This window comes from Nipponia nippon, unplaced genomic scaffold (genome assembly GCF_047370975.1).
Source record: "Nipponia nippon isolate SJK-2023a ecotype South Korea unplaced genomic scaffold, ASM4737097v1 scaffold_3, whole genome shotgun sequence".
Classification (NCBI taxonomy): Eukaryota; Metazoa; Chordata; class Aves; order Pelecaniformes; family Threskiornithidae; genus Nipponia; species Nipponia nippon.
This window is the reverse complement of record NW_028262347.1, coordinates 88,330,369-88,402,457: the sequence shown is the minus strand read 5'-3', so window position 1 is coordinate 88,402,457 and position 72,089 is coordinate 88,330,369. Positions and strand designations below refer to the sequence as shown.

The window sequence follows — 72,089 nt, the reverse complement described above, 5'->3', positions numbered from 1 at the left end:
GACTGCACAGGGATATGTAAGATTTACACACATATCTATTGCATCTATATGAAAATATCTCAATACCACATATAGAATCATAGAATCGTTAAGATTGGAAAAGACCCTTAAGATCATCGAGTCCAACTGTTAAACTGCACCAGAGCTGGGAAAGATGGGAAACTTATAAGCAAAACTCCAAGGCATGTGCACTCTGGGAATTTTGTTCAATGGTAATACTATAAATACTATATGTACTGCGTTCCTCCATACAGAAAATACTGTAAGTGCTATAAATCCAAGGAAGAAATGGTATGACCTCTTCTGTTTGGAAAACTGACTGGGAACTGTTATTCTTTAGCATATTGCATAGGAAATTGAGCTTTAGTTCTGTAGAATAGTTCTCTGAGTCTCTTGATAAGAAAACTTCAAGCTGTACTTCAGTACAAGATTAGTTCAGGTGCGGAAAGAAGCGTCTAGCTCTGATTTTCTAACTTGCTGAGCTATCGGGAAGAATTTTGGGCAGAAACAGGTGACCTGGTTTTCTCAAGGAATGTATGCAATGGGACTCTGTGAGTTCTGCCTCTTTAACTACATCAGAAATGCAAATGCAAAAGCCAGTACTTCTAACTGTCATTTGGATTTCCAAGGCAGCTGAGGCCCTTGGATTTACACATGGACATGCTCAGGTGCAGGATTTGCTTCCCAGGTGGACTAACAGGGGAAGGAAACCACATTTTTTCAACATGCTGAAGTATAATTCTACCAGTAATAGACATGAAATACTGGATTTCCTAACACCAGAAAATAAAATGCGAGACTGGAAATAGGTGTACTGCACTGCATTGTAGGATGAATAAGCAAGAAAAAAGAGACCCATTTTGCTTTATTTTCTATGTAAGGTGGAGGGAGAAATTGCAGGTAAAGGGAACTGCAGGAGTTGATCTGTGTTTGGAAAGCGGAATTTAGCTGTGCAGCATTTTGGTAATGAGCTACCTATTAAAAAATTAATTTACAAGTATGTAGTTGTCTCATTATCCAGCTTGCAGTATACAAAACACTTTTGTAGGACGTACTCTGCCCTTTGCATGAGGTGTTGCGCATAGTTTTGCAATGCTGGGCACCAGATGTTTTGTGAAATGTATATGCCCCTTGGCTGTGACAGCCTTGCAAAAATGCGTTTTCTTTTGCTGTTAAATGGTGAGCATTAATCAGCTTTAATGATCACTAGTGGATATACTAACAGCTTACAAAAGTTGCACTCTGCATTCTGCTGTAAATGGAGCCCCAAATAGTTGTAGTTGCCTACAGCTGTGTGCTAGAAAACCTGTTTTCTTCTGCAGATCACACTCTCACCCTTTAATCAGAACTTGTTCTGAAAATGGCAATGCCATGTCTCTAAGGGTGATCTCATTTTTGAGGGCAGTAGCTAAGAGGGATATTGTAATCTGTTTCAACCTGTTCAGAGAATGAGTGAGAAAAACACATTTTGAACTTCAAGAAAAAACATTTTTCTGGTTTTTAGGCAGTTCATCTGGGAGTTTGTCTACACAGAGAAGTTCTCGGTTTTGCTCATGCTGTTCTGCTTCTCAGGGATGTGTCAGGACCTCTCTCCACAATGACCCTGGGGGAACACCACAGATATCCTAGTAAACGTCTACTTGAGAGTCAGGTGTCTCAGCTCCCGTTAGAGAGAACGGAACTGTAGAGCAGATGGGCGCATCCTAAAATAGGCTTCAAAGTGGGGGATTTGGTTGCATAAACACAGCTGGCTGGCTGGTGCTCTTTGGGATGCCCTACAGAATCAGCAACATCTGTACACAGCTGGCAGGTATGAGGGGCTTCAGGGAGGATCTGTGTCTTTTTGGACCTCCAGCTCGAGGCCCAGGGGCTAACCTCAGGCATCTAAAATGATGCTAGGTACCCACACAGGGGCAACTGGGTGCCACCCTAACTGGCTTGTCATCTGAATTGGTCTCTGGGCACCAGTGACTGCATTGACTGGGGGATTACAGTGCGACCATAAAGACACAGTGTGCCTGTGGGCACCTGAGTTCCAGTGCCTTTACCTGAAACAAAGCCTTATGCCCAGTCGGACTTCATAAGGCTCTTTAACTTGTTAGAGTTAAATTATTTTTCTACGTAGGAGCAGAGAGAGGTGATATTGAGTGCATTTACTGGAGAAGTGTTATAGGAATCATAACTACAGTGATGCAGATGTCAGGGTGTGAATAGCCTGCAGGACTGCACGGTCATGCATATAGTATAAGCCTGGCTTTGCATTGCTCTGATTTTCCTAAGTGGAGTCTTTTTGTTCTAACTCCTTCATGAGATTTAAGCTAAAAAACTTTCTTTAAAAAAAGCCTAAAATGCAAATATCAATTGATTTTATTATTGACATTTGTGTTCTTTAATGAATAGGTTAAGGAGAATTTCCTCCTTAAAAGTAAGACTTATTTATTTGCCTGTCTGGTGGAGGAAATGCCACCAAAAGTCCAGTGGTGGTGTTATAAGCTGACAGGGTAGGGTCAAACTTCAGTGGGTGTTCAGCATAAAGGGGATTTATACCCCTGTCTGACTGATGTTAAAGATAGGACGATAAGTGTTGCCTTGTGCTCTCTCCTTTAACCATCCAGAGCTCAATAGATGTGTCTAAACCTGGAACGTAATATTTTGACATGGAAGCATGAGGGTAGTGTTCTGCCTTGTTTTCAGATAACTTGCAGAGTTTAGCTGTGTTGTGACAAAGAGGAGGGAGGTCGTAGTGTACAACGTAGTGTCGCCGGGGGCTGCTTTAGAGAGGGGCTGCAGTTCACTTGCTCACCTATACTCTTCCCCAGTAAATCTGCACCAGATAAAAATATTAATATTTATGATATTCAGAATATATTTTAGCCCTTGAATGCACATATGATGTGGCATATACTTATCAGAAGTAGCCATAGAACAGCTCAGCTCAGTATGCCTTTTACTATATTTTTGATCAGTGTTGACGTATATGTCAGTGTGCTCAGAATATTTTGTTATCTTTACAAGATTAAAAATATAAATTTGTTTTTTATATACTTGTATTGCCCTTGTAGATTGACCCTAACTACATTTTATATCAATTTTGAAGACGTTTTATTGTTACAGAGTGTCTTATTTGAGCACAGAATTAGAAATGGGATAATTAAAATAGCATCAGGAACTTTATTGTTTCCAAATGTTTTATTTGAACACCAAGCTGGAATGATAAGTCGGTTTGAATCAGTAAGATTCAAAAGATGTATTATTTTTGGTAAATGCCGCAAGTATGTTCAGTACCTAGGAGCTTTTATTTGATAAAATGCATATTTGGCAGAACATATCACTTTGGGTAGGCAGCACTGAGATGCTTCCTGAAATGAACTGAGTTTACTTTGATAAATCTTATACAAGACATAATCTCCTTCCATTAGCATATGGATAGCATTATGTAGGGAAATACTGCATTTAATTTAAATACTTCAGTTTGTGGTTGACACAAGCAACCACTTTAAATTCACAGCGAGCGTTAAGTTGCACACTTCATAATATTTTTTTGCATGCAGAATTGAATCACATTCTAAATGTAAATGCGCCATCAGTAGACCTGGTAAAAGGGACTGCAGATACATAGAAGTTGCAAAAGAAAATGTAGCACATCCCAGCAGCACCCAAGAGGTGCAGGCCTGCCTGCTGTGCTCATCAATAATGCTGTCTGAGAGGAAACACGGTAGTGAGAGGGGCAGGAGGAGTTGCTTCCATTTCCTGCTCACAAATAGAATGTCATAAGATGTCATGGACTTGACTGTCAGCATCGCGATGGAGGTAATGAGGTACTGAGAGGCTTGAAGGGGATAGAATTGGCTGTTGAGAAAGGAAGAGGAGAAATTGTCCACCGGAGTGAAGGTCAGATGGTGATGTGAGCAAATGCGGGAGGAGGGAAGGTGGCTACCAAACCCAACAGTTATTTTCAGGCATAAGTCACTGGGGCATCATCAAAGCCCTAAGTAAATCAGTGGGTTTTTTTGAAAATTGCCAGAATGTAATTTTTTTTAAAAAAGAAAACCCGCTGCCAGATACATTCCCTGTGAGAGAGGCCACTTAAAGCAAATGCTATTGGGGAAGAAAGACCGACCCAAAAAACCCCCTTTGTTAGAAAAATGTGAATAAACTACTTGTGCCCAGAAGAGCACGCCAGCAAAACACCTAGTTATTTGCACCTTCAAAAATGATAAACTGAATTATAGGGTATTCTGGGTTGTCTCAGCCCTGGCGATGAGCAGACTCCATAAACCTCTCTCCGTCTTCAGAAGAGATTGTTTTCAGATTAATAGTGCGACAAATGTGCAAATAAAACTGCTGAATTCATCTTGTTCTGTTGAATACTGGCAAACATTTATGAACTACTCAATTTGAAGAGGGGCTTGGCAGTAGCTTGGACAGATGATGACAACAGTGGAAGTCCTGTGATAGGAAATCTCACTGGAGTAGTCCTTCCTACATTATCAAAGCTCCTATTTAAAGCAAAATATTCTACTTGGGGCTACAGCATTCTTCATTTCTTGTTCTGAGTTATCCATTTGTATATGAAAATGTAGCTGCATTTAATCAAAAAAGGCTCTGGAGTGGCAGAGATCATTCTTCTATGCAGATGGGTCTTTTTTTGTGTGTGTTGAAGGTTTATAGGATGAAATAAATATAACAATATGTCGTGCTTTAACCCCAGCCAGCAACTAAGCACCACGCAGCCGCTCGCTCACTCCCCCACCGGTGGGACGGGGGAGAGGATCGGAAGAACAAAAGGGGAAAGCTCGTGGGTTGAGATAAGAACAGTTTAGTAACTAAAGTAAAATAAAAATAGAACAGTAGTAATAATAATAATAACAATAATAATAATAATAATAAGTAATAATAGTACAATAGTAATACAAAGCAAGAGATATACTGTACAATGGCTCACCACCCACCGACCGATGCCCAGCCCGTCCCCCAAGCAGCGATCGTTGCCCCTCCCCCGGCTAACTCCCCCAGTTTATATACTGAGCATGACATCACATGGTATGGAATAGCCCCTTGGCCAGCCTGGGTCAGCTGTCCTGGCTGTGCCCCCTCCCAGCTTCTTGTGCACCCGGCAGAGCATGGGCAGCTGAAAAGTCCTTGACAACTGTGAGCGCCACTTAGCAACTACTTAGCAAGAACAAAACATCAGTGTATCATCGACATTGTTCTCACCCTAAACCCAAAACACAGCCCCACACCGGCTACCAAGAAGAAAATTAACTCTATCCCAGCTGAAACCAGGACACAATATTATTATTACTTTCCACACTGAAAGGGTATATCAGAGTTTCTTTGCCTGCCTTTGATATAGCCATGCCTGGGTGTGTCAAGGGGTGCTTAAGCATGCCACAGAGGTGGTCTGGAGCCCAGCAGAAAAGCTGAAAACCACACTGCCATTGGGATTTTTCACTTTGCCACCTTTCTTCCACTGTTGATGCTGAAATAGCTCAATTTCTGACATCAAAACAAATTTTCAAATTGGAACAGGAACACCACGGCGGAACTTGCAGAAACAACCAAATTTTCCTGTAAATGCTGGGGATTTCGATGAGTATCTTGTGGCACTCTTGAGGCTTGGCTGATAATACCATCTTTCAGTTTGGTCACAAAAGCAAGCCAGCAGCTACTGTCCTCATATTTTTGTGTGTGTATCTAAGTGTGTATTGATGAACACTGTCTCCATGGTACTGCTCCCCTCCCTCCCACTGAATTTTTGTTCTTCCCTCTCCCTCCTGCAGAATTTATCTTGTGAAAGTGACTGTTTGCTGTCATATCTCATTTCAGCTGAGACCTACAACTGGTCCGTGACGGACTGGAGTATTGAGCCCTCCTTTTTGCAGCCCATGCATTAGTATCAAGTATTTTTTCAGTTCATGGAAAAAACCTGCTATTCTGAGACTTGTGTAGTGCCCAGGAGGGCACCACAAGTTGGTGGTTTCTTTGAATTACACCTTTCTGAACCCCTTCTCTTTTACCATCAGTCAGGAGATGGCATTGCCCCACCATGTCTACAAGACATGACTGCATCCAGAATGAAGAGGAAAGTATTAAAACCAATGTAATTAAGTTATTGGTCAAGTAATGCAGGGAGGAGAGAAAAGAGTGAAAAGATTTGATTACAAGAAGGTCTTATGGGTGCCTCTGGTGTTATCTTCTAGAAAGGCAAAGTTCTGGACAAGGTTATGTAAAACCTGGATAGCTGGCTGCATGACTGGGGTAGCTGTGTGACTGCTGCATCTGAATCACTCACAGAGGAAAAACCTGCTGGAGTCCAGATAGATTCAAACCTGCATTTTATTTAATTTTGCTTGTCTTTAAACCAACTATAATTATCTTGCCTTTATTTAGATGTTACAAAGACGTTTCATTTTTGCAGAGGTATTTGTCCACTGTTGAGGTGGTTTGGTGTTGCCATGAGACACTGAGGCATCACACACCTAAAAGAGCAGCAGCTCTCTGTACTGGGAGCTATCTTACTGCCAGCACCCCAACACGAGGCTGAGGGTCACCCAAAAGCACACAGGGGCTGGTCTGACACAGGGACAAGTTGTGGAAAGAGCGTCCTTTGCTGGTAGCTTTAATCAGAGGTTTACCAGGAGAGATCTGCTGGGCCCTGAGGGTCTTCTGTCAGGTTCCCAACAATAATTCACAGCTGTTTTCCAGGGCATGGGGTTTAAAAGTTAGGTACCTAAAAGCTATTGGATCCTGGGAGTTAAATTTCATCTTATATAAAGATTGGCATTTAATGCAAACATTAAAGAAGTCTTCACTTCTCTTAAGAGTTTTGAAGTAGTTTTTTTTTTTTTTCCTGTTTATAGCTTTGTCTGCTAGAAATGAATAGTGGATCTTACTAGAAAGTTGTAATATTCCTCTCCCCTTTGATACCAATATCTGTTTGTATAATGCAAAATACAGAATTTTAATTTGAGACATTTTTAAGTCTGTGGAAGAGCTGTCATTAAAAGAACAATATTAGCCTTTCCAGCATCCCAGACTAAGGTAATCACAGGTAGAAGAGTATTTGCCATGTTATGAGGAATAAAAAATTGTGGCAGGGGTCATTACCAGAGCTTTCCGCTTATATTTGTATCACATAGAATCATAGAATCATTAAGGTTGGAAAAGACCCTTAAGAACATCAAGTCCAACCGTTAACCTATCACTGCCAAGTCCACCACTAAACCATGTCCTCAAGCGCCACGTCTACACGTCTTTTAAATACCTCCAGGGATGGACACTCAACCACTTCCCTGGGCAGCCTGTTCCAGTGCCTGACTACCCTTTTGGTGAAGAAGTTTTTCCTAATGTCCAACCTAAACCTGCCCTGGCACAGCTTGAGGCCGTTTCCTCTTGTCCTATTGCTTGTTACTTGGGAGAAGAGACCGACCCCCACCTCGCTACAGCCTCCTTTCAGGTAGTTGTAGAGAGCGATGAGGTCTCCCCTCAGCCTCCTCTCCTCCAGACTAAATAACCCCAGTTCCCTCAGCTGCTCCTCATAAGACTTGTGCTCTAGACCCTTCACCAGCTTCGTTGCCCTCCTCTGGACACGCTCCAGCACCTCAATGTCCTTCTTGTAGTGAGGGGCCCAAAACTGAACACAGGATTCAAGGTGCGGCCTCTCCAGTGCCAAGTACAGGGGCACTATCACCTCCCTGGTCCTGCTGGCCACACTATTCCTGATGCAAGCCAGGATGCCATTGGCCGTCTTGGCCACCTGGGCACACTGCTGGCTCATGTTCAGGCGGCTGTCGACCAACACCCCCAGGTCCTTTTCCGCCAGACAGCTCTCCAGCCACTCCTCCCCCAGGCTGTAGCGTTGCATGGGGTTGTTGTGACCCAAGTGCAGGACCCGGCACTGAGCCTTGTTGAACCTCATACAGCTGGCCTCAGCCCATCAATCCAGCCTGTCCAGGTCCCTCTGCAGGGCCTTCCTACCCTCCAGCAGATCAGCACTTCCACCCAGCTTGGTGTCATCTGCAAACTTACTGAGGGTGCACTCGATCCAGATCATCAGTGAAGATATTGAACAGGACTGGCCCCAACACTGAGCCCTGGGGAACACCACTTGTGACCAGTCGCCAACTAGATTTGACTCCATTCACCACCACTCTCTGGGCTTGGCCATTTAGCCAGTTTTTTGCCCAGCGCAGAGTGCACTTATCCAAGCCATGAGCAGCCAGTTTCTCCAGGAGAATGCTGTGGGAATCTGCTCTTCGCTGTGCTCCACATCATGCTGTTTCTTGTGCTAGTAGGGACCTCATTTAGTGCAGCGTGGCCTCAGCTGCATTTTTTTTCCCTCCCCACCTGGCTGTCATGCAAATGGCTGAAGGACCCCTGCAATGCACTTCATAGCAGTCCAGAATCCACACCCAGGATAGGCAGGTCCTGCTTGTATTTATTTAAAAGGAGGAGCTATTTATGCCTTCTGGTTTCTGCCCTTCTATAGGTCATTTCTCATTAAACCTAAAGATGCTGATTCTCACTTAGAAAATTCTTGAACCACAAAGAACTGGAGGCAGAGAAAGTGTAACAAGGAGTTATCACTGAATGCTCACTGCTTTTTTATGCTCTGTTGTAGATGTGTATTTTTGTCTGCTGTGAAGCACAAGCCTTGTACCAGGCTGAGTTTTGGTGTGACCTGATCTGGCTACTCCAATGTTCCTCTGTTGGCACTTGTTTTCTCTGAAGGCACAAAGATGAGAAAAATATCTAGAAAAAGGAGACAGTGTAATTCTTACAAAATGCAGATAGAGACTTCAAAATGATCCCCATCACAGACTATAGCTTAAGTCAGGAGAGATCACAGCAGCATCTCTCACCAGTGTTGTTTCTTGGAGCCAAGGAGGCTCTCTTTTGTCTTAAAAGAGGAGATATGAGCAAGAGGGGATATTACCCAATGTTGACAGCTCCTTACCCTGGTGCCCGTGAGTGTGTGCATGTGTGTGATAAGATTTTGGTATAAAAGACTTTGAAACAAACTACATTCATAGGGAGGATTTTTTTTTTTTTAAATGATTTCTCCTCTCCTTCAAAGTGGAACTGAAAAGGTCTTGTTTTCTGCTGTTGCTCAAGAGAAGGGTAACAGTATCTTTATGAGCATCATTTTCATATTTCCAAAATTCAAACGCTTAATCCCTTCAACCTGCCTGCAATAAGTGATGTTTCCTCATTTTGCAACACAAAAATGACTGTTGACTTCTCATAGAGCTGCTGAATAACTCCTGGGGTTAGGAGTGGGTAGACAGCACCTATCCCCAAAAGCCTCCAATTGTACAGATGTGGATTTTCTTTTTCTCTAGTCGCACTTTCCCTCTTTGTGCACACTTGAAGACAGCGTGTGACTGATTTGGTCTTAGTTTCAGCCCTGCTGCTGGGTTATTAGCAATTTTCTCGTTGCAGGGGAAAGGATGAAGGAAGTCAGGGAACAAGGGAAACGGCTCCAACAGAAAACCCCGGCAAATGAACAAGAAGTGTGATGTCCCCCATCCATCTCCTCCTCAGTCAGTCACCTTTCAGCTTCTGGGTGTCAGGTGCCATGTAACAGTGTCTAGGTTTCAGAGACATGATTTTTGTTGTCGCTGGTGGTGTCGCTTAATTCAAGGCACTTCAGTTCTTACATTACGAATGCGATGCCAGGATATATCACCAGCTTAAAGGGCTTTATGCTACCCTTGGTCCCTCCTTGGAGGGGATCACTCTGAAGGAGGGTGTACAGAGCCAACCTAGAAACCAGAAGCTTTTCTCTTGTCCCTGACCCCCAGGCCCATCTCCTGCCCTTGCTTCCAGCCAGCGCAGAAACATCTGCTATGCTTCTGCTGGAGGATGTGTGTCTGTACCAGAACAGAGCCAGTTTTAGTCTGGAGCTCAATGCCAGCAGTCCTTATCAAGGACCCTTATCAAGGGTGTCGGCATGTGCGATGTCCTTTTATAAAGCTGTTGTATTCCTGTAAGGGAGGGATGTTACTGCAGGAAAGAAATGAAGTGTCAGCACCAAGAGGAAAGATTCAGTTAGAAATCATCTTTTAAACTGACTGCATGGATTGCTTAACTTTCATACTCTTCTTAATTCTAGGGTACACTGCTGCTCTGTTCCTTATTTTCATCCCAGTAAGGCAAATGATCATAAGGAGGAAAAAGAATGATAAATGTTTCTTTCCCTGGGAAGTATAAAATGGGGCTAATGTTGCTAGGAGACATATTCACTAGTTTGCACTTCACTGTATAGGCAGAAAGACTCTGCACATGTGCAAAGCACAGGAAGTCTGTGCAGAAATATAAAATTAAAAGTAGCACCGATAAAGTCAGCCAAGGCATTTTCCAACTTAGCATTTTCCTTGAGTACTTGGAAGAAGCATACAAGAGGACTTCATGGCCTGGATGCCTTGGTGACACTTTTAATTAGGCTCTATGTTTCTGGATCTCAAGGCAGATGAGAGTGAAAAAGTGTTGTGCAGGGCTGCTCTTTTTTAAAAAGTAAATACCCTATTCAACATCATACGATTACCATTTTCTCCTGAATTACCATTAGTTTTTATCACTTCTCTTTGTATCTGTTAGCTATGTCAGAAATTTTTCACTTCTAAAAGCTTTTTGCTGTCCTTTGTGAGACAGTATAAGCAACTGTGATTCAAAATGACTATAATGCACCAATAGCAGAAGTTTTTGTGAAGTATGCTTTTGACTTCCCCATCCAATTAGTTCTTGGCCTCGAGTTTGCTGACACATGTGCCAGAAGTAATTTGTCAAACAATAGAGAGCATTTTTACTAGTTGAAACAACATAACCGCTTGGCAAAAGAGAGCTTCATGCCGGGGGCTGTGCCAAAGACACATTCAGGTCTTGAGAATGGGTTAAAAAAATCAGATGAACTTTTCTGAGCATTAAATTACTGGACTCAACTTCCACCTTTGCTCTGGGCCCTTGACAGAAACGGGGCTGTCAGGCTTTAGTTGGCTGGCGTCACATTTGCCTCTCTTCTGTTCTGGCCTGATTTGGATGTATCTGTAGCGTATGGAGGCACATGCCATTGTGCTAATGGGAGCACTGCAATTCCCTTACCCTCTTTGGTATCCATGTGCACAGTGAGGAGCTGCCACAGCTGCTCCAATTCCTGTTTCTGACCAGCTGCAAAAAGGACGCTCTTGAGAGAGCCCTTGCTTTTGCAATCCTTGCCCGTTTGCTGAGCTAGCCAGTTAGTTGTATTTCTCATTATGTCTTTCTTGAAGGCTGCACAGATTGCCTTAGCCATGTGGCTGCTGGAGACTTTCTGTATTTCCATGAGACAGAGTACTGCCTCTTCTGCAGTATCCCACTATTTTTTTTTATGAGAGGCACTTAAAGGGTTTGCTGGTGCAGGAACACAGGCTCTGACTCCAGCTCAAGCATGAGACAGGGTCCCTCTGCCTCTAGCCCACTGAATGCTTTGCCTCCTAAAAACCAAAGAAGATTACAGATCTCTAAAGAGAACCAACTGAGAGGCCAAGAGAATGCAACAGCCTCATGGCTGCCAGTTACAGCACCCCTCTTACTGGCACTTATTGTGCAGGCAAGATAAACCCTATTGTTGTGAAACCTGGCAAGCACATTTTGAGGAGTGGGCATTTTCAAACAAAAAAAATCATAAAATCCTTTGCTACTTTTCCTCTGCTTTTCCAGTCTTCAGCTGTGCCAGAGAAGCTGTGAAAAGGAGTTACTGTGTTTTGCCTGTATATATTTCTGTTTGAAAATCTGGGTGGTCTGGAAATAAATCTGGTGTCTCTACATTCGAGCTGGTTTTATTCATCTGGATCTCTACCACTAAAGTAGAGCAATATCTGTTTGAGGAAGGAGCAGTGGGATATATTTTGGCTAAGCATCATATGGCATGGCCATAATCCATGCTGTAATAAGGATCCTTTCTTAAGAGACATAGAAATGAGTGCAGCTGGTTATGGTGTTAGTGGAATCCAACATATCAAGTTTCCCCATTCATTCTTATTTAAATTTTATCCTGCTTGTAAAAGTCTTCTAAGTGGTAAGTAACTTTTAGTGGTAACGTGTTACCTTATTTGCAAGGTGTCCCTTCATTATGAAAAGAGGTGTATACCCAATGTAGGCTGTTTTGAAACTTCTATAGGCTACAGCTTCATATGGAGATGAAAGAACAAGGAGCAATAGCTGTAGCCAGGTCATCAGCAATATAAAGCAAAGTCAAAACTCTGTATGTGTCCCAGGATGCAATGACCTTAATGTGTCTAGCTGATATGAATAAAGATGTTAAGATTCCCTGCTGGTGGTGGATCAGAATTAAAAGCATCCCTAAAAGGCCTTAATAATGAAACCTCTAAGTAAATATCCATAATCTAACCTGGGAAATTGTGTGCAAGTAGATGCTTAGGCACGCAGCATTTTGCTGACCTGCTGCATCAGAACACCTCTGTCTCCAGTGTGATTAAACAGGTCAGTGAATTCACCTTGAAGCAAGTGCTGGGACTTCTGCAGCTTCAATGACTTTAGCAAAGCCTTCAGAAAAAAAGGAGAAAATGTGTTTTGTGTGTCTGGCTGTACTGGGAATTCCTACAAGATGAGGAGCAGTCACTTTGTATGAGTGTACAGGTAAATGATAAGCTGGAAATGTCTGACATAATAGTCATAGAGATGAGGAAGGTTTGGTACCACTCTGGTCATGGCTAAGTGTGAGGACTCCATAGATCTCTATTTGTAGTCCAATACGCATGTGTGTAAGTTCTTCCTCTGCAGGACACACTCCATTTTTATTGCTCTTCCTCCTGAGGACAGAGTAAGATGAAAGGGAAAAGCATAGAGCTGTGTATATGAAGAGTAGACTACATGGCTTCAAAAGTATGTCATTGTGTTGCTCCTTAGGGCAGCAGGCTGGTGAAATTGTTCGGCTGTGTCTCAGGTTTGTGTCTTTGTCCCTTTTTCTGCTGTGCAGATCTGGGCTGTTCTGCCTGTCTTCAGGCATGTAACAGCTCCCAGAGGGCCGCTGGCAGATGCTACAAGAAAAAAGATCCTGAGGTTGTTTCAGCCTTCACCAGGATATTGAACAGGCTTCAGTAAGCTTCAGGGAGAGGATCTGCAAGTTAGGTCAGAAAATAGTGTTTCTCCACAACTTCCATTTTTTTGGTGACCTGTGACAGTGCTAAGATTAGTCATGAGCTGAGACTACTGACTTCCTATTGTTCTTCCAATGTGCAACAGCGTCAGAGTTTGCATACTTCTGCTCAAGTATCTCAACATCTAAGAGTATAGATTAGTGTCTGGTATATACTCATAGCACTTGTCTCGTCATGGAAGGAAAAGACAACTCCCCAGCCTGCAGTTGCACATACTGCAAATACGTTTTACGATGTTTTTCAGTGATCGTTTACCTGTTGAATATAAGTTTGAACAGTTGATATTTATCGGGCCATACTGAAAAAATGAAGAGCATCAATAAACACAAACTTTTTTCTCTCTCTTTTGCAAATGCGGCATCAGAATTAAAGAGGTGATAATAAACTCCATAAATGTATGGTATGAAGCATTACCATGGCTAGTTGGAGTTAACAGGGCCAGAACTCTTTCATGGATGCAGAAGTTTAGGTAGCAAAAACTAAACAGCAACAGCCCTCACAATTTGTTAATTGATCCCTTATCAGTGAAGTGCAGCTGTTGATTCAGTCATTGCTGCTCTGCTTTTCAGGCAGAAAATTAAGTATGTCAAGATACGGGAAAATCCAGATAAAGAACTAAAAGCCACTATAAACATTTTTGGATTGCACAGTAAAACCTGTTTATGAATCAATAAAACTATGAGTTAGTGTTTGGATGTTCTTCATCTTTACAATTGTACTTTGGGAGCCAATGAGCTGATCCAACATGCACCAGAACTGGTGTAAAAGCTCACATTGATTTTCAAACAGACTTTGGATCAACTCCAGATGGTTGTTTTGAACTCCTACAGAAAGGATCCTGATCCAAAACAGAAATGGGAGCAGACGTTTGTTCCTAGTGCCATCCTGTCTTTGCAATGCTGCAGAAGCAGAATGCACTTTTTTTAAAAGGAAAAATCTTTTCTTTAATGCTCCCATGGTCTGTCACATCTAGTAGGGCTAGAATTGTTACTTCTTGCATTGCTGTTTTTGTCATATTAAGACTGAATTCTCCCCACCTCCATTATTCATGCACCAAAATCATTCCGTAGAAGTTTAAGTGAAACAGGTAGGTATTTTCCAAGTAGAAGCAAGCTCGGCGGTGAAATCAAATGTGCATTCTTGAATTTCCCAGTATTCATGCAATGTTTGCCTGGAACAACATTGCTGATATTCATGTTTGGTGCCAAAACCTGAGCCAGTAGGTTCATGTCATGCAAGTGTTTACCAAGCGTCCCAAAAAATAGTTTGGGTGTGCAGCCCTGATTTTTAATATGACTTTAAAGAGACAGATAAAAATGGTGACTCCATGGCATGCAATCTTTGCAAACCATTTAAAGGGAGGAAGAAGGCACTTCAGAGAAACAGAAGACTTCTTTTTGAGCTTCTGCGGCCAGTGGAGTCAGTACCTTTCTAGGGAGGATGTCACCTTCTCATACTGTCCCCATGGGCATGTCCAGCTTGTCCCTACTGCAAATAGGTGTGCTGCATCCAGGGGACTGGCTCACACCTGCACCGGGGAGGGGGCCTGTTGCTACATGAGATGGATGCGAAACACATTTAGGCTCTGGCACGTAGCTGCCACCGAGCGCCTGGCTCAAATGCAACACAAACTGTTGGTACGGGTGCGTTAGTAGGAGAAGGTACTTCTAAAAACAGGATAAAAGCATTTACGTAAGAGTCATATCTTAGTCATGCCGTCTTTCATGGTTGCTACCAAAAATAGCATTGCTTCATCTCTCTCTGCCTGCTGCTTCTTCCCTGAGAAACTGAAGTGAGCACCCAGCAAGGCTGATCAACCCAGGCAGCCCCAGAGAGGATGAGCAGATCTTGATCTAATGTCTGAAACTTCCTGACAGCACCCAGAGCTTATCGGACATATGCCTGTTCCCGATTATGTCGGCCCATTCCGGGCAATGCACATTGCACTCTCCACTCTTCGTTCATGCAGTTTGAATCATGGCTGGTTTTATTTCTGCTTAAAATACTTGAAAGAAATAATCCCCACCATGGACTAAATACTGTGTGACATATGAAAGCTTCAGCTGACGGCACTGATTAGGAACTGAGGCACAAAATAAGCATTTCAGACTGCAAAAATATAAGGTATGGAGAAATAAACTGATTTAAGCCAGATTTAATTTTGCTGCAGGATACAGCTTTGTGCTTTAAGTTTAATGATGAAGTACATTCTTAGTCATTTTACAAAGTTTTGGGAAATGGGACTGTGAGCAGTTGATACCTTGGTTATAAACAACTTTGACACAATAGCTTCAAATAACTTTTGTCTAGAAATAAGAAAATAGATCTGTTTGATCTTTCTTTTTTTATACCATTACTAGGCATTCCTATAACTACTTCTAGCTTCCAAAAAGGCAGAAAGCCTGTGGTTTTTATCAGTAACTAGTTGTTACTGATAGTTGTTTGTAACTTTAACAGCAAATTTTTTGTTTCTACTAACTTCTGTCTACTGTAGGAGAGGCTAAAACTTTATCATCACAGGCAGCAGCAGTATGGCAGTGAGTATAAATGTGGGAATAAAAAGAACAAAATACTAGATTACAGGTCTGTGAGGCAGCAACAAGGCTTTTGCTATGTTTCTGTAAAACTTAGCATAGTAAGGGCCTGTTCCTCGTTGGATTCTCAAGGCCCTCCACACACATATAAAAAAATTGCTATTAGTATAGTCTTCTCACACTGTAACAGCAGCACTGAAACTTTTTAACTCTTCCTTCCATTTATACACAACTGTTAATTTGAAGGAGGGAAATAATATATATGGATGAGTTAGCATTTATGTCGCACAGAAATAGAAAATAGTCACTTGTAAAATCCGAATATCCTTACTTTGCAGAATAATTAAGATCCTTTCTGGTCTTTTGGGTGCTTATTTTGAGCCAACCCAATTGGAAGGCACATATTGAAAATGTCCAAGCCTGAGCTATGGCTTAGGTAGCTTCACACAAGCTCATTTTATCATGGATGTAAAAGGAAAAGAGAAAATAATTAGTAAAAAGCCGACCCTGATGGTTTAGGGCTCTTCAGTTTTCTCTGAAAACACTGCGTGGAGCTTGTGCTGGTGATGATTGATAGCTCCGACCTGGAGGTGGCTGCTGGGCTCGCTAGAAAGACATGAGTCTTTTCTCATCATGGGCAAACGTGGAAGGGTGCCGAGAACTAGCGTCTGTCATTCTCACCTACCTGCATGTTCACAGGACAAGCGCAAGGAGCCAGGGTTGTTACTGGGCTGCTTTGCTTTAGTTGCACAACATTTAGTCCTCAAGATTATGCGTTTTCCTGCAGCCTTCACCTGGCAGAGGGGGCGGGTGGGGGCAGACTTCAGGGTCTGTGCTGGATCTGAGCACTCTCTTTAAAATCAAGGGGATTTAATTATGTCGAAGTCTGACAAAGGGGAAAAAATACAACAGACGGAAAAGCCATGAACTCTTGTACCTTTCTGCCTTTGCAGCTGAGAGTGTAAAGCGATATCCTTGCATTAAGAACTAATCTGAAGCCATGAATATATCAAATTAGTTTGCGGGTTTCTTAGCGGGCAGCAAATACGCAGAGGGGTTTGATATTCATAGCTGTCTGCCTGGTACCAGCAGTTTTAATAAGTCACAAGGCTCCAACAGAAAATGTTAAAATGAAGGTGAAATTTTGTGCTTTTCCAAACAATGAGCAAGCGAATTACCCAGATTCCTGTGATGTTTAAGAAGTTTAATGGAGGAGCAGGAACTCCCAGTGTTTTCCCATTCATATGGTATTATCAAAGGAACAAACCAAATCACTCTGCTCTTAATGATTAAAATAAAATCTTGCAGTGCAGTGTTAGAAAGAGGATACAGTAATGACTTTGCACCTGGGAACAAACTGGAATCACAACAGCAATAAAGCTTGATTGCAGTACTGAAACTTGATTGGATTTGCCACCGTGGGGTCCTTTTGGAGGCAAAAAAAAAAAAGAAGTTGAAAACATGCAGCTACAAAACAGAAAAACCCATTAAGTGAAGTTGTAATATGTTCTGATGTAAATTCAGCACAGTATTTGGAAGTGAATTAACAAAAAACCGTCGAAGTCTGGGAATAAAATCCAAGAGATATCAGGCTGTCCTGAGGGAAACCAACGTGACAGTGAAAAAAGAAAGAAAGGGTCTTGGAGAATCTCTGGCTGCGATGCACAGCAGGAGGGACTGGCCAACACTATTTTACGTCAGATCTAATTTAGTGCTGTGAGTTGTATGGCTGTGAGTTTCTGCACCATTTCTCTGTTTTTTTTACTATTCCTGTGGCCATCGGAGGAAAGCATGCTGTCCTGCTCTGTGTGCAAGGCAACTGCAGTGGGAGCTCCGGGGCCAGAAAAAGGACGAACATGAATAAGTCTGTTTCATGGCTCGCTGCTGGATGCTCACATGGATGCTCCAGTGAAAATCAAAGTCCTAATTCCCAGGGAGCAATTCTGTGTTTTGCATGAAAATATCTGTGTAAAGTGCATTTGGAAGTCCACCCTTTACTCCCATCCTTGCCAGAGAAAAGCTGTGATTTGCTTATTGGTTGTCAAATATATGACTGCAGTGCAGAAGCCTAGGAGTGACTTTCAGGTGTTGAATCAGAGTTTTGTAGTAGCATCTGTATCAGGGCTGGAGTTCAGGGCCAAACCCAAGAAGAAAGGGCTGGGACTTCAGACACGTCTTTCCTTCACGTTTTCTATTGCTTGGTGTCATTCTGAATCACATCAGGTGTGCTGAGTCTAATAATCTGTTTATAAGACATGTAAATGTTAAAGTCAGCATTCGGATTGCAAGGCTGACTCCCAGAGGCTCAAATTTAGGTGATCCAGTCCTAAGGAGTCCCTCTGTAAATCTGGGCCTTCTGCTCTTTCTGCCCCAGAACCACAGCAGGATGGTTGTTAGTTTGGAGTGGGAATGACTTTTTGAAAGAAAAAAAAGTTTTGGTTTTTCTCATGCAACAGAGGATGCTTTTGTTTTTCTTTGCAGAAAACAAAATATTCAGTGAATCCAGAAGTCATCTTTTCAATTGAGTATGTATCCCTGTTACTGCCCACCCAGAAAATCTTCTGGGGATGCTCTCAGAAGCCTAGTGAGCTAGAAAGTCTGTATTGATTCTCATGAAATTGATATTTTTAGGAACCTTTTCTTCCAAAATCCAAGAAATAGGGAAAAAAAAAAAGTCTTTTGTCTTGGCATTGATTTGGAGTTGGATGTGCTTCAAAAATCTTTATTATTTTCCCATGGATAGAGAGTTCCATTTTCCTGCCTGTCCTAGACAATGAGATTTTTCAATGTTTTTAGGTTTGCTGGGAAGACAGAGGCACTGAAGGCTTTGAAATATGACAGCAGCAAGGTCTTAGAAAGTTCAGAAGAATGGACTTTATATGGATGTACAGGATAGTAGCTACTCTCTAGAAAAGAAAATGCAACTAACTTGGTGATAAATGTCTGTACTTGAAAAAAAAGTTCACATATTCAGCTCATAGGATTACATTAGTAGGTTTTCTGAGTGTCGTTCATTCATTCAAGTACATGAGCCTGACTTAAATTTTGTGATATATGATCATCCCTTCAAATCAGACAGCAATTAGTCTACCAAAATAGCTTAAATTTTATCTGTCTCTAATAATAAACTGTATCAAGCTAGATGAATTTGAAAGTGCTATAACGCCCCCCTTCCCCCATGCCAGTCTCCTTCTCTTCCTACACAAAAATGTGCAGTTTAATTTATATTCTTTTTTAAGCTTTGGGGATAATTCTTCCTGGAACACAATACTCCTCAGTACACATTCTGTGAGACAGTAGCTTATATTTAATTACAAGATAAGGTATCTCATTATGTGGTGGAACACCAATTTTAAGACTATAAATAATTTTGTGTAATATGGCTGCAGAATTTGTAAACTTTTGGCAAGGTGTGACTTTATGTTTGTGTGGGAGGAATTCACTTGTTGCTTTGGTGTTCTGGTAGTTTCTCAGAAACAGCAACGGAGATACCACAGACTGCTGGTGAGGACTCCTCTGTGTCATGGTGGCATTAGCTGAGTCCCGCAGGATCTCATTGTCCGGCCCCAGGCTGCTGTCGGGCTTCTCCACCTGAGATGAGCCAATCGAGGCTGCGGTTCAATGCCTATATGTCACGCAGTGTCCCCAAGACTCCTGAAGGATGGGCAGTCATGGAAAAAACCCAGTGCCTTAGGGTGCAGGAAACTAAAGCTGCTGCAGTGACAAAGTACTAAAGCCAAGAATAGACCCTAAATCCTCGATTAGATATTTTAGTGCTGCCTTTGTCATTTGCCTCTGAATTAAGAGTTGCACCAGATAATTTAGGAAAGATAGTCATGCCCTAGAAGTGTTGAGTTCAGAGTTGCTAAGTGGCTGTGGAGCTGCCTTGAGCATGCTGTTAGAGACAGAATGGTGCTTACATATAAAAAGGTAATTTTAATTCCTAAATTGAGATCCTCAGCCCCGAAGACCCAGCTACTTTAAAACTTGACTTACAAACTCAATTGTCTGTTAAATGAAAGTCACTCATGATCAAATGTTGAGTGCTGCTTCTTTACCCAGAAAATCAAATTTGTCTTTAAATTATGATGATCCTTATGTTTTAAAGACGATACAATACTTAAAATTCTGTGTGCAACTGAAACATTTTGAGGATAAATAGAAAACTTAGAAAAAACATTAGCATGTTTTGTTTACCATTTTAATTTGTTTGTTGTTCTGTGTGCAGGTTTTTTCTTTTTTAAATCTTTGCAGTAAGGAAGGAATTTGTTCTGCTTCTCTAAAGAGGGATCTTTATTGTGTTTTTTTCCCCTGTAGCGCTTGTTTATGTGGCAGAGAGAACAACAGTGAATGACCGAGAGAAAGAAATTACTTTTCTTTTGAGATAGATTGGAATAGTGAAGGCATTTTTTTACCTGAAGTGTATATTTTGTAGAATGTTTGCTAACAGCAATAGCGGTTTTGCAGAGCTCTCCGGAGATCTGGGCATCCATAGCACTGGCAGGAGCAGTGTTTTTCATGCTGATATCTTTGTATCTACTGGGAGAGCAGAAAAAGATGAGACCCAAGTGGCTGCACAGGGTAGGAGAGCAGCTGGGATACTTTGGAGATGACATTGTTGCTTGAAATCTGATCCCAGGCTGAGAGCTGAGCACCCCTGGTGCTGATCAGGTAGTTGCAGTGTGGAGATGAACAGGCATGGAAAATTCAGTAGGGTTTCCCTCTGGAGGCTGGCCTCTAATTGAGATTTATTGACATAGGGAGGATTGCATAAATACAGCCTATAAATCTTCAGAGGATTCTGGTCTAAGAGTTTCACCTAGGATTTTTCTTAGGTTGTTTTCTCTGACCATCAGCAGTGTTAAATGTTTTCATCCATGTACTTGGGAGCTAGGATGGGCACAAAAAGCACATAGAGGACCTTCAAAAAAATAAAAGCAAGGAGTGGTTGTAAAAGTAGCAATTTATTTATTAGTACCAAACCCATTTCTCATTTTGATGGGTTTTCAATCCCAGGACAGTTGAGAGATACAACATATGAACTTCTCCAACAAGAGGCTCAGCAAGTATTTTTGTCACCAAAAAGTTTCTTCACCATAGTAGAAAAGCAATTACTATCGCTGAGAAATTGCCCTACACAAGCCATAGTGTTTGTACAAGGATTAACTTCCTATGGATTCAGGTTCTGGCACTGAAGTAATTTATTGCTATGGCTTTTGGTGGGGAAATTTGATCTTGCAAAGTTTGGCTCCGCTTGAGTGTTTTATTCTCATAGTAGTGACCTGTATTTTCTTCCTATGCTTTGGCATTTCTTTTCCATTCAAGGTACTTCTGTTAATGCACCTGTTTCTCCGCAACAGCCCTTGGCTGTGGCCAAAAATATTTGTTGTTTTTTCTAGAAGCATAGTAAGCATAGCCACATACTTTTTTGTCCAGGACTTGCTCCTCATTTCTTGTGATATGGTTATTCAGAAGGCTTTGTTTTGCGGCTGGGATAGACAAGCGGTCCAAGTGATGCTGACTTTATGAGCTATTTTCCACCACCTCAGGGACACCCCACAAACTGCAAACAGCGTGCATTCATCTGTAGCATTGCTGCTGCTTTCTGGGGGGTGTGTGTGTGTGTGTGTGAATTTGAGCTTTGGCAGAGAGTAACAAATGACGAAAGTTAAAGAGCAGATCTTAGACACATTTCCTTTTGGTCTGCCACTATATACCAAGACTTTGTGAGAACTGGAAGCAATAAGCAAATAAAAATGTGGAAATCTTGTTTACACCTATGTGACTATACTTGCTTTCTCTTTAACGTTTTCCCTTTTCATTGTAAGAATAGTACTTGTGAATTCTCTCTTTAACGTAGAATTTAAAACCTGATGAAAACCAGGACCGTATGTGTGCAGCCTAAACTCTATTATGTGTCTTCATAAGGAAACAGTCTCCATGCATGAGGCTGGTGCTGGTGTCCCCTGGCCAGAAGGGGCAGAGGGCAGGGCCATGGCTTCATTCCCCAGCCTGCAGCATCAGGGGAGCGCGCTGCATCCCTGGCAAAGGTGCTGACACCCATGGGTAACCCTCTGTGCTCATCTTCTGCGGTGCCTCCATCTACTGCTGTCCCTTCAAAGCATGACTGGGGACACACGTTGCTGCCGATAGCTTTTTCTCGATTAAGTAGTGTATTGCAAATAATGGAGATTGTATTTTGATCTACTCTGCTGTTTGCTTGGTCATAGAATCGTCAGCTGTTTTAGAGGATCTTTTTAATATATTTTAATATTTGATGATTAATTAAAAGTAGTATTTAACACTTTTCAGCAAAGACAGAAATGCTGAATTATTCAAGATTTCATTTTGCATTCTGAACTAGCGAGTGCTCATGTATAAATAATGCATTAAAAGTATTGTTGAATTTCCAGTCATTTCCCAGTTTGTATTTAGCCCCACAGTGAGCAAGAAGCAGGGGGGGGGGAGGCAGAAGGGCAGCTGTGGCTCATGGTATTGCCCTGTTACCAGGTGACGTGCCTTTTGCTTGCTATACATTAGATATTCCCAGTGGAGTCCTGGTCTCTAAGCCATTAAGAAAGTACCCTGAGGAGCAGAGCCTGGCTGAGGATCACTTAACTGAGCAGTGGGTTTTGCCTCTCAGCAATGGTCGGTATGGAGCGAGGTGCCTGTGGGCACTGGAGCATCCCAGGAGCTGGTGCGAGGCCATGGGCTTGGAGAGAAGAGGGTGCACGATGCCTCTTTGTCCTTCCCAGGAACATGTCATGGCTTTTTGGAAATGGGCTGGGAGGGACCAAAAGGCTTCACTTTGTGAAGTGCAGTCAGGAACATTTCCATTTTTTGTGCTTGCTGGGAAAACTGATTACGTTAGCAGTCAAAATCTTTGTGAGGGCTAGGGATGGCTGGCGGTGATTAAAGCATTAGATCTGCTGCTTGGACTTCTCTCTAGTGAGGCTCTCCAATACATAGGTAACTTCTAGTAGCATTTATATATTGGTGTGTTCTTGGTTTTCCCTTGCATGTGCTGTCTAATGGGCAAATGGCTGTGGATTTGTGTTCTCTCCCAAGCAAGCCCTGTGGGTTTTCTGCAGGAGCAATCAGCAGCAAGACAGCATGTTGTAATTCTTTCAGCCAGCTTGAACAGGAAGACATCTCTCATTGCCATGATAGGTTCACTGAGTGATCACTTGAGATCTCCTTTAAAAACTAAAAACCACCATTGAAATCTTCTAGGCTGTTGTAAGACTGAGTGGACATAGCCCTTGTGTGCTGAAATAGGACTTACCACTGTTCTAAGTAACAGAAAGAAAAATAGGATCTTTAAATACTTGTTTACCAGATGTCTAAAGTATGTAAGTTAATTTAATACATTGTATGTAAATATAACAGGTATGGTGGCAGAACAAGGGAGAGAACAGTTTCCAGATGCTCAGTAGTTCAGCTTGAAAACATCCTGCATGGAAAACACCTCATTTTTCCCTAGGAAATGATTAACAGTCCTATACTTTCCATATGGAGAATACATGTCTGTCTTGAAGTTACATCTCATGGAGGATGCACAGAGTTTGTGGGTTGGACCTATATCCAACTCCAATTTCTTAGATGAATTGGGGTAAGAGAAAGGATGAGCAGTAGCAACACTGGATGTACTCCACTTCTGCACAGAAGTCTCAGCCACAGGAATTTTACGTGCTTTTCTGAGGTCTGTGTTGGCCTCTGGTTTATTTCTGTGCCCGAGACTATGTAGTGATTTTGAGTTATAGTTCTCTATGTGACCAGAAATTTGGTTTAAGCACTTTCCCTCCAGCCTCCCGCTATGTACCTGCCGCGATTTATTGGCTGGGATCACAGAGGGCTGTTGTGCTGCAGACTCTCAGCTGAGTGCTGGCCATTTCGGGCCTCTTGGCAAAGGGCTGAAGGTTTTGCAAATAGATCTGGCGGCGTTCCAGCTTTGTTGGCCTCCAAAGCGCTCTCTGCAAGAAGTTTCCTTAATGATGAAAAACTTGAATAGCATGCATTGGAGAGGAAAAAAAAACATCTAACCAGAATTGCAGAGGAGACACACTGTGCTTTGTGTTTTGCCAGAAAACCCAGCATAGCCATGAAACTCTGTAAATGAGTTGGTGTTTAGCAGAAAGTTGAAATATGCTTGTGTCACTTACTGCACCCTGGAAACGCCTGCAGCTTTATATAAATTAAACTGCTCCATGGTCTATCAGCTTTGTGGTCTTTTGGAGAATTAGCCTGGAGATGCTGCCCTTTCCAGGGTAATTTCTTCTAAGCCTGGATGTACGTAGTTAGTCAGCAAGTCTGTGTGTCTGTGTGCATGCCCACACACGCACCCCCATGCAAACACATACACAGAAACACTGTTTTTTCCTTTTCTATTCATGGGCAAATACATCACACGAATGAAGGTGATATATCATGGGATAAATTGCCTGGCCACAAACTGCAGAATTTACTTAAGGTACCCAAATGTCTTCAATTCGGACCTGAACGTAGAGATAGATGACCTGTGGCTCATTGCTGACACATAGTTTGCAAGCAATTAAAATTAGTCAGTTATCCGCTGTCCAGATTTCCTCTGGACTCCCTGGATTTTTATGACATTGACTGGAATGAGACAAGTGTCATGCTGGTGAGCAATATAAACAGAAATATGAGAGCCCACCAGAGCCTAAAGCCACTGCCTCTATGAGGAGGAAGACACCTGACATCAGCTGCTGTGCAGTGACACCCCATGTGTGAACTCTTCCTCCCTGACATGTGTGAAACACATCTTCTCCTCCCGAGACATCATGTGGGCTGAGATCTTGCCCAGAAAATACCATTGGCCTGTAGATGTGCGGGAACTCACTCTAGGGTCTGCAGCTGGGCTTCTAGATGAAGAAAAGCTTTGGCCTGACATTGGTCATGGAAATGGTAAGAGTAACAGGTGTGGAGAGGGTCAAAAAGTTTGGGCATTTGTGTAACAGAGGTCCAAGAAAACCCTAAAAGCTGCAGACTCTGGACTTCATTTTATATGTGCATAGACATACATACATATATGCATTTGTATCTATACAAACCCATGTGCATGCACTGACTAGGAAGAAATGACTTGGCAAAGAGCAGGCTAATTCTCCAAAAATGCCAAGGGGCTGATACACAGTAGAGCTGCTTTTAATTAAAATCAAAGCTGTGGATGTTTGTGGAAGCAAGGCTGCCCAAACCCCACTGTTAGAGAGCACAGCATACGGAACAGCACCAAGAAAAAAGGCAAATTTGAGAGATATGTGTCTAGGAAAAAGCAAGAGATAAAACCTACCTGTAAGGACAGCAAACTTAGTGGAAAATCATGCAGACCAAAGAGTTGACAGACTGGATAAGTACAGGCTGGATTTTGGCACAAAAGTCACTGTCAATCATATTTATGCTACTAATGCTTCAGGGACAGACCCCTGTGCACTGGCACTGGGATCAGTTGTGTGGGCTTGCTACTGGAGCACTTGGTTGCCCTTTGCGTGCGCATCGTGGCTGATGCCGATCTTTGTGCCGCAATGAAAAAAGCTAGCGACAGCCACGCAGAGCCACGGGCGCAACAGAAATGTGCCTGGCTGTTGTGTTTTAAGTCAGAGATGATTTTGTAAAAACAAAATCTTTACCTTTCACAACTTTTTAGTGCCTTAAACAGCACACAGTCCTCTAAGCTTTGAGTAGGACTTCTGGGCTACAGTGCTGGTGTCTTTTGTTTTTTATAGGAACATGATTAATTTTTCTATTATAAATAAGGATGGTATACACCGTGGATGTGGCATGCATATTTTAGGCTGCTAAATTTACTAACTCCAAGATTAATTGTTGCATACTAACTCGAAGTGTTTAGATCTTGCTGACATCTTCATTTGGACAGAAAAAATGTCATGCATATAAATTGTATGTCGACATTTATTTCATAAGGGTAGTTATCTAGCTATTGGTAGCCTGCAGAGTGAAGACTTGTCAAAAATAATCACTTCCAGTTCTCATTTTGTTGAAGTTAAATAGTCTGAACAGGGGAAAACTTGTTCACACTCTTTAATCCTCGTATTATTGCAGTGTGAAAAGTAAGCATATAAATATGAGGAAACTGAAAATAAATCAATAGTATAACATACTAGAAAACTGAAAAATGTTTTCTGGAGAAGATGAGATAATCTTCCAATAAAACACCACTTGTTAGCATTGGATTTTTTTTGCATTGTACAGCTCTTCAGAGAGGTGCCCATTACAGCTGGGAGAACTTCTCTCTCCAGGAAATAACTACTGTATGAAACTCTAACTTATAAATAAATGAAATCAAATCTCATATGATCTGAAAGTACGGTCTTGGCATTGAGATACAATAAGACTGTGGAACTTCTCTATTTCTCCAGCTGATCTATGGGGATGATCTGAAATTTGGCACAATCAGAAACTCTTAACAAATTTGTGATGGAAGGTGTTTGACCTTTATTGGTATTGCTACATTTGTTCATCAAGGTGATCTTGATGAACAGCCCATGTGATGAACATGATACCTTTCCTTTTCCTGAAACTCGTCACCACTTCCCGTCAATCACGTGCCTGGCCTTTTGTTGCTTTTCATTTATGTCATTGTGTTCATTCTTCCCCTATTCTAAAATCTAACTCCTATTCATTAGACAGTCATTAACATTCCTGATAAACAACTCTCACCTGGCAATACAGACTCAGTCAGAGCTGTGGTTACCAATGCAACACCAAGTGGAAGGTAACTGGAGTATACTTTATATATAACTAATTTTCCACAGAGATGGAAAATTAATAACTTAGACTGTAAGAGGTAAAAAATAAACCATTTAAATTTAAGGTAATTATTATAGTACCCATTTGGGCCACCTGATCATAGAGTCATAGAAGCATAGAATCGTTTAGGTTGGAAAAGACCCTTAAGAACATCAAGTCCAACCGTTAACCTATCACTGCCAAGTCCACCACTAAACCATGTCCTCAAGCGCCACGTCTACACGTCTTTTAAATACCTCCAGGGATGGACACTCAACCACTTCCCTGGGCAGCCTGTTCCAGTGCCTGACTACCCTTTTGGTGAAGAAGTTTTTCCTAATGTCCAACCTAAACCTGCCCTGGCACAGCTTGAGGCCGTTTCCTCTTGTCCTATTGCTTGTTACTTGGGAGAAGAGACCGACCCCCACCTCGCTGCAGCCTCCTTTCAGGTAGTTGTAGAGAGCGATGAGGTCTCCCCTCAGCCTCCTCTCCTCCAGACTAAACAACCCCAGTTCCCTCAGCTGCTCCTCATAAGACTTGTGCTCTAGACCCTTCACCAGCTTCGTTGCCCTCCTCTGGACACGCTCCAGCACCTCAATGTCCTTCTTGTAGTGAGGGGCCCAAAACTGAACACAGGATTCAAGGTGCGGCCTCTCCAGTGCCAAGTACAGGGGCACTATCACCTCCCTGGTCCTGCTGGCCACACTATTCCTGATGCAAGCCAGGATGCCATTGGCCGTCTTGGCCACCTGGGCACACTGCTGGCTCATGTTCAGGCGGCTGTCGACCAACACCCCCAGGTCCTTTTCCGCCAGACAGCTCTCCAGCCACTCCTCCCCCAGGCTGTAGTGTTGCATGGGGTTGTTGTGACCCAAGTGCAGGACCTGGCACTGAGCCTAGTTGAGCATCATAGGATGTCCCATGGGAAAAATTAAATGTCATTATGGTATGCTAATCGTGATTGATAGCTCGTGACTATGGACTTAATATATTAAGTTGAACACTTCAGGCACAGTATAATTGGAAAATAACTTCTTTGTTTCCTGCTCTGGCTGGGAGCAAAATCCCCACAGCCTGTTGTGCTGGTATATGGTAGAGGCTTCAGATAACACTGAAGAGTTTGTAAATTGGATTCCAGGCAGTACTGACAAGAGATACATGTGTTTTTTTCCAAAACCACTGTTCTTTCTCTGAATCGGGAATTCCTTTCCATGGACCATCTTTTGAACACATGCCATGAGGAACTAAGAACTTGCAATCAGAAATACCAGTTATGGTGGGAGTTCTTGAAGAAACTTGAAAGAATAAGATGCCCACCTGGCAGTGAATATTAATAAACAGATGGTCTCCCAATTATCTTAGACTCTACAGAATAGATAATAATAACCCTCTCTATAGAGGTGATCTCTTTATAAGAGAGATTATAGAGAGAATCTGTCTATAATCCCTTTTGCATTAAAAACACAGCAGTGGTATTTAGCTTGCAATGATCTGGGTGAACCCCAAATGCCTGGGGAAATATGTGAAGTTTCTGGGTCATTTGTCTGGATTACTCAGAGTTTCAGCCTTTTAATAGGTCCCTGAAATGTCACTATATGAAAAACTATTTAAACGTACTATTGAACTGTGTTGTTTTTTTTTTTAAACACAAGACTGGCTTATCCATCTAAGCATCAGAGCAATTTTCTGTAGAGCTGAAGGCTCAACTTCCCATTCTTTTTTAAATAAATCAAAATCCTTGCAACTTGTAAACGTTCCTGTTGGGTGCTGAGAACCACAGGCGCAGGAATGGCCCTTTGTCTCTTTTACATCGGCCATATGGGGGTCAGGCCTCTCCCTTCGATTCCCTCTTCCAGTACCCTATGAGAGCTGAGCGCACATTCTCACCTTGAATGTGCAGAGAGATGTCAATAATAAGGCTTTTCTTAAGCATTAAAATGCTGTGTGAGTTAAGAATCAGGAGATACACCAGCAAAAGAATGGCATAGGAAGGCAGGGCAGGAATCGGGAAGGCCTTCGTATCTCCTTGACTGCTTTTTGGCCGAGAATTTATTTCTGAAATGTCACTCTTGATCTATATCTGCCAGCTCATTCAAGATTTCACCTCTTACACCAGAAAGCCTGGATCTTGTCCCTGAACATAGCAATTCTCAGCTGGGGGATGAAATCAAAACGTCTGTGCTTTGAGCTTGGCTTGTATTTCATGGGGTTGCAGAAGTGGGCTGCCATCTTCTCTAAACTGGGTTTCTGGGTTTGTGATGTTTGGTCCCTTTTTAAAAAAATGTCGCCTATTTCAACTTTTTTGCTCAACAAAATAATCTGCATACAGTATGAAGACAACCTTATCACCAATCCAGAAGGGACTGCCATGGACTTTATTTAGCATATACCTGGATTCCAGATCCTACATTAGGAATGTCATAAGTACTCTGCCAACTAGATAAAACATTAACATTTTCCTCTTGGGTACGGTTAAGACAATTGTAGTGCCTCTGCGGTGTAAAAAGTACAAAGGGTTTACATAAATAATAGAGAGCCTGTCAGACTGTACAAGCACCCTGTGGTTCTTGGTTGCAAAGTCTCCCTGAGAGTACTTCTGAACATGTTATTCTCCCTCTTCAGTGCCTCCCTCTCTCTGACCTAAGGGAAAATCTCATTTAAAGTAACCTTCTGTCCAGGTGAGTGAATGTTCACTAAAACTGGGTTTCAGGCTCTTCATCCTCTAATTGGAAGCTCTCATGAAACCCAGGCGCCTTTCCAGCTGCTCTGTGGCTGAAATGTGGGGTGGAAGTAGTAGGGAAATGAAGATCCTTCTTTTTTCTATTCAGTGAAATTTTTGGCACCTTGTCACAATCTGACACATACTACAATAGGATTTTCAGTAGCGTCCTTGTATCATTCAAATGTCTTACCAGCTCTAGCTGACACTTTTTTAAAAAAGGTGATTTTTGAGTGGAAAGCATATTCGTTCACTTTCCTGCTGTTGAAGATTACCTCTGAAGGCAGGCTTGAGTAGTAGTCACTTCTTGGTCTATGAAACACATTGGTTGTGGCTTATCTGTATTTCAATATTTTCCTCTTGAATTAGAAACTTCACTGAAATGTACTTGTAACCAGGAAAATGAAAAAAATTCATTGCTTAGGCAGCATCATCTTCTACCTTTAAAAATGTGCTGTTGTCAAATTGTTTGAGGCAAAAGGGCGACTTTGTGTATGACATTCATATTGCAAAATCCTGCTCTGTATCATCACCGATAACTGCTAGCTCTTCAACAAGCTATCTGCACATTTTGCCAAATACAGCTACTGCCTAAGCCTTCTGGAGAATTGGTTTTGGTACCTCCCCTGTTGCAACTACACAAACAAATGGACATTTATTAGGTTTAAAGGCAAGTGACAGTGGATTATTTAAAACTGTTTGTGTTGTTGTTCTGTGTTAAAAATGTACATGGAAATATCTCCTTTTCCCTGTGGATCCTAAACCAGGGAAAGGGGTTTTTTTTCCGTTTGATTTTTCTGATATTTCTAAGGAGAGAAGAAAGTGCCTGGTCAGAGGTGAAGGCACTACTTGATCCTGCAGAAGCAAAAGAAGATCTAAGCCCATTTAACAGGTCACTTTTAAAATAGAGATGATGAGCATACTCTCATGATGAAACACCCCTGCCATGTGCTTTGTTATCCCGATTCACCAGCAAAGATGGCAATTTAAACCCTTCTGCTGTTTTGATGCTTTTCCAATATGTTAGGTATCATTTTTGAAACCTTTTTGCCTAACTTCTCTCTCTACAATACTGAACAAGGAAAATGGAGGCTATAAATGGGAAAATGTTACCTGCTGTTGTCATTCACATCCTTAAAGATCAGTCCACAGACAACTTCTGAGTAGGTTTTACTACACGGTGGTGCCACTGCAGAGCATGCAGGAGCACCTAAATCAGTGAATCGGTTGTACTCTGTGCACCCCATGATCACAGTGCAGCTTTCAAGATTCTGCAGTGAATTATCTGCTGATGACCAGAAACACGATGCTGGCATCTTACTTCAAGTGGCAGACTTCAGAATTTTTGGAGGGATAAATGCCCAATTCATAAAATATATTAAAATGTAGAAAAATATTAAATTGCAGGGTTAAATGAACGTGAGATAAATTCTTTGCTCAGTATGATTCCTAACAAAGGTTTCATAAGCAAAGCTTAGCCTTACACCCCTAAATTCAGAGAGTATTCATACAGAGACCTCTGCAAGCAATATCAGTTTTCCAGGCATGAGGAAGTAAATAGGCAGAGGTTTAATCTTCCTGATACACAAGGGAAACTGGGTTCCTGTAACCCTTTAAGGCTTTGAAAGCCTGGTGTTGATTAGTCAAAAAGGAAAACTAAGGAGAATATTTTGTAGGTGAATCTATTCACTCTAGTGATGTATTATATATGCATGTATGTATGCGCAAAAAAAAAATACAAAACTTAGCAGTAGAGAAGATGGATAATACCTCATTATGAAAACATTTTTATTTCATTAGATGCTTTACAACTGAATACACATCCAGAACTTCAAGTTATTTTTTTCCTGTCATTTTAGCAGCAAAATTTAAACAGTTCCATTAGGAAAAGGCAGTCTATTTATTTGAACATGCCTCTGAACGTATCAATGAACTTGCAACCCTGCAGCATCTGTACATTTTTGACCCACACAAAGCACCAGCAGAGCAGTTATTTATGTTAAGAGGGAAACCTGCATTAGTCAATCATCTCCTTAAACAAAATAAGTAAATTCCTTAGTCTTAAGGCTTTAAGTTTTAGATTTTCACAAGTCTGGCACTGCACGGATTAGCCATTTCAGGAGCGGTAATATGTGAATAACTTATGTGACTACATATACCCTGTGGCAGTCAAAGCCCCACATTTACCACTGCGATACCAGGAGACCCAAGCAGCATTCAGGCTCACATAGGAGCCGAATTGTTGTGCAGCTGTGCAGAACTGTTTGGTTCCTATTTCTAGATTTAATCTAGGCTGTTGTACCTCTGTTATTTCCCTACTTTTCTATATATCTAAGTTTTAACAGTAAGTATTTAATCCAGAGGAGAATGCCGCCTTCTTGGAGGTAGTTATGTATCCTTCACCTCTTTGTATACCTGAATGTAGTGGTGCTAACACCGAATCAGAGCTCATATCATGCTCTCACCTTTTTTCTCCTGGTCAGGTTTTTTACCCCTGTGATGTGTTTGTGGGGAGCAATGCCATCTCCTCTCTGCATAAGCTTTCCTTTCCCTGGTCACCCCCGTAGCCTCCTCTAGGTCTCTTCCAATTTGATTCCTCTTTCTTGAAGAAGGCTGACCAGAACTGAGTTCAGGAGCTCTGAATACATCTTTATAGGAGGTTTTAATCACTCTGAGATCTTTTGCCTTTTCCTTCTCTTCCATTTGGTGATTTTCTTTTCCGTGCTTTGTTCCCATTAATTATTCCTCTTTTGACCCACAATTTATACCTTCTTACTGATACCTGAGACAAGGGATCTGTGCAGTATTTGAGCCAGGCTTATATTATCTTTAATCTCAGCTCAGTCTGCATCATTAGTGGTCCTGTTTCACTTTTTTTTTTTAATGACTAAAGACCTATATGCTATCAATTGAGAAGAAGCCATTTTCCTTAGCAGAAAATATGATGGCCCTTTTATCTTAAGAGAAAGGGAAGGGGTAGCAGCAATGTGTTTTTGGCAGGGTTTTTGTTCCTCACTTTTCTGACTTGGTAAGGATTGTATTAACAGTGAAGCATCAGACCTACCCTAACTGACCTGACTGACTGTATAATAATGTGGTTACATCTTTGCAAAGTGGAGGCAATTCACCTTTGGTACTCTGTTTTCCTAGGTGTGAATGTCTGCAAAGTATGAGAGGCAGTGGGGAATTGCATTCGCTATTTGTAGCAACTAACACTTTAAAAACACTTTACTGCTAAAATCATTCTCTCCCCTTTCATTTCTGTCAGGGAGACTATCCTGTAAACGGTGCTTTTTTTTTTTTTTTCCCCCTTTGATTGTCACTTCATGTCACTTCTTTTTTTGTCCAAATAAATACTTCGTTATCTTGAAGTAATGCCAGTCTCTAAAAAGAGAGATCTTCCTTTCATCTGCTGTTTAGTGAAACACAAAAATGTGTTCCCTATTGCTGGAACCTCTCCTCACTAAGGAGAATAAAATGAGAACTCTCACAGGCACTCAGAAGTAATAAGGAACATTCCAAACATTTGCTAGATAAATTGTAATGCATTTATATCCGTCCAGCTGAAATTGTCACCGTAGTTTTGATAAGAAGAAATGTATTCTAGTCTCACTTTATCTAGCTGAAGTGCTATATATTTGGATGGATTTAAATAGCTTTGCATTGCGTCTTGTGAGCATCTGTTTTTTTAATATGGCAGATAAAATCATCGAAAGGAACTTTTTTACTTTTTGTTTATGTCAGGATTTGTTAGAATGTGAAATTATATTGCAGAGATATTTCTATTCTAAAAATGTTAACTTTGCAGGCATAATGTTACTTGAACACTGTGATAACTGCAACGCCAGTGATGCTAACAGTAAGTCAGGAAAAAGGCTCATTTTACAATAGGAGTAGCTGAAAAATGTTCCTCCCACCCCATTTGTTTTCCTACTGTGCAAATTCCCGATAAAATCTGAGATGTCTTGCAAGACATTTTAAAAGGAAATAGTTAATTAATATTTCTTCTGGTATCCACAGTCCTGGAATAAAGTGATTCACTTTATGAGGCAGCAAATTAAAATATGAAGACATATTTAAGTAATACACATGAGGTTTTAATCTACCTGTAATTGGAACCAGTCCATTGCAGATAAAGTCTAACTCAATTTGGCATGATCTTATAGGAAAGTTTTTCTAAAAAACATAATTACAGAAAATTTTACACTAATGGCTTTCTACACCTGTTTCATCATACTGGCTGAAAATATATGGATACAAGTACATTACTTGAGAAGTGCTTGATTTCTTATTTGCATGGCTGTTTTGGTTGTTATCTTTTCCACAGTAAAGGTTGCATCAGTGTTAAGTGTAATTGCTCTTTTATTTTCACTTTTTACTGGCTGAGATGATTACATTCCCCCTCCCCCCCCCGCCACCCCCAAATTAACTGTGGAGATGCCTCTGTATTTCTATTTGTTTATTTGCTTCTTTTCTGTCATTTATTATTACTGAAAAGGTAGTTTAATAATTCATGGAAGGCCAATACAGCATTTTAATGAAACTTCAGAGGGCTATTAAAGTCATATTATGTTGGTAGAATTTGTTAAATGTTTTCAGAGCTTGGTTACATATTTGACAAAGATTATCCTTAAACTTCTCAGTGTTCAGGGCTCTCAAGAAGCTAAAAAGTTTTCCAGTTGACTCTGCAAGGTGGACTGGTTTTACTGAAACTCTTCACTTTTTTTTTTGTCTCCAAATAAGAAATTGTTTTATTTGGAGCCCTGTTTGTTACTATGCACCTCACTGTGGGGCTGCTGTGAACTTCTCATGTTTCAGGAGATTTAACCTACAAACCAGTCTCTCCCTTCAGTGTTGCAGTATTTGTCCCAGTTCTTCTTGGGCCATTCAGTGTTGCACTTGGTTTATGTCTATTTAAAAAGAAGTAAAAATGCTGGGTTTTACATACTGCTGCAAGTGAAATTTTGGAGCCAGCTGGCAGTCTCTGAAAATTGTGTAAGGACTGCTGTTGAGCCACTTTAACTTACATCTGTCAAAAGCCTTCTTACGGTAGCAAGTGGCTGAACCGCAGTTATCCTTGTGGTCTGCAGTGAAGTTTTTCAGCTTAAAGCAGTGTGGAAGCTGTGATCACGCAGAGAGATCCAGCAGTGGTTGGATGGTTGTTTCACTTTGTTGAGAAGGGCCAGTAAAACACTCGGGCTTCTAGCTGGGCTATTATAGAGTGGCACATGTATGACTGTGAATGAAAAACTGACAGTGGAGGTTATACATATGCAATGAGCAGCAAATGGATGTCAGTTCTGCATTGTCCCTGATCTTGAAGACAGCTTGCCCATCTCCTGCAGGTGTCTGGAAAAAGCTCCGTGAACACAGTAAGAGCAGTTCACTGCTTTTAGAGCAACCGTAGGGGTTTTTTAAATATATATATACACACACACATATATATAAATATAATAAATAAATTTATATTTTTTTTTTCTATTTATATCTTTACTGCCACTGCTACTACCAAAACAACTTTTCTAGAAAGATAGTTTAAATAACTGATTGCAAGATCACTAACTTGGAGGTCACCTATAGCCAGAGATTTGTCGAATCAGTTTATGCCTCACTTGCTCTAATTTTCCATATCATTTTGCAGCTGACTGCCTGGTCCTCTCCATCTCTACTCATACTTCCCATAAATGTTGCAATTAAAACATGAACACATACGAGTTAAATTGTGAGGAAAGTCATTACAGGTTTTTAGCAAGAGGATGGGATAAAACAGCTTACATTGCTGAGTTTATGAAGAGGAAAAGACCCTGATCTTACTTGTCCCTGTGGTTTTAGAGGAGGGTCAGGAGTCGACTGCAATCTCTTGTCTGTGTGTGGAATGGGGAATGAAGGCTTTGTATTTTGCTTCTGCCAGATTTCTGCTCTGCTTACCTGGCTGGCCTAGGGTAGTGGGCAGGCCGGATCAGCATGCCTTTCCCTCTGATCCAGACCTCCAGAAAGCAATGTGGCCCAGCTGGGCACAAGGTTTTCGCATTGATCCGCTCTGCTTTTAAGCCTGCTAAGTCACTGAATCTACAATAAATCTATGCTCACGTTTTACAGTGTGAACAGATGTATTTTGCATTTTACAAAACCTGTTCCTGCAAACTGCTGTGTTATTAGGTCTCATTGACTTGCATCAGGCGTTAAGGGCAGAAGTAATGATTTAGAAATCATTTAGTAAATCCGAGGTGTACTTTTTACAGTCTGTTAGGAATTTCTACCATCCTGACTCTGTTGGAGTGGAGAGGGATAGAGTTCTTGCTTGTATTAAGTGTGAAAAGTTTATGTGAATTACAACAGTTTTCTGAATGTGAAAAGCTACTAGGGAGTTATACTCCAGGCACAAAGTATCAAAATCTGGGAAGAAAAATGTTGCGAGGTAAGGCAGAGGGCTGGGAGCAATTGCTTGCATTTATTATTTCAGGTGCATTCTCTTGTCCTTTTTTTAGAGGAGAGGTAGGAAAAGTTTTGTAACAGCTTGCTATTAATTTATGGATGTGTATCAGCTGTGAAAAAGGATGCCATGAGAGGAAGAGAGAATTAATATGGAGGCTAAAAATTAATCTGTAGGAACAAGGGGTAGATTGAGTGATGCAAATACGTAACTGGGGATGTCAAGTTCAGGGTGGTACAATCCCAAAAGGACAAGTATGAGGTACTTCCCAGTATGATTTTCTTGCTCCTGGCTATTGTACTTGTACATGGGCATTTTGCTTTCACCTTCCCTTCTCCCTCAGAAAACTCCCTGGTGATGAGATAGTTCCCATACTCCAGCAGAGTCAGGACAGTGAATGTGCTGGGTATGAACATGCTGCTGCAATACTGTAATACATGCCTAATGTGGACACTGGGGGTACAAAGCCACCGGTCCTCTGGCTGACAAGAAATAGTGGAATGGGAAAAACAATCCAGGTAAAAAGACAAAACAGGATGGGGCAGTCCGCTGTCTTAATTGTTTTCACTAACAGGAGAAAATACTAAATGAAAGTCACAGTAAGAGGAAAAAAGGGGCTAAACTGCACTGCCGCTGTCCTGAAGTACAAAGGCATACTGGCAAAAATGCTAAACAACTGTAAGATGGTCTGATAGAGGCTTGCACTTTAAAAGGGAGTCCTCTAACATGGATGCACATTTCAAGATGGAAATGCAACGGGGAGAATCCTGGGAAGGGCACATAATCCCAACCTCGCGTCCTGCAATTGTGCTCTTCAGAAACGCTAACCCCCTAATGCAAAGTAAAAGTAAACTAATGGTAAAGCATGTGGGAATCTGGTTCTGCGAGTCAGAGGAAAAATTCATGGCCAGATATGCTTCCACCTCCACTTGAGCCACTGCCCATCACTATTTTCAACATTTCCTCCCTGCTCTTGCATGATGTTGCTCCTCAGCCTCTCCTTCCCACCCAGTTATTTTCAGTCTCTTGTCTGATGTTTGAAATGCAGCATTTCTTGATGTGGGACTGGTGGGTGCTTCTCTTCTCCTCTTTCCCATTCCAGTCAGCTGGCTGGGGGTCACCTGGATTTGGAAGATGGGTCTTTGCTGCTCCTGTCAGTGGTTATTGAAGCATGTTTGCAGCTACTTCGAAACTCAGTTGCTTTCAGGCTCCAGAAGCAGTCAGGAGACTGATGTTTCCTTTCTCCATTCCTCCTTAGCTCATTCTGTTTCATGCCCTCAAAATACACTGATCAAAGTATTGCCATCTGCTTCAGTAAGTCAGCTGATTGCTTCTTCTAGACATATGTCCCCAGTCTTTCATTACTTTGTGCCATGTTTCCTTTCTCTTGACATCTGCCAAAGGTATCTTTCCTTTACGCATGACACATGGGGGTAATTTTCTTCCATTTGCTAAGGCCCCCCCCTCAGCATAACAGTGATTCTGTTTATTGTTTTGGCAGTATTTTTGATGTGGACTGAGTGGGGGTTTTTACTATGCACCATAGCATTGGATAGTATGTCAAAAAGGCCTGCTTATTTGCCCTGATAAATACACATGAGCTGTGGTAGACCAATAAAATACTGCTGATAGTCAGCTAATTTTTTGGCATAGATGGATAGCAGTGTTTGCTCTAGCGCAGCTCCAGAGAGTGCTGGCCACACTCGTGATTGTAGCTGTGGAGAAATTTATAGTGGTGGCATCCTTAGCAGCTCACATGTAATGATTGTTCTCTCGGTTTTTGGTTGTTTGTTGTTTTTTTTTTTGGTGAACAACTGGTATTATATGCCGCTTGACTCTATGAAAGCTTTTCACTCAATGCACAGAACTGCCATTTTAACTTTTCTATTAGTTGTGTGTCTGTTGCCCATGCAGACCTCAGCACGGTGCGTTCCCTACCCTCTACACAGCTCCTTATTCTGTTCTCTATGCCATTCACAGTGATGAGTTTAAATGTATGACTGCAACTATGTCAACCTCCCTTTAGGTTTGTCTGTTTTGGCTGTGCTTGTGCAGGACATAAACGCTGCATGTGTGTGGCAGAGCTGTGCAGCTCAGAGAAAAGAGCTGAAAAGGCAGCACTGAAGAAACAAAACCTCACAAGAGCACTTGGAACAGTCTCTGCGCCTGTCACACGATGCAAAACAGCTATAGCAGATTAAAACCATGAATTATAATTCAGATTAAAACCATGAAATACGTTACTGGACAGTTGCAAATTGACCACCGTGGGGAGGAGGAGGAGGGCTAAGAGGACTCCCTTTTATCAGCAGCAGTCCTTATGGTGCATGCCTTAGAGCACATCGTAGCAGGGACAGGCTGTGGCACTGCACAGACCCAGGGATGCTGCTGCCAAAAGCAAGAGACAAGTTCCCACCTGACAGCTGCTTCATGGCAATTAGCAGGTAGAAATGCTCCTGCCCCTGAACCAAATCTGAGATAGCTTACCCCACTTCCACTGAAGGGCTGAAATGACCTCAAAATTACTCTCCATAGCTCTGCGATAAAAATATGCACCCAAATAGCTAATAAGGGGCTATATATTACCTGCTCCTTTATACTCAAAGTTCGTTGTCTGTGTGTTCTCACCCTGTATCCCTCCTACTGGGGACACGGGTGCTGCAGGAAAACTCACAACACCTTCTGCTATGCTGAAAACTACTCAATAACAGATAATTCCTCTTCTTTGCTACTCCCTAATACCCTACTCTGGGATCACTCTTGAATTTTAAATGCCTGGATAGGGAAAAAAACCTCTTGCTTTGGATTCTGGTAAATGTAAGAGAAGAAATAATACTTCTCCTGAAGTTCGTAGCCAGTGTTTGCATCATTGAACCTAGCTCTGCTAATTAGTTCATTAAGTTTTCTTTACTAGAGCCTTCATGTGGGAGATCATCTGGGTAAGAAAAGGAAATCCAGAGCTGCAGGGCTGCTTGGAGATGCTGGAGACAAGCAACATTTACAGGTCTCCCTGGCCCTGTTGGCCCCCCTGCAATGAATGATCCTTCACACCCTAACACTCCAGTTCAGAAAGCTTTTAATCAAATCATGGCTGGAAAAGGTCAGAGGAGATTAGGAAAAGAGAAGCAGGTGCCAGTGTAGCGTGCGGTGGTGATATGGGATGGGACATGTGCTGGCCCAGACCTCTGACAAGAGACAAGCCTGAGGAGAAATGCCCAGCTACTGCTTCTCCTCCTGCCCTCCCATCACACTAGGCAGCCTGCACACAAGCCTTGCTGAATGGTGAGAGGTTTCCAGCTCGAGGACCAGGGCCAAATCCAGCTCTGGCAGGTGTCATCTGAATGTGGGTTGCGGCTATCAACAGAGTAAGGAAACAGTGAATTTGGATTTAAGAGGTGATTGAACACTGGACTGTGCACACTAGTGAATGGAGAGATGTTCCTAGGAGTGGTTTACAGAGCAAAAGGCAGCTGGAAGTAAGCAAGGGTGTTTGGGGCACTCCCGAGGAAGCAGTGTTCCTGCCCTCCGTGAGCTGGCTAGCCAGTGCTGCCAGCGGCTGCTTGTCACACACGCTTTGCTCCTTCACAGAGGAAGAGAGGGAAGATGTGCTCTGCAGCTGTCCTGATGTCCTGCTGCTGAGTACCGACTCCTGCATCGGGAGCACTCTGGCAGCAGCGCTGCTTATCCTGGGTGTGTGTGCCTGGCGCCAAGACAGGTTTTGCAATTTAGCATTTACTTTCACTTATCTTCTACCCCAAATTATCTGCTGGCCTTGCAATAACCAAATTTCTTAATTCTACAAGTGTTTGTTGGCCCACAGTTTATTTAATCCCATTACGGAATGTATTTCTGTTACCCGTTTACTTCTATTTCTGGAAACCTTATGGTGGCTCCTAAATGACTTTAAAGAAGCCGAAGCTGTTTAGCATGGTTGACTTGTTCAGCCCTAAGTGCCACAAGATTGCTAAAATATGGTATCTTGCATGAAGTGTTTCATGTTTATGTAAGCACTAAAATGAATTTGCAAGCCTTGTTCTAGGACTGCTAAGGACATGCCACTGTGACTGCAAATGGAAGGTCAAGGGTGCCTGCCACTAATCATGCTGAAGAAGTCATCTTGATAAAAGTGTTGAGAAAAAGGCTGTTGGACAAGTACAGAATCTTAAAGGCATTTGCAGTATTGTGAGTGAATACATATTTACCATGAAGTTGTTTGTTTGTTTCAGGTTAATTCAATTTTGGTCACCTGAAGAAGATTATGAAGTTTTCTATGCCTCCTAGTACTATTATTCTATAATTGGGAGTAAATACTCAAGTTGGTGGCAATCGATTTGCTGTGAAATAACCGTTAACCTTAACAGGGAATGTAGAGCTGTTGCTTTTTTACATCTTCTATGTAAAAATCTGGAAACATACCATAAATAAAAATTATGGGAGAATCTCAATAATTTCTTTGCTGTTATCCTCCCCACCCGCACAAAAAAAGGAAAAAGGGGCACTTTGAGTCCAGATAAAATGTTTCTTTTTGCAATTTTTTATTTACATCAGAAATGGGAATCCATTTGCTAATGTATTTTCTGTGCATTTTTAAATGTTGAATAATCCCACTCTAAGAAAGACAGGCAAGTATCTACATAAAATATGCATGCACACATGCACACATCGCTAATATGATAAGCAGATTTCATTGTAACGTGCACTTGCACACGCTTCATCGTCTGTAGCATTTCTCTTGTACGAGTGGTGGTGGGAAGCTGAAATGATAACCGTTTTCTTTTCTGCTTTGGGATTTTACATCTTATAAGCTCATTCTTCTTGGAGAAAAATTGCTAAAGGACTGGCATGAAGAACCTTTTATAATATGAATATTTAATAGTTAAAAGTGTGGAAGATACACATTAAAAAGGCGATTGACAAAAATGTTCTTCATTGGGTTACACACAGGTTGTAACCTTGAGTAGCTCGAAAACAAATGCTATTCTACTGTCTAGAAGTAAATGGGAAGAATATGCCCTTTCTTACCCTGCAGGGATAGTGTGACTAACAAAGCCATTCAGAATCACTGAGCATTTAAAACATTTCTACAAAAGGGAGTTACAGCACTATCATCCTTCCTTCCAGGAACTAATAAAACAGGCTGCATGTTAAATCCTAACACATCTCCTGCACTCTCAGGAGAAGAACAAACCCAAGCTGCTGTCAGGATTATAAAGGCTGATGGGTTGTTACGTGGTGGATAACTCAGGCTCTTGCTGACCTTACTGACACCAAGGGGCAATGTTTTTTGCAAGGCTGAACTACTTCTAAACACTTTCTCCACTGAATTAAATATACACATGATTTCCCAGGCAGGCTTCCTACAGAAATACTTTATTACAGATACTTAATTTCTCAGCAGAAAACCCTGTGCTGCAGTCACAGCACCGCACAACATCTTCAAGCTATAAAGTGGAATTTCTGTCACGTGAGACTCAGTGCCAAACCTTTCCTTAAGTCTGTCCGTTGGATGGTGCTTCTCCTTCAAATCACACAGCATAAATTGGTGACCTTTTCTAGTACCACTGCCCTTCTGAGGATAGAAGCTGAAGTTTCCTTTTGGCATGTAAAGCTGCAAAAATGAGCATTTATTTCACTGTAAAACACTGACTATGTAGCAAAGGCTTCAGAGACATCGCAAGGGATGATGTCAGGTTCATGGCAAGAAGGGAATACATTGACATTGAAGGGCCTTTTTGAGAAATTCAAACAATAAAATCCCTTAAACTATCCTTATTTTTTGCACCTGAATAAACCAAGACATAAGTGATGTCTCCTGGCCCTATCTTTCCATTTTCCCTGAGCTCCTTTGGTTTTCTCATAGATACTCTAAAGACAGCTCATAGCTCCTTTCCTCCCTGGATCTTTACATGCAGTCTCCACTGTCAAAGTGCATCTGCCTCTCACTTCACTTTCAACCTTCTCCATGTCCCTCTTGGCCTTCTGCCTCCTGCTACTGCTGCCTGCTTGAGATCATACCTAATATACCCTGGGCTATTTTGGTCTTTTTTTCCTCTGTTGCTTTCACACCCTAATGTCCTTTTTTCCATCCTTGTTTCTTCTTGACTGCTTCTGGCTTCTTGAATCTTGCCCTTATCACCAGTGTGAACATTTCGCCCAAGTCTGTTTCCACTGAAAATAAATAAATTTACAATGTTTCTTTTATAGTCAAGGAAGCCTGGGTGAGTGCAATTGCACAGCATGTTACTTTGTATTTATATAAATGTAATATAATGCACTGAGGCACTGTAGTATCAAATCATTTGGGGACTAGCTCTCATACGGTGTAGAGCGGTGTTTCTTTCAGTTTCAGAAAGTGCAGTTTAGCATAGGAAAGTCAGTATCTTGCATGCTAGGGCTTCCCTGTGATCACCTTGTTCCTTCCCCAGCAAAACGAGAGAGGAGCAAGGTCATCATAACCTCTTGAAATCTCCTAAACCCCTATAATGAGTCGTTGTAGTGTGCTGACCCTTAGGGTGGTCATAGTGAAGGCATTATTATGCAACAGAGAACTACATGGAAGAAAAAGAAACGTCTGGGTGGATATGCTGCAGAAAGAAAATTATGTTGCCCTGGCATGCCAAAAATATTGATGAACAGGCTTTAGTCATAGTTAAGGGATTACCATATTCAATAGAGCTGTGAAAACATTTTGAATAGACTCCAAGGAGAATATTGTGTATTTAAAGTAGAAGTACACTGCAGATACAGCATCTAGCAATGTTTGACTGAAATGGAATAGGCTTAGCTGCTCAGAACACAGAAAGTCTCTCTGGCCATCAGTCTGCAAATGCACAGCCATTTCCCAGTGTGAAATAGTCACACACAATAAAAAAAAAAAAAATGCTCTACTTGAATACATGGCTTTTTAGTAAGCGAGTATGTCACCAGACGTGAAGCACAAACACTCCGATTTGCCATCATCCTACCAAATCACTTTTTGCATGCCTCCAACTTGCACTATGTTGAATTTATTACTGATTTCCCCCGAGACCTAATTAGATGACAGTGAAAAGTATTCTTTTTTTGCCCTTGTCTGAAGATGCTGATTCTTTCCTCTCATCACCTTCTCTTCTCTCATCTGCGAATACTTTCTTCCTTTTCCCACCTATTTGCAAGTATTCAGCTCTGCAGTGAAGTGTTGGCAACTCCAAAAATATTGTATGCACCTGTTCTTGGAACTTTTGATAACCTAAAGAGCTCTGGGTTTTTTTGTGCTGATAATGTGTTGCTTTGAAAGTTTTGCTTTTTAGTTTTAAGCCCTTATGTGTGCTGAAAAGAAAACCCATGAAAATGTAAACTTTATAGATTCAGAACTGGATAGCATGAATTCAGAGACTCAAACTGCTCTCTCAGATGAGTCTTAGGGTGATGTGGTTTCTCACCAATGAATGCTTGAAACTGTTAATGCAGAACAAGTGAAGCACTGATAAAGTGCAGGGAACGCAAACTGCTTTCCATCTGACAGCTTGCTCTAACCGACACAAGTCATGTCCTTCTCAAGGAGCCCTTCCTCCTCTCAACATCTGCGCGTGCCAGTGTTACGGAGGTGTATCCCTGACATGGCCATTTGTTGTCCATCAGTAAAGACTGCTCTTTCTTCCCTTTCAGTTGGTAGGTAAACAGGGTAGATGAGAGATGCTTCATTCCTTGCCTAATAAAATCTAGTCCCCTAGCTTGTCTCAGGTTTTCCAGCAGTTGGTAGTAGTTGTCCTTCCAGGAGGTGATACAGAGAATTAAATATAGAATGGGGATCTCTCGTATGTAATTGGCTCAGATCTTTTATTTTTTCTTACTGCTTATTGTACCTCTGCTGCAGGCTTGTAGGTGGCTTTTTTTTCTTGCTTAAACCTTTTCAGCATTCAATTACGATAAGCAGCTCTTCAAAGATGTGGTGGTCTGGTTGTCTGTAGAGTGTTACTCTTTCTTCCAGCCACCTCGGCCAGCCAAGTGAGTGCACCCAGTGCAGCAGGAAGCCCGTCCTTGTGTCAGGGTGGATATTTTACAGATTTCTGCAGTGGCGACAGTTTTCTTTCATTCACAGGGCTACTGAGGAAAAGCATTGAAAAGGGTACACTAGCCTGGGCCATTCAGTAGGCTTACAGGACTACCCTCCTCTCCTTGACTATCACTCTCTTCAATTAGACTTGGTCTCCTTCCTATGAAGGGCAAATGACGAGGTATGTGAAATATATTGCAAGTGGTTTAGCCTTGCAGTCTGGGCCTGGGTTCAAGATCATGAGACATGTTTTCGTTGATCTCCTGGGAAACAGCCTGCCCATGAGAATGTGGGTGTTGGAAGATGAGGGTCTGCAAAATTAAGGAGTTAAAAAAGGCTGGGACAGACAATAGAGAAGCAAGAACTGAACACTAAGAGTCTGTGTGGTAAGTGGAAGGTCTAGATGGCAAATGCTTTTACACACAAATACCAAATTTTTCCAGCAAAAGGAAGAACAATTTAGCATGGGAGTAGCAGCAGCTGGTGTCTCCCGCCTCTAAGTGAAAAGAATTATTTTCTTCTCCTCTTGTCTGTGAAGAAGCCAGTGAAGACACATAAAAGCTGAGACACTGTGGAGTGCAAGGGATGCCTGTCTTTCGTTGTAACTAAAAGTATTTAAACAAAGACAAGTGAGCCCTACTTATAGGATGCTGTTTAACTTACAAGCCTGCTGATCCTCTTCAGGCAGGAGTAAAGGGAATGCCTTTACTTTATGGCTTGCTTTCAGTTTATAAACCTTGTATATATAAGCGATGATAATTGGGAAGAAAACCACTGTACACATTTGAGAGCTTTAAAAAAATCCAGACATTGAAGTTTCTATATAAGGAACTGATCAAATATTTTGTCAGCGGGGAGAAACAGAACCACCGAGGTTTGCAATTGTTTCTCTAGCTGTGGTTTTCTGTCTCGAGTATTTACACAGCAGTGGTTCTTTCAATTGGGGAGTACAAACACGTATGTGAAAGCAAACTAAGGTGACTGAATCCCAGAATAAGAAAGCTGTCTTTTTGGGTTTTTTTACTGGCTGCATGCATAAAATGAACACATTCTTAACACGTACTGTAATGCATCAGTAAGGTTCACGCTGACTTCATGGAGCTTTGGCTCTTAATCATCCAGATGAGGGTATGTCTTGTGGATAATAGTCTTCATGAAACTGCTGTGGGAGTTGTACTATTAAGGGTGCCTTCAATGCTATAATGGTGTCATATATATTTGTAAATGATCATACTTGTTTGGTTTTCTTTGCACTTGACCTTGTTTCCCTTAACTTTAAGGTGATGGGAATTTTTCCAGTTGAAAGGAGGTAGATTGCAAATAAGCGCACCTGTTTCCAGATTTAAATAAGTAAAAGTAGAAAGTAACCAGTCTTCAAATGAGAGCAAGGTTCAGTCATGTCCAATACAGAAAAGAAAAAAACCCCTGAGCCTCCTGGTGAAAGACCCCTAAGGAGACTCTGGATTTATGGCAATCACATGTGTTTAGTGTTTGGGTGATCTGGGCAGTTGGCAGGAGGGAGGAGATCAATACATTGTTAATGTAATGAAAAATATTGTCTGCCTGCTAGCGTCAGCTTGGGAGCATACAATATTAATTAAATGCAATTGAATGGTAAGGCTATGTTCTGTTGGCACGTAAGAAATCCTTCCTCCTCTTCTATTTCCATGCTTTGGAAGTGTGCCAAATTATTATCTCCAACTAACAAGCAAAGCTGCGATTCCTTCTCGCTGTTTAAGCGTGACTTACTTTGATGGAAGTGAGTAGCAACAAGAAAAAATTGTTATGGATTAGCGTCAAAAGTGAAGAAGGATGTCTATTTTAACCAAAAATGAGGGAATGATGGTTAGGTGGATTATAATGATGGATTGCTAAAATTTCCTAATAGAAAAAACTTGAGTCTGAAGCAGAGTTAGAGAAGGTCCAGCCTTTGCAGAACACGGATAAAATTGCCCATTGGATGTGTTATGGAGGAATCAGGAATACCTCTAGAAAGTGTCTTCATCATATGCTTGCCGCTTGCACCTGGCTGTCAAAGGGTAATGGAAGATTATGCAGTTTCATTAAAAAAGCTTGTTATTAATTGTTTGTGGATAGCATAGGTTGAGATAATATTCCTCCTTTTAGATGATGAGGGTCTCTCCTCAGTCTGGGACATTTGACTTGTGAAGAGCAGTACAGGGTGACTTTAAAAATAGTCACACAACCATAACAAATGCAAAAGCAGAACTACATCAAGAAATAATTCAAAGACTGAATGGTACTACACAAGATGCTAAAAAACCCTATGTCTTGAAGATGTGGCGTGTCATCGTATCAGGCATTTTACAAGCTAAAGAAATCAATTTGACTTGCTTGATTTCCTTTGATATTTTGATAAATATTTCAAGATCCTATTATTTTTAATAAAAGATAGACATTCAAGAGACAACTTTAACTGCACATGGCAATGCATGCTAAACCTTGTAAATTAGAGAGGGAGTTGTCAAATTTTTATCATCTTTCCTCTTCTAAATTATTAATATGTAATTTTATGGAGGTGAGTAATCCTCATGGACTTAAACGCTTTGTTATATTCGGAGCCTGAAAAGGCCTCGTCCTCCTGGTGAACCGGCGCATGGAGCACCATGCGTGGTTGGGACTGGCGCTGAGGAGGAGGAGGAGGAAGGTGAACGGCTCCTCCCCGGGGGCACGCCGGACAGAGGTTGCCCCGCGGGGCCGCCTTGGTCAGGCAAAGGGTGCAGCTCCCGGGTGGGACCGGCAGGAAAGCGCCTTTCCCGCCCATGTCGAGCCTGAAACCCGGGTGAACCGGCCACAAGAGACCAGCGTCCCCGGGCCGCCCGCCCTCACCCGGTTCGGGGCCCGCCTCAGGCGGCCGCGCCGCCGCCGCGCTGCCCCTGCCCCCGACGGCCCTGAGGAGGCGGGAGGGCGGGCGCCGTCGTCGCCGGCCGGGGCTTGTCACGGCAGGGAAACAGCGAGGAGCGCCCGATGCGGCCCCCCAGCCCGGCGGCACCCGCCCCCACGTCCCGAGAGGTGATGGCCTGGCACGGCCCCCGGTTCGTCTGCAGGAGGCAGAGGGCGGGAAGATGGTGGTGGGCAGGAAGATGGCGTCGTTTGAAAAGATGGCGGCGGCTGAGGGGGAAGGCTCCAGACCGGCTGGCTGCTACCACTCGTAGCTTTCTTAGTGAGGTGGCTCTGAGCACCGGGAATAACCCTGATTTACTGCTTCATTTTTCATCCAGCAGGTTGGTACTTGTGTATTTATGTTCCTTTTTTCCCTTTCAGGTGCAGGTAGGAGATATAATCACCTTAGCACTTTAATATTCCTACAAGCTAAATAGAATCATAGAATAGTTTGGGTTGGAAGGGACCTTTAAAGATCATCTAGTCTAACCCCTCTGTGATGAGCAGGGACATCTTCAAGTAGATCAGGTTGCTCAGAGCCCCGTCCAGCCTGACCTTGAATGTTTCCAGGGATGAGGCATCCACCACCCCTCTGGGCAACCTGTTCCAGTGTTTCACCACCCTCATCGTAAAAAAAATTTCTTTCTTATATCTAGTCTAAATCTACCCTCTTTTAGTTTAAAACCATTGCCCCATGTCCTATCACAACAGGCCCTGCTAAAAAGTTTGTCCCCATCTTTCTTATAAGCCCCCTTTAAGTACTGGAAAGCTGCAATAAGGCGTCCCCAGAGCCTTCTCTTCTCCAGGCTGAACAACCCCAACTCTCTCAGCCTGTCCTCATAGCAGAGGTGTTCCATCCCTCTGATCATTTTTGTGGCCTCCTTTGGCCCCGCTCCAACAGGTCCATGTCCTTCCTGTGCTGGGGGCCTTGGAGCTGGATGCAGTGCTCCAGGTGGGGTCTCACCAGAGCAGAGCAGAGGGGCAGAATCCCCTCCCTCGACCTGCTGGTCACACTTCTTTTGATGCAGCTCAGGATATGGTTGGTTTTCTGGGCTGTGAGCGCACATTGTCGGCTCATGTCCACCAGTATCCCCAAGTCCTTCTCCTCTGGGCTGCTCTCACTCCCTTCATCCCCCAGCCTGTATTGATACCAGGGGTTGCCCCAACCCAGGTGCAGGACCCTGCACTTGGGCTTGTTGAACCTTGTGAGGTTCACACGGGTCCACTTCTCGAGCTTGTCCAGGTCCCTCTGGATGGCATCCCATCCCTCAGGCACGTCATCTGCACCACTCAGCTTGGTGTCGTCTGCAAACTTGCTGAGGGTGCGCTCAATCGTGCTGTCTATGTCATTGATGAAGATATTAAACAGTCCTGGTCCTAATATGGACCCCTGAGGGACACCACTTGTCACTCATCTCCATGTGGACACTGAGCTGTTGACCACTACCGTCTGGATGCGACCATCCAGCCAATTCCTCATCCACCGAACAGTCCACCCATCAAATCCTTGTCTTTCCAATTTAGAGAGAAGGGTGTTGTGGGGGACTGTATCAAAGGCCTTACAGAATTCCAGATAGATGACATCCGTAGCTCTTACCTTGTCCACTAATGTAGTCGCTCCATCATAAAAGGCTATTACGTCGGCAGGCAGGACTTGCTCTTGGTGAAGCCGTGCTGGCTGTCTCGAATCACCTCCCTGTCCTCCATGTGCCTTAGCATAGCTTCTAGGAAGATCTGTTCCATGATCTTCCCAGGCACAGAGGTGAGGCTGACAGGTCGGTAGTTCACCAGTGGGTGATCAGCCTTCTCAGCCGAAGGCCAGCCTGCAGAGACAGGGGAGCTTGGCTATTAAAAGAGGTGAAGGTGCTCTTTAGGATGCGTTGGCTCTCTTCCACACCAAGGAAGGTAACACTGTATTTTTGCTGTACCTTCACTGTGTGGGCTCAGGACAGTGGTGGTGGCTGCAGCCTGCCCCCTGGCTCAGCCATCCTGGTCTGGGGGCACACGGCAGCCCCACCTCACTGTGGGTGAAGAAGGCAACTTGCCTTCTAGCATTTGTATGGCATCAGCTGTTGGCCTCTTTCCTCAGAGTACCGGAGCATGTTGCCAGGAGGACACCATCAGCCGTATCCAAATGCCCAACTGCTGGTGCCTTGGGAGCTGCAGTGCTGCTACCCAGCAATCTGGGATCTGGTTCTGGTTTCATTCCCAAATCTATGTACGGTGAGTAGAGAATGTCCATCCTGATATGGTCTTTGTGTCTCTCTTGATTTTCTTTGAAAAATGCCTTCATCGGTAACCTGTTTCTTGCAAGCATCTAGAAAAGCAAACCTGCAGTTTTCTAAAATGATTCCTTAACAGAAAAAAAAAAACCAAACCACAAACCCTGTAAAAAATAAAAACATCCATGGTACATTTGCTGAACTACAACATTAGGGAAAAATATGTCTTCAGATTTCACTCGTACTCTATTTTGTGTATATAATACACACAAAATTTTATGATTACAGGTTTAGGTACCTTTCCTAGTATTTAAAGCACGTATGGCATAAGCATAATTCAAACTGTTGTTAATCAAAATCTATTGGAGAATTACTACTCTAAGTAAAGTGATTGAGCATTTGTTAAAACAAAGGTGTTGATGGGATTTTTTCAAGGAGTCTAAAATAAATAGGAACAGCTCTATAAATCTTGAGGGGGTTGTGGCCATTGCAGTCCCACAGGACCCTTTGGAAGACCCATTCTTGGTTTACTTATTCTACTGTTGGCACAATAAAAGCCAGCAAAATTTAAGTTCTCTGTCAGTTTGTCACTGAAGATAATAGAAGGGGAGGATGAACTTGAGTAATTGTGATAGAGGAGTGATCTGCTTATTTTGTGCAGTAATGAGATACAGCTGAAAAGAATTTATGTTCCAAATTAGCATGCAGGAAGGTATGGAATGTAAAGCAGCTCTGGTAAAATAAGTGACTTAAAAAGCCTGACAGCAAATAGTTATTAACTGTTGCGTTCAATAGCACAACGACAATGCTCTTTTAGAAACTTTTGTATCTTGGTGACATAGTTGGTAACAGTTCTGAAAATAGCTGGTAGATCACAGCCAGGAAAGTACAGCTTTCAGAACAGACACACGTGAAAGCAAGGGATCAGTGTCTACTTTGAGGAGCTTTACTTCAGTGTACTTTTTTTAAGCTACATAAACAGATGAGATCTGAGGCCAGATAGTCAGTGAATAGTCAGGGAGGCAGCTAAAGAGATTTAAATATGCTTTACTTTCAGCTTGAATCTTCAGATGTGGCTCAAGCCTCAGCAAGCTCTGAGGGTTGCAGGCTGTTCCCATAGTTTCCTGATGCTTGTTCTTCCCATTCATTGCTGCATAGAGCACTCTTGATTCTCTTTCTTGTCCAGGTAATTTAATAGAACGAAGGTATCGGCTACTAACTGACAAGAACTCTAGAATGTTGAAAATTATGTTTGTAGTGTACCTGCAGTAAAGGAGTAAAGAAATTTGGTGTAACTAATGCAAAATTGATGTCTTGAGGAAAATAGGCTATATTGAAGAAACAGCTGTTTTCCTATTATAATTGTATTCTGGCTTTTAAAGTAACTCTGTTGAAAACCAAAATAGCACCTACTACACCAGTGACTGCATACGTGACTGGCAGTTGCCAAACAGTAATTACAACGGGAAAAATCAATATCCCCTGGGAGTTTGTGCCTGGGTGACTAATTCAGGCTTCATTTATTTCAAATGTCTAGTCAGGTTTCACTTCTGTTCTTTGCTGCTTTCCTACCTCCCCCACATTTACATTCTCCTCCCATCATGTTTCCCTAGCATGGAGTCCAGCTTAGCACCTGGTAGGAATGACTTTTAACAGAAAATGAAGTAGCTACAAAGCAGAAACTTTCTCATGGGAGAATGTGGCCACATATTTCACTTGACTGAAAATATTTTCGCCCAATCTGAAAAACTGATGTAGAATATTTTGCTTTATTGAATTGACATGAAGTGTTTGAATGTGTTGAAGTATATGAATTGGGTTTAAAAACCTCAAACATTAAAATGTAGTTCTGTAAATCTTTACCACGTAGGAAATGCACCCTTCTTCTCACTCTGTCTCCTGTGAGCTGAAATCCTAGAAGGATTACATTTCCTGAAATGCAGTGTGGTCCCAAGAAGGTGATGGTAAATTAGGGAAGTTGTGTTACTCTTGTCTCAGAAAAGATGTAGCCCAATCAGGGAGAATGGAGGTGTTTGGCCTCATGATTCCACTCCTAAGACCATCATCAGATTTTTTGAATGTAACAGGCTTTGTCACCCTTACCCCACAGGAATCCAAAATGTTACTGCCAAAGTTGAAAAAGCATTTAGGAGAAGTCAGAAGAGACAGGTACAATGTTCCAGGCTAAAGCAGGAAGAGTAACTCACAGAAAAACAAGATGGGGAACAGTCTGAGAGAGTTCTGCAGAAAAGAAGCAAGGTAAACAAACATGGGTCAATAATGTCACTTTGTTAAGAAAAGAGATAACCATTGGACTAGGATATAATTTTAACAGGAGGATTTCCTGTAAGAAGCACAGAAACAATCCTTTTGGTCTCCTTAGCACTGGGAAGACTAATAACTACTGTATCTAGTCATAGCCATACCTTAACAAAAACACAAATCGGATGAATTTTTTCCAGAAGAGAGCAGCAGAACTGTGGAAAGTGGAGGAAATGTAAGCAGGGTTTCCTCACAGAAGGATCCGAGTTACCCAGTTTAGAGAAGAGAATGTGTAGTGTAAGAACAACTGTAATGGGTCACAGCTTGGTCCAGTGAACTCTCTTTAATGGTGGCCCACAGCAGGAGCCTAGGGAGGAGTGTAGAAACTGGGCAAGAGTAACTTGGTACTTTTTCAGAATACTGTGAAAGCTGGAAATGAGTCTAGAGCCATGGCACGTCATTTTCTTGAGCCAGTGGTGGTGGCTGACTAAAGGGCTGTAGCAGTCTTCAGACATAAGGTACTGCTGCGGATAGGAAAGAAATACCCTGCTATTTGTATTTGCTCAGTGGATGTGAAGTTGCAGGTGTAAATTTTAGCACAGGAGGTACAGGTAAGTGTTCAGAACAGCTATGCAAGCTAGAAATACTTAAGTACTAGCAGGGATTGCCAGGCAGAGTATTCAGTCTTTATCCTCAGTAAGACTTAAAAATATTAGCCAAACCAAGTCTTCTTGGTGCAGAAGGTACATCCTGGAATAGGGGCCAGAGTGGATTATCTGTCATTTTCTCCTCCCTCTTTTGACCATCAGCAATTCTATGTTGCTGTTCTGCAGCTCTAATTTTAGCAAAGGCTCTTTTGTGCAGTACCAGTCGCATACTGTTCATGTGTCTGTTAACGTGCTTTCCGTGTACAGACATTGTTTGATAATAGTACTTGTTCTGCCTCTTTTTCCTTTGATTAAGAAAATGAAAATGAAAAGAAAAAGGATATCAGTGCTCAATACACTAGTATCTTTTTGTCAGATGCCTGAAAGCTTAATAAAATGTACTCTTTTCAATTATTGAGTGTTCTTGTAAATTAAAATGATATAAAATGCATCTTTACAGTTACTTTATTCTCTTCAGTTGACTATGGAGATACGTCTAAACCGTAGGATGTAGAACTAAGTCAAGGCTTTGATCGCTGCATGTCTCGGGAGAATTCAAGTGCTTCTTAACTTCAGCTCGTCACCTGTGTGTAGCTGTAATATTTCCTGTCGTCTTGGATATTTGTTTGTAGCCTGTGTATGTATGGGGGTTAGGTGCTTAGGCATCTGCATCTTTGTGCCTCTGTAAATCTGATTGCCTTTATTCTTTTTGATCAGATTCAGAGAGTGATGGCAATAATGCGTGCCAAACAATAGCACACTTTCCACCAGTATTCATGGGAATGCTGGCTGCTAAAGTTAGTGATAGAGGTAGCTAAGAAAGGGACTCCTTCGCTCAGCTGTTATGAGCTTGTTTCTTTATGTCGAAGTCCTAGAATTGATTCTACCAAATCATCATAATTTCTCTATAAATTCAGTCACAAAAGAATGTCAGAGGAACAGCCATGTGCTGTATTTGGTATTCTGAAGTTAATGTTCTGCATTTTATCTGATTCAGATTCTTACACGTATAGGAAAACAAAATCGACATAGGAAGATGTATAGAAAAAAAGAAGAAATGATGTTTCAAATGCTACTGTAGTCTGTAGTCAGTTGGAATGCATTTAAATGCAGCAGCTAAAGAGAGGTGTTCTGAAAAGATGCTCTGCCCCCTCTGCCTTGACAGTCTTGATCATAAGTGTTTTGTGCTAATGCTTGATCGTTCTGGGAGCAGGATGCTATCTAATGTATCCTCTAACTGCTGGTGTAATGGGAAGCATGTGTTCCCTTAGCATCTGCTGCCAGATGTTGGCAAGCACTCAGGGACTGAGGCCATAACCTTGTCCCTTACTGTTTGGGCATGCTGCCACTAGTATATGCTGCCAACTTGTACAGTTTTCAGGCTGACTGAGAATACTGCTTTGTTTTTGAATATTTTTAGTTCGCTACTGTTTTCACTTTCCCATGGGTTCCTAACAGAGCAGTGTCATGGCACCAGGAGGGATGTTCTTAGGTTGATGCTACTGCTTGCATGTTAGGACTTCTTTTCCCCTCCACCTGTGTAAACTGCTGTTTAAATAAGCTGCCTGTGTTCGTCTGACAGATTCTCTGAAGAAGCAGCAGCTCTTCTTGAGATACCAGTCTACTCAGACTTTTCGGCAAGGATTTGAGGGCTAATGAAACTTCGAGGAAGCTCCAGTCTGCATTCCTCCTCTGTACCCTAAATGACACACTGCATCTTCAAGCCAGTATGGTGAGTTCATTCATTCTCGCTTCCTACCAACTTAGGAGGAAAGATAAAAGTTGGGCTCCTTGCATTGCTGTCCTCCGCACAGGCTGACTTTGGAGGTGGAAACTTCCTGCTGCCATGCTCCCTTTCCTGCTTTATCTTTCTACCTTTTTCATAATGATTGAATATGCTTATTCCTTCTCTTTCACCTCCCAGAAGTTCCCTTGAAATGCTCCTTGAGTCTTGTGAATGGAAAAAGTAGGTAATTCCATTCCATCCTTGTTTCCTGTGATTGGAACTAAAGAGAATTAAGTATCACAGGAGAGATGATGACAGTCTGTGTGCACTATCAGTTATAAGCCTGATATTTACTGAGGATTTTTGGAAAGCTTAAGTTGTCGTTTGCCATTGGGTATGATTTGGAAATGTATATTGCAACAATGGCTGTAACTCAGTAATGCAAAAGGTTAGAAAAGCATAAACTGAAAAAATCTCTCTCCCTCTGAGAGAAATTTCTTCTTCAACACACCAGGATTTAGGCTTCCTTCTAGATAATAAAGTTTGTAACATATGTAATAAGTTTTCAATTGTCCCTCAGCCACCTCTGTTGATTTATTGGCAGGGAGCAAGGCAAAGCTGCTGTCTGAAATTTAGCATTCATTTCATGCAGCTAAATACTTAGATTTGGGAAGTATGACTATTCTCATAATATATTTATACTTTGGTAAGATATTATGAAATGATATTATGAATTTTTTTAAAGAAAAGAGTTTCAAATCAAACTTTCTTATCTGACAATCCAGAGTTGATGTCTTAATTTTACCACTCTGAGTCTGAAATTCAGCTTCTCTGTAGTACAGTGAAATCGTGGTCATTCTAGGGTTAGTCCAAAGCATCCGGTTGGCTTTTAGGGAAAATCAAACGTTGCTTTTATTTTCTGCTCATCAGATAAAATCTCTTGCTTTTGTCTATCATGACTAGTAAAGGCTAATCATAAGAGTTTTATACTTTTGGGAGTGGGGGAAAGACTGCAAATAAAAAATGAGGGAGTTAACTCAAAATGTTTGCTTTTGTCTGTGCATAGGTATTTTCCTTTTAAACATGCACCACTTGAGAATGGAACTGTAATTTTTTTTTCTTTTTTTTTAGAAGAAACATGAATAAAGAAAGTGTATTTCTCTACCGTGAGTTTGGCTGCTCTCTGACAACAGTACTTATTTCTCCTTGATTTAAGAACTCTTAGGGCTACTTAGTGATAGAAGTGAATTCCAGATAATTTTTAAAAATATTAACATAATATTTGCATGTAATGAAAGGTAACTGATAGGAAATTAAGAATTCTTTCACCTTGATGAGGAGTACAGTCTTTTGAAGTAAGTATTGAGAGTTAAGCAGCTCCATGCCTCAAGGCTGGTTGGATGTTCATGTGGATGAACTTAAAACAGCACTTTCCGCCTTAGTTTGGCCTTGAGGTTATAAATATTTTTCCTCTCAGTGCAGGCATTGCTGTCATTATCCATGTTTTACACCCTCATAACTTGATTACTAGTTGTGGCTATATCTTAAATCAATCTAGAAACTTCAGCTGGTGCAGAATGCTTAGTAGTATACTGAATAATGAAGCTGGAGCACGCAGAATTTAATGTTCTTGGCTCTAATTTAAGTGAATTCCGTGGTAATTCTAGAGGGTGGCAGGTGGGTATTGCTAGTGACAAATGCTTTTCTTGTTGAGCGCTGTGGATAGTAGCAAGGCAGGATTCCCTACACAGCCGTGACAGTCTGACTTACAGTGATCTTACGGGATGGGGAAGGTATCGCTTTACTTGTGCACAAAAACCTTGTCTTTTCTGTGCCAGTAAGACTTTTCAACAGAGGTAGTAAATGAGCTGAGCATGTGTATGTCATAGAAACTAGACTAAAATCCTTTAATGTCCACAGGGAATGGAACAGGCTTCGCTGTTTATGGTCTTGGTGGAAATTCCACATTGGCAAATGGCAGGAGATGCAGTTTCTCTACTTCTAAGATGAAAGATTGGTTTGTGTTTGGCTTCAATTTGAAGTTAAAGCTCCAGAGAGACTATATATTTGAAACCTTATTCTTTGCCCTGCTAATCCATCCCCTCCAGTGATACCTAAAAGCTCTACTTTATTTTTTCTCCCATTCTATAGAAGATGTGTCTGTGCAACAGTCATTCCTTCTCAACGTGTATCCTGGGAATATTGTCTTCCAAATGGAAAGCAAGAGACTTTGCATGCACAGAGATTTGTATCCTGTCCTTAGTGGTCTGCTGGGTAGAACTGGTCGGGAAAGTTTTTGTTAAAAAAATTATCATCACGTGTGCCTAGGATGTGGGAGACCCAAATTCATGCATGTGATTTGGAGCAGTCACTTGAATTCAGATCTGATACTGATAGGGTAATGGCTAGTTTGCAATAAGCATGCTTTTTTTTTTTTTTTCATGAATGTTCCTGAAAAGTGGCGATCTGATTTCATGCTTCAGCATGTCAGCATCCTTCAAGGAAGAGATTTGTTGTATTTCCATCAGCCCTGGCTTTGCTTTTTTAGGGATAGTTATTAGGGTGGAAAGCATGCAGAGAATTGGAGCAGGTGTCTTAGCTCAGTGGAAAAGAGCTGTGAGATCTCTGGGACCTGCAGGTGATTTGAGTCTAGATTTCACCACTTTTCCCATCACCTTTTATGTGAGCAGACTGTCTGACATTATGCTGCAAGTGCCTGTGCCTCCAGGATTGCAGAGAAATGGTTTATTACCACCTACTGAGTGATAGTTCTGGTTTTGTAACAATTAATTTTGGTATGCTGGACTCCCATCAAAGTCTTTATGCAAGGTTAAGGTACCTAATTAACGATGTCTAAGGGGACTACAGTTAGAAGTTACGTACCAGAAGGCAAAGGAGAAATAGAGAAATTAGTTATGAAGTATAAATTGTCTGCAGCACTTACAGAATATGGCCAAGCTTATTCCCTGACTTGGTAATTAATGTACTTGCATATGTCATGCTGTAGCTTGCTACACAACAGATATATGGAGTAAGCAGAGTGCACAGAACAAAGTTTAGTTTAGGAAGGTACATTGCATGGGTAAGGCACTTTGTGTTCGCTGCACAGGTTCCCTCTCAGTTGCTGTTGTAAGAATTTGTAGAAGCTGCTTTGAATGTCTTAGAAGGACTTGTTTGTAAAGAAGAGTCTGAGTAAACAGCCATCTGGTATAATGGCTCCTGAGAGATTTAGCAGCGCATGTCCCCAGGTTTACTTAGTTTATATCCTTTCTAGGACTGTTTGTCTTTTTGTGTAATTCAGTGATCTAGTCTGCCTCGTTTGCTATGTCCCTACGGGAACAGCCTCTGCCGAAAGGGAGCTCATCTTGTTTGAGGCGCTGAGAGTGGTGGCAGGCACTGCTGTGTCAGAAGGTGCTGCTGCTGTAGGCTTAGAAACAAACACAACCTTACTTATATTTTATTGTATGCTAAAACTACAGATTCTAAATAATTTTTTTTTTAAGAGGGGGAAAAAAAGAGTATCTGATACAAAACTTCCTATGTTTTTTGAAAACAAAATCTAATGCAGGAAAACTGCCTTTGCCCTATGATGTGGTAACAAGAAATACTGAATTGACTTTAGATTGTCTACTGGTTCAAAGCTAGTACAGGCTTCCAGAAGGGTCATTGCTCAGCCTTCTAATCTTGCTGGAGACCTCTCCAGCATGCCAGGAAGCGAAGAATATTATTTATGTAGCAGCAGCACCAGAAGCTTCCAGGCGGAGATGAACGTGTCATTGTTCTGGACACTGTGGTAAGCAGGAACAAATCCCCAGTGTTCCCCAGAGAATTTGTAATTTAGGGCTTTTGAAGTAGCTACAGCGGGCATCCAAGAATTCTTGGAGCCAAATGAAACGCTAGATCCTTGTGAGTCAAAGTACGCCTTTTAGTAGAGATATTCTGATGTGACCTTTCCTGAGTAAAATGCATTTGGAGTGGTTTTTGAAGCTGCTGGAGTGATCTCTGTGCATGCGCTGGGCACGTTGAGAAAACAATGTACAGTATACATCCATTCAGTGTGAGATAAAAAAGGGGAAAGCCTAGAAGAGAGAAAAATGGCAAGCGGCAAAGCAGCAAATAATAAAAAGCTAAACTAAAATGTATTCCTGAGAAGCACTGGGTAGATTCTTTTTCACAAGTGAAACAATCCTTTTTGCGAATAGGGGACACCATTCTAGTCTATTATTGTGTCCCCCATCTGTGATTTAATAAGCATTTTCCATCTTATTTATGTGGCTGATCGGAATTTAAATAAGCAGGAAGACATATTAAGTGGAGGAAGGGCTGGATCTTTTCACAGAAAAAGCAATCAAGGTGGGTCATGATGGAGTGTCTTCCCTTCTCCTAAGGGAAGGGCAGAGATGACTTAGATCATAAGCATTCATTATGTTTCAACAGAGTATGAGTATGTTCATCCTCAGTGTGAGCAGAGTAAATGTTCACCAGATGAAATCTGCTGACCTTCACCTGTAGGTTTGAAGCCAACACTAATGATTCTGTTGCATATATATTTTTCCAGAGAGAAATATTGTTTGCGTAGGAGGTGGTTTTAAGGTCCTTTGCCACTTGAAGCAAAAATTTAATAGTTGAGTTTCCACTGGTACTGAAATAAAGCTGTTGAAGACCATAGGTCAAATATCACAATAACTGTACAGGCAATTCTTGAGAGAATTTATTGCAGGAAAACATGGACCTTTGTATTCTTCAGACAGGTTTTCCTCTTATCTGGTGACCCAGGTGGGAGCAATAACTCTGTACAAAGAGTTGCTACTGTGCTTCCACCTTTGCTTCTTCAGAAGGGAATCCTGATTAAACACGATGCTGCTGGTATGCATGAGGATTCCCAAGATAAACACTAGGCAGAGAGGGTTTAGCATGCAGCAGAATCCCACTGTACACCGTGGCTGAGGGGGGAATGGGCTGTATTGCATCTTGTAGTACCAGAATTCTGTAAAGCAAACACAATTCAGAAAAGTGTGTTTTGTTTTTTTTTTTTTAAGCTTTTAGAGGATATTAAAAAGACTAGAGAGTAAATTAAAAACTAATCTTTTTAGTGTTAGCTTACTAGTACTAATGTTACCCTCTGGCTAGGTCTGGTCATGCTATTAGCCTATAATTCTGGAAGCTGAGAGTCCTATGTGCTGCTGCTATTTCTGTAGCTGCCTTTGTTTTCTTTTTTTTTCTTCTTGCAGCCAGAAGATAAGAATTCATTAACTCTCTCTCATCTCAACATCTACCTTTCAGGCTTTGTTCTTAATAGTCTTTAATAGTTCTGGGAGCAGTTGTTCCTTATCATTTATTTGTTTTCCCTTTTTCTACTGCAATAAGTATGCCAGGTCATGCCCAATTAATATTGATCAACTTCCCGAATTATGACTCATACTATTATTGGAAAAATTTCTCTCTTTTTAGTAAGGAAATGAGATCCATCAGGGGTCTAAGTACAATTCAGAAAATTAACCTTGCAAATCCAGCAGTAACCTTTGTGCATCATTGAACTTTCAGCAGTGGGATATAATGCAGCAATATAATGCTGGTAGGTCATCTGCCAGCACCACTGGTCATTAGCTACAGAGCAGGAGCAAATAGGTTGGTGTGTGGGTTGGATTGGTGAGTTTTGTACTAGTGAAATGATCCTTGTGCACCCTGAAGGAAACTCTTCTGCTGTTACTGTGCTGTTTGTTTGTCCAAGCTAGTTTGTTTTCCTATTTTCACGTTTCTTGCTTGCTGCAAAGAATTTTTTTTTTTTTTTTTTTTACCCCCCTCCCCCCTCCCCGCCCCCCCAGCCCCCTGCAGAAAACAGTCTTTGTCATTTGCCACTGCTGCTGGTCATCCAGGTCTGCATTGCCATCATCCACTGGCAGGTCTTAGTTTTACCTCACAGCAGTGATCTACTGAAAGAAATTGCTTCTGGAAGATGCCTGCAAAAATAACTCCTATCTTCCCTCCATATTCTCTACTCCTGTTCTCATGACTTGCTTTCAGTCTGTCCGAGTCTAAACCATCTGGCTGCCTGACTGACAATACTTAGAGGCCATTCAATTTACATTACTAATCAGCCTTGTGGTAGTCAGTAGGGTTGGCTCTACAAAGTCTGAAAACGTCAGGCTCTGAAAAGGTGGCTGAACTATGCAAAGCTAGTATGGAAGTTTTTAATACGGCCCACCTCTTGGTGGAGTAGGTCCCTGCAGGGGTTTCACACTTCACAAGAAAAAAAAAAACAAACCAGCAGTCTGATGGCCTAATGGCACAGCTTTGGAACTTCAAGGTAACCGCTGAGAATCCTGGGGGGCTGTTTGGGGAAAAAAATGTGTCCGTACAACTTGATCCTTCTTTTATCTGTCCTGCTTTAGTTACAGTAGGTTTTTCCCCTACCCCTTCCCTCTGAAAACAAGGCCTCAGTTTGTTCTGTTAATTGAGTTGATACTCCAGATGACTTAAAAAAGGGCAGGTTACTTTCAAAGGTTCACACAAAATGCTGGACTTATGCCTCTCAGGCTCGTCTGGCTGGAGAGATGTTCAGCAGATGCACCTCCGAGAGTCCTCCCCTGAGTGGGTAACATCTGCTTCTCAGTACATGTTCTTTTGGATCAGCTTTTTGACCTCACAGTGAGCCAATTTCTCTGTGAAGGCCTGAGAGAACAGAGTAATTCTTTGCTAGTTAGAAAGGAAAACGGAGTGTGAAGGAAAGGAGCAAAACACAGAGGCTTTTGGCTCCTGACTCCTTCTTAGGTCCTATAACACCAATGCCAGGAGAGCCCATTAGGACAATTTTGTCAGAAATGTGAAAATCAGATTTTTATTGAAGAGACTGCTGTCTGGGTAGATTTTTTGACAGCAGATGTTATAACTAATTTAAGTGCACCTTCCTAAATTAGAATGCTGTAAGGACTCATTATTTTTTCATGCTAATGCACTTCAATGCATTTAAATAGGCTTTCTTGCCCTTCAAGATTAGTGGTGCTATGTGGGGTAGGGGGGAACCCACTTTAATAAAATTAATATTGAAGTAAAAGGTTAAAAGACCTTACGAAAGGGAGGTGGAATGGAAAAATATGAGCAGCATTTTTGCATTCTAAAAAGCTCATAGTAACGGGTATATTTTGCTACCTTTAATTATTGACTGGCTAAACAGTTCAGTCAAACAAAGTCTCAGTAAGCTGTAGATTTTTGGAGTCTGACACACCAAGATTTTAGGAAGGTGTACAATTTGGGGCCTGATCACAATGCTCTTTCTTTATGGAAGCCATGCAATTATTGTTGTCTTCTGAAATACCCTTTGCTGTTTAATCAGAAGTTGGACATGACCTGCAGGATCCCATTATATATAGTTTTAAAGAACTGATCTTGCGAAAGTGTACCATTCAACCCTCCCTTTTTCTGTCAGTGTTTTTCAAGTTGGTGTTCTGGCTTCATCCTGTTCCTAGGTAGTTTTATCTGCATAAACTGCTACTTTATGTCATTAGCTGTCCTGTATTTGAGAGCTACCTTGGACCTTCTTCGTAACATCTCATTAGGGATGTTCAGTTATTACACTGAACTTCACGTGGTTAAAATTGAGGCTGAGCCTCCTCCTTTTCCCATTCTTTATTCCCTGAATAACATTGAGTAATTATTTAGCATATTCCAGCTATTTATAAATCTTGCCGACTTCCCTGAAATATAAGTCCATTTATCCATTCAGACAAAAAATCCTCTCGCATCCTCGTGTCTTGTTTTGACTCTGTCACTGTTTCTAATGTAAACCGTTCCAAACTTGCTCTCTTCCATTCATCTGGAAAGATGATGCCAAAATATTATTTGAACGGAAGAGTTGAGATTCTGTCACTTTGTTGGCTTCCTTTCAAATTGCAGTCTAACCTTTCTTGTCTTTGTTTGAGTGTCTTTCATATTTTAATCCTAAACTAGCTAAGATAAATATGGCATAAACATTTTACTGTATCTCCTGCCTACCAGTAGCTTCTTTCCTTCAACATTTCTCTTTTTTTTCCCCCCCCACCCCCTCTGTTGCCCTTCCAGTACGTTTCCAGTTCAGGGCTTACTAAAAATTTTTTTTGTCATTCTATGTAGACTGTGTTAATTAACTGATAATTATGGGAGGAATCACATTTAAAGAATATGGTGGACATATGGGTGTATATTTTTGTATGTTAGAGCTATTGTGGATATTTTGCATGATGAAAGTACACATTTTGATTAGGTTGACTTCTGACGCCTATTTTGGCACCTAGATAAGGCTATAGTAGTGGTGGCTCTCATGTCCATACTCAAGGCAGTATAGATAATCTAGACATTTTACAGTCTTTTTATTTTTTGCATTGCCATCTTTTCTTCTTCTTTAACGTTCTGCATTTTGCAGTCTTCTCCTATGTGTTACTTTATTTTCATGCCTTTCATTGTTCAAAGCTTATTAATTTGCTTGGAATGTTAATACAAATTGTGGTGCTGTCTTAAAGGTATAGATTGAGTGCTGACCTAAAATGCCTTGTCTAAATAGGCTTGTCTGCTGTGTTTAGTGGTGTCTGGATGTGTATGATTTCTGTTCCGGAATGCCTGAAAATAATTTCTGAATGTGTGAAATACAACCAATGTTGTAGCTGTGACTGAAAATAATTTCTGAACGTGTGAAATACAAACAATGCTGTAGCTGTGATTTTCTCCCTGTTTACTTTGAATGCTCTTGTAGAGACTTCTCTCCTTTGTGAAAGTTGCTTTTTTAAATCTGAGGTTAGTGTGCTGAAAATTTCTGCTTTGGTTGATTTGCTTGATAAATAGTTAAATATTTAAAATATCCTTTTATCTCACTTGTTTTTGTTGGCCTGGTTACTGGTTGGGAAAATCAATTTATAGCAATGTAGCGAAACACTTATGAATGATCATGATAATGATAGACATCTTCTAGAATGAAAATTTAGTGTTTGCAAAATATCAGAATATGCATGTCTTCAGTGAGCAAAGGGATTTGTACTTAGCTTGACTGGGTTGCAAATATAGTTACCAATCTGCAACTTATAATTTGAGGAGATAGGGTGAAATTAATTTGAATATGACAGTATATAAAACTTGCTTTCGTGGTTTCATTGAAGCACTAATCCATATATATAGTACAGTTTCTTGTTGTATTGGTACCTTTCACATGAAAAAAAGGACAATTGGACTAGATCCATACCTTTTATTATTGGACAGAATTGCCTTTTCTGATCTGTTTTTTCATAGTAGCTTTCACAGAGAAATGAGAATATTGGTATTCAAAAGAGGCACACACAGATGCATTAAACTTTTTTGGTAATTAAGGCAAAGCAGATGGTTGCTCGCTACATTTATAATATTGCTTAAATTTTATTTTGATTCATTAATGGAAACCATAAAATCACATAATGAAGCAATAGGGATAAGCCAAAAGTGGAAAACAGACCATTAGCAGTACTTCTATTACCAAAATCATAAAAATTAACAAGTAAACATAGAAAACATAACTGTCACATTATTTATACAGCTTCCCTTTAGCATAAATATTATTGAATATACCAGGTAAGATTGCCTGTAGTGCTGAATGAATCAAAGAATTTGCTAATAAATTGAATTTGGATGACTCTTCTCAAACGTTTATAGGAAAAAAAAATTCAAAGAAAAATAAGTGTTTGATTTTCTGTTTTCCTAAATGTATTAACTCTTTCTAATACAAGGGATTTCTATTGAGTTTCTTTTTAATTGGACTGCTTCCTGTAGTAACAATAAGAAAGATTGTATTCAAAATATATTTAATTCTTGATTTGTAAAAAAGTAGTGTGCATTCTGTACTCTTCTCCCCACCTAAGCCATCTGTGTCCAAATCCTTCTGTGCCTACTTTTTCGTAAAGTTCAGGCCTTTAAAACATAAACCAGCCTGTTTTTCTCTGCAGCTGGAATTTTTGCTAAATTCCTTTGAGACAATATTCACGCCATCTAAACTTAGATATTTCCCGAGGCAACCAGATTAGGAGCCAGGTTGTTGAAGGTGCTTCCCCTAGCCAGAGGAAAAGAGGTGCCCTTACAGGGAGTCCCGCTTGTGCCTTCAGTGGGGATTTGTGTGGGTCGTGATTATCAGCCAACTCTTCATAAAGGCCTTAGGCTAAGTTTTATAGCTTTTGGAGTTTTGCAAATGGCAGGGTATAAAAACGCTGTAAAACTTTGTTTGGATTTGATAAAACATCAGTCTTCACTATATGAAGTGGCCTGTGGCCTTCCTCTCATCCTTTGGACCCCTATTCACTATAGTTCTTTCATGGTACCTTTCACCCGTGACTTCTTTAGGATCATCCCAAGTTTATAGCAATGACTACCACAAGCTGTGTAGTCTGCTTTACAGCCCCAGAAGAACTTTTTCAAATAGGTTTGTTTCCACTTAAGCCAGAGGTGGGGACGGGGAAAATAGAGGATGTGTTTCTGCTGTGCCAGCTGAGGAGGAGTTCTTCCTTAGCAGCCAATAGCAAATGTATATATATTTTCCAGTTTGATCTTCTGAATAAGACTATACATTGCTTTTGTATAGTAATAATAACAACTTTTTATGGTTGTAAATCCACTGCGTTTTATGAAAAATGTGAATTTTTTGTGGGCAGTATTGCTCCCCTCTTATCGCATTCTCATTACTTTTGTGTCTCCCTTTAATGCTTGTAAGTGGCTAGGCAACTGTATTGAGGGCAAAGATATGACACAATAATTTCTTTTTTATTGTTCCATTATCTTGTCTTTCCAACTTGAGCATAGTGTTCTTTCTTCCTCTCCTTTTTCGCTTTGAATTCCAAAGTTGACAGTAGGTTATTGCGTGTCTTGACTTAAAGTACATTACTTGTACTGTGAACGTGACGTAATGGGCTGTTGTGCATAAGACTTATTTCTGTATCCCCTCTATTTCTGAAAGCAAGTTAGTATACTATTACTGAAACCAGACAGTTACATTGTGTTTAATTTCTAGTATTGCCTCTCTATTTATAGTAATTGCAGCAACAAGAGAACAGCGTACTTAAAGTTAAGCATTTTGGAATTGCAGGCACTGTGCAGTACTATCAGCTCAAATGCCAGCTGTATTCTGCAAGCACACTGTTACCTCTTGTCTGGGTTCTCCTGCTTTCTGGATCCTGCAAATAAACCCTTGAATCAGCAGAAGCTCTGATTGACCACATGTGCACGTTTGACCAGAATAGCCTCATAACAGTTGTTGTTGTCGGATTTTGAAAAAATACAGAGTACTTCATTGGTGCAGATTTACCCTAAAATGTGGGATTTTCCTGTAAGACCCTTTTAAACCACAGGCTTGGAAAGCAGCATGAATCTAGCACCGTGCTAGGACACTGCGGTCTTGCAGGATGCTGTTCTCTAGGTCCTGTGTTTACATATCCCTGTAGGGGACTTACCTCCTTTGCCCTATCCTTTTAAGATGCGTGTCTGTCGCGGATGAGTGGAATGCACCTCAGTCAAAAGAGAGAAGCAGCAATATGTTTTCTTGAGGTAAAATAATAATTTGACAGAGTTGAGTAAATTTGATGGAATTTAACAACATTTAACAGTGGTTTCCCAAGGTTCAATAAGTTTGATGGCAAGGTTCACCTTGTTAATTACTGCATGGAAGAAACATACAAAAGAAAATGGAGTTAGAATTGAATTAGAATGATTCACACAGAGACCGGAGACGCAAAGGGTAAGGAAGACCCTCCCGTTGAGTCATGAGGTTTCAGAGTGGACCCCCTTGCTTTCTAAAGTCCTTATGGAGCCTAGGTGTGGCTAGGTCCAATCTTATTCTCAGAGTTGGTTATCTTACATTTTTGGGCTTCGAAACCACCTTTGGAAATATTTTTCCAAGGCACCTTCAGTCCCTCATAAGTGAGCGAGGAGCTTTGCAGGTCGTGGGTTCACCATAGGGTACAAGGCCCGTTGCTCCTTAGTCAGCCTGAACCAAAGTACGGCTAGGGGTCAAGTGTGTCTGTCACACTCCGTCCCGTGACTACATTCAACTTACTTCACATCATAGAGTGGTGGTACCGTCACATCCTGCCTCTATGCTATAAACAGTTGACAAACCATGTTGGCACGCTCGCAGATCCACAGTAAGCAAACAGCTTTTAGTGTAAAATATTACTGTTAATTGCAGTATATTTTTACATTATTGGGTGATTTCACATGATGAACAAGGAGTATTTGCTTCGTTACGTACCAAACCTTTACATACAGAATGGTTATAAGTAATAAGCATAATATTGTTAGAGCTAACAAAATCACAACTAGATGAAGCATTAGACAAAGTTCCTGTTGCTGTTGGTAACCATCCGAATAAGGTATCTCACAAATGATGTTCTCCATCCCTTCTCACTATTTCCAGAACAAGGTGTATTTCTTTCTCATCATGATGAACGGTAATCAGGGTTCTTTGTCCATTTTCTTGAACTTGTTTCAGCAGTCGGTAGAGATCATCATGCTGTAATAGCTTTCTTACCAATGTAAGATTAATTCCAATGGGGGCAGGTAATAAATCTTGATACGATGTATAGTTAGATGGTAATAATTGATGAGATGTGACAGGAGCTGAATAAAGTTGCATCCCATAATTTCAGAAAAATTACAAATACACTTATTTGAATGATTATTTATATCTTCAGTGATAGTGCCTACAAATGTAAAATCACAGAGGGTTCTTATACAAACACATCCATTTCCAATATACACGAGTACCGTTTCAGAGGTTTCGTCAGGATGTATCTCAAGATGGCAAACGTTTTGTTCAGTGTCAAGGCAAATGTCTTGAGCTTTAATTGCATTGCTTTCACAAATAAATCCTTGTTGTTCTTGCACAACACATGTATCGACATCAACAGTTTGCCATTTGTTTCCCTTTTGTTGGGCCCGTGCTCCATGTTCCATTGGATACAGTACCATTGTGATTTAATCCCAGCGCGATGATTGGGTATATGGTATATACCAAAGCATTGCGTATTTTTAGAATAAAAGCTGTAGCTTTACTGTCAGTAGGGTCATAAGTAAAATTGACTAGATGCCACAGGATTGGAATTCCCTTTCAAATTCAGTTGTATTATCCCAGTTTACCTTTTGAATTTCAGTGGATAAGGTGCCCTCTTCACCTTCTCTTACAATCATCGCCACAGTAGATTGTACCCACAGTTGAGCCTGAATACAGCTAAGAGTGAGAGAGACATTAATTTGAGCGGCACCTAGTGTGTCCACAGTTAGTTGGTGGTCCTTTTCATTAATTCTTTCCCATTGGGGTAATATGTCAGATAAGAGCCATTGGTTAGTTCCCAATGCCGACAGAGAAGATTGCAATGGACATTCTAATTTGTGTAAATTACTTGTTGCTGAGCTTATTTTGTTTGCTAAAACTTCAGCATCCATGCTATTTAATACTCCTAATCCTGTCCCTAAGATAGCAGTCACATCTCTTCTTGATTGTTTTGGAGAGGCGAGGGTTTGTCCATGTAACCATGCTAACCGTCCTGCATAGGACGTACTTAAGAATGGTGAGCCAGTAGGTTTAATTGCAGAGATATCGATCTGCATTGATAGTTCCAGTCGTTTGAGGGACCACGATGGATTAAACAATACTTGCTGTTGGCCTGTGTATTTAATAGTGTAAGGTCCAATTTTGGAAGTTTGTGGGGATAGAGCAGAAATTTGTGGGGATAGAGTTCCCTTATCTCTTACAATTGGGGCAGATGTTGAGTGAGAAGTGGTGGATGTTGTTGTACTAGGCTCAGTAATGTCTATTTTAAATTTAAACGATAGTCCCACATCCCTGCGAGCCCAGGGGCAGATTACAGAAACAGGTTGTACTAAGGTAAAATTGTAGCAACAGTCTAATTTTTCAGAGGCACAATGTTTTGTATCTGTGGTGTTTGATGTAATGTTGTGCACAGAAATCTCAGTTGCTTTCTCATGGGTAGACTCATTGATCATCCAGCATCGTATTTTAATTTCTTTTCCTGCCATTCTCTGAAACCAGAGAACTTTGTTAACATCAGTTTCATTTTTATCCCAGCTCCATTCATTTTCTAAGTATACCTCAGTTCCGTGCATGACCACAGTGGAAAGATTTAAATCTCCCTTACTAAGGAGTGTTCCCACAGTCCTGGTATACTTAACACGACCTTGAGACCACAGCCACTGGTCGTTGGTGGGATTTGGAACAGTAACATGAACACAGCGTTTCCGTTTGCCATCCTGGAGGGTGTTAGGTTTGAGTACAGCATCTTTAGTAAGATTGTTAGTAAAACTGGGAGTATATTCAAAGTAGGCACTGATGTCATTGTGATAGGTTTAGTGATTCTGAGAGATATTGTTCCTAGTATTATGTTGTGTTCCGTCTGCATGATACTTAAGCATCATAATGTCCCTTCACTGTGTCATGTATTGAGCAATGACTTATGTTACAGGATTTTCTATATGGTGTGTAAGAGTTATTGTGAATAATCAAAACATATATATATATATATCCCTTATTAACAGGTGGTCGTGTTTCACAAGTCATGTTTATATTACTGTCTGTTAGTAACAAGACGGGTGGCTTATCTGTATTGACACAATCGTGGCTGATTTCTTGATTGATGATTAAGTTGAGACAGGTGGGCATTTGTGGGGAACCAAATATTATCAAAATCTTCAACAGCAGTAGGATGATGTATCTTACTTTCATCTTGGAGGAGGCTGTAAGACAAAAAGGTAAAATAGACTGGTCTCGGTGGGTTTTTCTGGACAGGTTATCCCATTAGAAAGAAGGAAAAATCCACCATGCACTAATTCAATATTTTGCACCACTGCTATCAGTAGCTTCCCAGGCAAGTGGGCCACAACGTTTAGTTAAAGTCATAGGCACAGTTCCAATTTGTAGTAAACTGACCATGGCAGGTTGTCCTGGCTGTAATGCTAGCGGATATTTTCTTTCATCTGAGGGTGGAGCATCATGCTCAGCCTTTGCAAAGAATGCTTGGCTCCCAGGGCTCCCAGTGGGCCTGTACCGATTATTCAACTGATGAAGTACTTTGAAAAGTCGAGTATCCCACTAGGCCTCGTGTGGCTTAAGGCTCTTTTTCAATAAGCCATTAGCTCTTTCTGCCATCCCATTTGATTGAGGATAATATGAGGTGTGGAATACCCATTGAATTTCCTCTTGTTTTGCCCATTCTTGCACTTTCTTACACGAGAAGTGCGAACCATTATGACTTTGGATGACATCAGATAGACTTGAGAACCAAAACGATAGCCCTCGTACTGTATGTCATCCATTGGCCTTGTGGCACTTAGTTGCCATAAGCAAGCCGGAGACTACTTCCACTCCTGTGAGGATATACCGATATCCCGCAGAGGGTTGGAATGGTCTGATATAATGAATTTGCCATGTAGACCACAAAGTTTTTCCTTGGTTGATATGTAGGGGTGGTGCTTTAGCAGGGTGAGTTGTTTGTAATTTTAATCTACATTGAGGACATTCTGAAAGAATAACTTCACAAGTTTTCCTGTTTAGGGGCCAGCCCTTGCTCTGTGCAGCAAAGTAAAGTGCTTCTTTACCTGTTTGACCTAATTTTTGTTGTAGCTGTTCTCCCAACCGATACCACTCAGGATTTAAGGCGTTCCCTATTTTTATTTTCCTAACTTTAGTTATTTCATCCACCTTTTGGTTCCAGTTTGTGACTGGTTTATTGTTCTTGGCGTGAGCTTTCACCCATCCCATCTTGAGTGGTGTTTTTCTGGCTATATTTAGTAATAGTTGCCAATCTTGAGATCTCCAAACTGCAGATCTGTTTACTTCCCAGTTCAGGGATTTCCATTGATAGAGCCATTGTGTGGCACCAGCCCACACAGCACAGGAGGCTACATATATGATTTTTGCTCGATTCTGTGCTGCTAAAACAACTGGTCTTAATTCTCCTACTTGTGTGCTGCCTTCACCTTCTTCTATTATTTGTTTGCCAGTGGTAATGTTTAATGCAGCAGCTTTATATTGCCATTTACCATTTATCATTCTTGCTGAGGCATCAGTAACCCAAATGTCTTCTGTTGGTGTTCCCTTGGTGAGGGCAGGTGCATTTAAAATTGGTGAGCGTTTAAAAGGTTGTTGTAACACTAACAGATCTGCATTTATAGGCATCTGTAATTTGGAAACTTTAGTATGTCCTTTGTTTCATTTCATTTCCTCTGCAATTCCTGTCAAGGAGGCATACCATTTTCTGACTGTAGGTTTCTGTCCAACTCCTTCTGGGGGAGCAGTCCCCTTTAGAATTGCTTCTAGCAAATTAATGGTCCTCTGCTTTGCACAGGCTGTCCCTGGTGTATTTTCTCAACTTGTTTCACTGCTCGGACTGAAGACAAAAGTCCCTTTTCGCATTCGGAGTATCTCTGTTCTGTCTCTTTAAATGCAGTCGAGCTGAATAATAAAGGTCTCTTTGGTCCGTCAGGCCCAGTTTGGAATAGGTTACAGTAAGTACCATGTTCAGCAAAACCCCATTTGGCTATAAGAGGGTCGCGAGGGTGTACTGGTCCCAACGACTGATATGTTTTTAATTCTTCAATCAGAGTTTTTATCGCCTCCTTATGTTCTAATTTCCACTCCCAAGGTTTTCCCTTCCATAAAAGTGAATATAATGGACGAGCAACGATAGAAAATCCAGGTACGTGCTTTTTCCAATATCCTAAAGTTCCCATTAACTGTTGTAACTCTTTTCTAGATTGGAGCATTTGCAGCTGTTTGATTTTTTCCTAAGTATCTGGAGGAATCTCTGCGTTGCCTGCTATCCACCAAGTCCCTAAAAACTTGACTTCTCTACTTGGGCCCTGACATTTCTCGGGTGGGATCTCAGCTTCTGCTTCATGTAGTGCTTGGACACTGTTGCTGCTGCTGCTTCCCCCACCTTTTCAGGGGAAGTTACTCTGATTAGAATCTCACCTATGTATTGGTACAGTTTCACATCTTGAGGGAGTGAGACTATCTGTAAAAGTTCAGCAAGTGCAGCATGAGCAATCACGGGTGAATGTTTATATCCTTGTGGGAGTCCCTTAAAGGTGTCTTGTATCCCCTCCCAAGCAAAAGCAAATTTCTCTTTATCTTCTTCCTGTAAGGGGACCATAAAGAATATATCTTTCACATCCAGCACTGCCATCCATGGGTGTGCAGCTGCTTGTAGCATGGCTGTTAAAGTTGCAATATTGGATACTGTAGCCATTAGCAGGGCTGTGTTGGCATTTAAGCACCAATAGTCAATTGTCAGATGCCATCTCCTGTCCAGTTTTCAGACTAGCCAGACAGGTGAATTGTATGGGGAGTGGGTTCTGGAAATAATGTGCTGTTTCTCCAAGTCTGCTATTACCTCAGAAATTCCATTTTGTGCCACAGCAGAAATTGGGTCTTGCGGTCCATTAGTAATCTTCGAATCAGGGAGTGCGGGGGCTGTGTGGAGTGCATGCACTGTAGCCTCCCAATTTCTGTCAGGGTTAGGGTCGACATTTGAACCGAAGGACCACATGCTGCCGTCTGGCAGGCACCAGATTCGGCCATTCAAAACATCGAAACCCAAAATATTTTCATTGTGATCTTTAACTGCAAAGCGAGTAGATGAGATGCGCGTCTCGCCTGGGAGCCATAAATTAACTTCTGCAGTTTGGCATATAGCACTTGCTCCATTCACTCCGGTAATTTTAACTGTTTGCCATCTAGGTTGTACACCCAGCATCTCTGCATTGTGTTGTGTTAATATTAAAATTTGCGCTTCTGTATCTATTAGGAATTTTACCAATTGTTGCCAAGGACCAACTGCAATCAAAATGTATGGGCCATTATTATTTATCTATTGATAAGATTCCACTTGCCGGACAGGCAAGCCCAGTTGCCATCCTGGCATTACTCAGTTTTTGGCCTCATGCTTTGCAATCCATCCCTAAACGGGATCCATCTCCTTTCTTGGAGCTGGCGATGGCACTGGAGTATTATGGTCTCTCCTTTTGCCATCATCGTGTTTCTGGAATGCTTGAATTAGGCTCCAGATAATGCCAGTAGGCTATGCCTGAATCACGGCTCTGGGAATGCCTAGTGCCAGTGCTTTCCTCCACAGTCCATTTCTCCACTCCTGAGACTCTGCTCGTGGGTCTTTAGGTGTATTTTCCCTTGGTTTAGTTCCTGTTCCCTGTGGGGGTGTTTGTTTTACTAGTTGTACTCGATGACCTCCTGCTCCGGGTCTTGGGTCTGATTTTTCAGCTAACAGATCGTCCCACCCTATTTCACGGGCATGGTTTAAAATGTCATGCATTAATTCTGCACAGGTAGGTAGTTGGTTGCGGGGATCATTATCACCTAATCCCTCATTGTGTTCTGTGTCTCTTTTAATTTCATCCCATTTTGCAATTAAGTAGGGTTTAAGAACTGCTCCTCTAAGTAGTGGGTTTAGCATTGCACAATCAATCGTAGCAGATACTGGGATATCATTGGATTCTCATTTATGCATGGCTTGTATGCAGGCAGCTTTTGTGATGGCAGTAGAAACCTTATTAAGAGATCCTATGGCGATTATGGCGGGTTCACCTCACTCCGTGGCATGCGTTCCTCCAGCCCAGTAAGCTGCCTGCTGGTGACAGAATGGGATCCATTTGCTGGGTCGGGTCCT

General features: G+C 41.5%; 1 pseudogene; it reads right to left on the bottom strand.

Annotated features, from left to right (window-relative positions):
• Nucleotides 1–48,617: 48,617 nt before the first annotated feature.
• On the bottom strand, nucleotides 48,618–71,162 carry LOC148054749 (uncharacterized; annotated as a pseudogene).
• Nucleotides 71,163–72,089: the final 927 nt, after the last annotated feature.